Raw genomic sequence first — 72,089 nt, 5'->3', positions numbered from 1 at the left:
TCGCAGCAGCAAGGATGCTGCTGGATGTGATTATCCTAAATGAATTAACACAGAAACAGAAAACCAAATACCACATGTTCTCACTTGTAAGTAAGAGTTAAACAATGAGTATGTGCAGACACAAATATAGGAACAATAGACACTAAGGACTCCATGGCAGGGAAGGAGAAGAACAAGAAAAATTTTCTATTGGGGAGCAAGTTCACTATTTGGGGGATGAGATCAATAGAAGGAAAAACCTCAGCATCATGCAATATACCCTGTAAGAAACCTGTACATGTATTCCCTGAACCTAAAATTTAAATAAATAACATTTTATTCAAAGAAGAAACCATAATAAAAATATAAACATATTTATAACTGAACACTAATAAAATCTTTGATATTTAAGATTTTGTTATGCAATTAAATTGGTTTTATTAATTACAGTTCTCCAGGGAAACAGAACCAACAGCATATTTTACTGGTTTAAGGCCTGTTGGCCTACTAGTGTAATTCCTGGAGTCTGAAGCACTGAGAACCAGGAGTCGCAATTTCCGAGAGCAGGAGATAATGGACGTCATGTCTGAGCTCAAAAATAAAGAGGAAGGGAGAATTCACTCTTCTTCTGTCTTCTTTGTTATATTTAGGCCCTCACTGGATTGAACGATACCTCGCTACATTGGTGAGGGCAGATTTTTGCTCAGTCTGTTAATTCAAATTCTAATCTCTTCCAGAAACACCCTCACAGGCACATCCAGAAATAGTGCTTTACCAGCTATCTGAGCATCTATCAGCCTAATCAAATTGACACATAAAATTAATCATCACATTGGCAATTAGAAGAAAATGGAAGCTCCAAAAGCCATATATATAATATATATATGCATTTATCAAACTCAACTAATATGCAATTAATATTTGTACACTTCATTGTATTCAATTTTACACAAAAAGGCAACATTTCTTTAATCCTGGTTAATAAATGCACTCTATAATACCTAGGATGAGTGTACCAATATCTGTAATTTACTTTGAGATTCTTCAAAGAATAAGATGAATAAACAGATGTGTTAAACAAGAGTGGTAATGTTAATGTTTGAGTATGTAGGGACTCAGGGTAAAATTATTTCATCTTTGTACTATGTTAGACATTTTTAAATAAAATATTTTTAAAGATATATAAAGTTTAATAAACTTAATCAAGAGTTAAGTACTGCATTACAACAATGCAGTAGTAAAGATTAGTAGTGTTGCACATAGGGCTATTGATTTTGGAGTAAAACAGTGGTCACTCTCCTTCTATGGACATGGAGATGACACTTTGTATCTTATAGTTATTACTTAGAAGGGACCAAACATCACTGCCTTATTGTCATGCTATCTCTTAATATTGCGCTTAGCAAACATTTAATTATCTACCATTGTCATAGACAATGTACGAGATTGGGAATATACATATCTGAATTTTAGTCTTCAGCTTGGGCACATCTTGTTACGCTATATGTTTATTTTCAGGCCATATATTAAATGCCTATTTTATTAAATACCTACCCTGTTTCAGGCCATATATTAAATGCCTAAATTATTAAATATCTATCCTGGCAAATTGCTGACCTAGTTCTCTAGGAACACAAATGTGAATAAATCTCTGTCTCACAAGGTAAGGAGAAAATGTTGGTAAGGTTAAGAGATGCAAAAAATAGTCAATATTTCTGAAGAGGTAATTTGTATTAGATGGTAGAAATGAAGATGGTCAGAAATATTTTGAAGGTAATGCCATCAGAATTTCCAAATGGAAAGGTTTATGGTGAGTGAAATAGAAAAAGACAGAGAGAGAGAAAGTTAATATATGCTATTCACAGGATATATTTTAGATTTGGGGGGAAATACAGCAATACTTAAGATTTGTTAGACATTTTGTGAACTACCAGATGAAAGAAGTTCACTGTTTTAAGATTAGATTGCACTATATTTCTCTCAGTGATATTATATTTTGTAGAAGCTTGTCTTTTTGAAGTTTTTGTGTAAATGGGAAGTATAGTACAAAAATCAATGTAAAAAAAAAGGAAAGTGGTGGTTGTCTAATCAGAACAATTTCTTAGCAACGTTCAAATAGACTTAGGCTTCCACACAATAATAGTGGGAGACTTTAACACCTCACTGACAATGTTAGACATACCATTGAGGCAGAAAATTAGTAAAGATATTCAGGACCTGAACTTAGCACTGGATTAAATGGGCCTGATAGAGATTTACAGAACTTGCCACCCAGGGCCTGATACAGATTTACAGAACTCATCACTCAAAAACAACAGAATATATATTGTTCTCATTGCCACATGGTACTTACTGTAAAATTAATCACATGATCAGAAGTCAAATACTTCTTAGTAAATGCAAAAGAGCTGATATAACAGTCTCTCAGACCACAGAGCAATCAAACTTGAAATCAAGATGACAAAATTCACTCAAAACCTTACAGTTACATGCAAATTGAATAACCTGCTCCTGAATGAGGAAAAAAATGAAATTGAGGCAAAAATTAAAAAGTTACTTGAAACTAATGAGAACAATGGTATAATATACCAGAATCTCTGGGACTCATATAAGGCAGTGTTAAGAGGGAAATTTATAGCACTAAATGGACATATCAAAAAGCTAGAAACATCTTAAGATAACAACTTAACATCAGAACAAAAAGAACTAGAGAACCAGGAGTAAACAAACCCTGCAATTAGCAGAAGACAAGAAATAACCAAGATTAAAGCTGAACTAACCAAGATTAGACATGAAAAACCCTTCAAAAAATCAATGAATCCAGGAGTTTTTTTTTTTTTAAAAGTAACAAAACACTTTGTCTCAGCCCAAAATCTCCTTAAGCTGATAAGCAACTTCAGCAAAGTCTCAGGATACAAAATCAATGTACAAAAATCACAAGCATTCTTATACACCAATAATAGACAAACAGAGAGCCAAATCATGAGTGAACTCCCATTCACAATTGCTTCAAAGAGAATAAAATACCTAGGAATCCAACTTAAAGGGACATGAAGGACCTCTTCAAGGAGAACTACAAACCACTGTTCAATGAAATAAAAGAGGATACAAACAAATGGAAGAACATTCCATGCTCATGGGTAGGAAGAATCAATATCGTGAAAATGGCCATACTGCCCAAGGTAATTTATAGATTCAATGCCATCCCCATCAAGCTACCAATGACTTTCTTCACAGAATTGGAAAAAACTACTTTAAAGTTCATATGAAACCAAAAAAGAGCCCGCATCACCAAGTCAGTCCTAAGCCAAAAGAACAAAGCTGGAGGCATCACTCTACCTGGCTTCAAACTATACTACAAGGCTACAGTAACCAAAACAGCATGGTACTGGTACCAAAACAGAGATATAGATCAATGGAACAGAACAGAGCCCTCAGAAATAACGCTGCATATCTACAACTATCTGATCTTTGACAAACCTGAGAAAAACAAGCAATGGGGAAAGGATTCCCTATTTAATAAATGGTGCTGGGAAAACTGGCTAGCCATATGGAGAAAGCTGAAACTGGATCCCTTCCTTACACCTTATACAAAAATTAATTCAAGATGTATTAAAGACTTAAACGTTAGACCTAAAACCATAAAAACCCTAGAAGAAAACCTAGGCATTACCATTCAGGACATAGGCATGGTCAAGGACTTCATGTCTGAAACACCAAAAGCAATGACAACAAAAGCCAAAATTGACAAATGGGATCTAATTAAACTAAAGAGCTTCTGCACAGCAAAAGAAACTACCATCAGAGTGAACAGGCAACCTATAAAATGGGAGAAAATTTTCACAACCTACTCATCTAATAAAGGGCTAATATCCAGAATCTACAATGAACTCAAACAAATTTACAAGAAAAAAACAAACAACCCCATCAAAAAGTGGGTGAAGGACATGAACAGACACTTCTCAAAAGAAGACATTTATGCAGCCAAAAAACACATGAAAAAATGCTCACCATCACTGGCCATCAGAGAAATGCAAATCAAAACCACAGTGAGATACCATCTCACACCAGTTAGCATGGCAATCATTAAAAAGTCAGGAAACAACAGGTGCTGGAGAGGATGTGGAGAAATAGGAACACTTTTACACTGTTGGTGGGACTGTAAACTAGTTCAACCATTGTGGAAGTGAGTGTGGTGATTCCTCAGGGATCTAGAACTAGAAATACCAGTTGACCCAGCCATCCCATTACTGGGTATATACCCAAAGGACTATAAATCATGCTGCTATAAAGACACATGCACACGTATGTTTATTGCAGCACTATTCACAATAGCGAAGACTTGGAAGCAACCCAAATGTCCAACAATGTTAGACTGGATTAAGAAAATGTGGCACATATACACCATGGAATACTATGCAGCCATAAAAAATGATGAGTTCATGTCCTTTATAGGGACATGGATGAAATTGGAAATCATCATTCTCAGTAAACTATCGCAAGAACAAAAAACCAAACACCGCATATTCTCACTCATAGGTGGGAAGTGAACAATGAGAACACGTGGACACAGGAAGGGGAACATCACACTCTGGGGACTGTTGTGGGGTGGGGGAGGGGGGAGGGATAGCTTTAGGAGATATACCTAATGCTAATTGACGAGTTACTGGGTGCAGCACACCAGCATGGCACATGTATACATATGTAACTAACCTGCACATTGTGCACATGTCCCCTAAAACTTAAAATATAATAATAATAAAATAAATAAATAAAAAAAAATAAAAAAGTAACAAAATACATACACTGCTATCTAGGCTAATAAAGAAGAAAAGAGAGAAGTATGAAATGAACACAATCAGAAATGAAAATGAGGATATCACCACTGATGCCACAGAAACACAAACCACCATCAGAGAATACTATAAACACCTCTATGCAAATAAACTAGAAAATCTAGAAGAAATGGATTATTAAATGCCTATCTGACAAATCACTGACTCAATTCTCTAAGAATACAAATGTGAACAAGTCTCTGTCTCACAAGGTAAGGAGAAAATCTTGGTAAGGTAAAGAGGTGTATAATAGTCAATATTTCTGAACAGGTCATCTGTATTAGATGGTAGAAACGAAGATGTTCAGAAATATTTTGAAGGTAAATTAAAAATATTTAAATTCCTGGACACATACATCCTCCTAAGACTGAACCAGGAAGAAACTGAATCCCTGAATAGACCGATAACAAGTTCTGAAATTGAGACAGTATTAAATAGCCTACCAACCAAAAAAAGCCCAGGACCAGTTGGATTCACACCTGGATTCTACCAGAGGTACAAAGAAGAGCTTGCACCATTTCTACTGAAACTATTTCAAAAAATTGAAAAGGAGGGACTGTACCCGATGAGGCCAGCATCATACTGATACCAATATCTGTAAGAGATACAACAAAACGATACCAACATTTTTGATGAACATCGATGCGAATATCAGGTCAATAGCCTTGATCAATATTGATGCAACAATCCTCAATAAAAATACTGGCAACTCGACTCCAGCACAAAAAAAGCTCGTCCACCACAGTCATGTTGGCTTTATCCCCAGGATGCAAGGTTGGTTCAACATATGCAAATCAATAAATGTGATTCATCACATAAACAGAACCAAAGACAAAAACCACATTATTATTTCAATAAATGCAGAAAAGGCCTCCAATAAAATTCAACATCCCTTCATGTTAGAAACTCTCAATAAAGTAGATATTGAAGAAACATACAGCAAAATAATAAGAGCCATATGTGACAAATCCACAGCCCACATAATATTGAATGGGCAAAAGCTGAAAACATCCTCCTTCAAAAATGGTACAAAACAATGGCCCTCTCTCACCACTTCTGTTCAAACTAGACAATACTATTCAGGACATAGGCATGGACAAAGTTTTCATGATGAAGACACCAGAAGCAATTGCAACAAAAGCAAAAATTGACACATGAGATTAATTAAACTAAAAAGCTTCTGCGCAGCTAAATAAACTATCAACAGTTAAGTAAACAAGCTACAAAATGGGAGAAAATATTTGCAAACTATAGATCTGATAAAGGTCTAATATCCAGCAAATCTGAGAAACTTATATAAACTTATAAGAAAAAAACAAACAACCCCATAAAAAGGTGCAAAGGACATGAACAGATACTTTTCAAAATAAGACATTCATGCAGCCAATAATCATATAAAAAAAGTTCAACATCACTGGTCATTAGAGAAAAGCAAATAAAAACCACGAGGAGACACCATCTAATACCAGTCAGAATGGCTACTGTTAAAAAGTCAAAAAATTACAGATGCTGTCAAGGTTGTGGAGAAAAAGGAACGCTTATACACTGTTGGTGGGAGTGTCAGTTAGCTCAGCCATTGTGCAAAACAGTGTGGAAATTCCTCAGAGACCTAAGAGAGAAATACGATTTGACCCCGCAATCCCATTACGGGTATATACCCAAAGGAATATAAATTGTTCTATTATAAAGACACATGCATGCATTTGTTCATTGCAGCACTATTTACAATAGCAAAGACGTGGAATCAACCTAAATGCCCATCAATGATAGACTGGATAAAGAAAATGTGGTACATATACACCATGGAATATCATGCAACCATAAAAAAATAATGAGATCATGTCCTTTGCAAGGACGTGGATGGAGCTGGAGGCTATTTATACTCAGCAGACTAACACAGGAACAGAAAACCGAATACCACATATTGTCACGTGTAAGTGAGAGCTAAATGATGAGAGCTTATGGACACATAGAGGGAACAACACACACTGGGGCTTTTCAGATGGTGGAGGTTGGAAGGAGGGAGAGGATCAGAAAAAACTTGCTAATGGGTACTAGGCTTGATACCTGAGTGATGAAATAATTTGTGCAACAAATCTGCATGACACAAATTTATCTATGTAACAAACCTGCACAGGTTCTCCTGAACTTAAAAATAAAAGTTAAAAAAAAAAAGAAAATGAAAAGTCAAGCCATTGACTGGTAGAAAATATTTCTAAAGCACATATCTGATAAAGGATGTGTATCTTGAATATATTTTAAAAATTTCAATACTCAACAATGAAAAAAACCCCAATAACAATTTGACGCAATGTATGAACTGACACCCCTAAAGAAGATCTATGGATTGCAGAAAGGCAGAGAAAATGATAGTCAACATCAACAGTAAATTGATGGCATCAATGGATACCATCTTTGGATATTTATATGGATTGATAGTAAATTGATGTTGACTATCATCTTCTATGCCTTTCTGCAGTGACACCACATTGTAGTTTTAATTATAACTCACTTAATTGTAATTAAAACAATGTAAGAATGGCTAAAGTCAAAAAATGAAAATATCAAATACTGGTGAGAATGTGAAATAATTAGTACTCTGACATATTCCTGATGAGAACCTGAAATGTTATGCCTGCTCTGAAAAATTGTTTGTCAGTTTCTTATAAATTAAACATGTGTTTGTCTTACTACGTTTGACCCTACTCCTAGTTGTTACCCAAAAGACATGAAAATATATACCAACAGAAAACCCTGTATCTGAGTCTATAGTAGCTTTTTCCACAATAACCATAAACTGGAAAAACTCAAATGTCCTTCAACTAACAAATATAGAAATAAATTTTGATACATCTATCTATGTAATGGAATATTACATAGCAGTCAAAGATACCAAATTACTAATAATATGCAAATACATACACCAATCTCAGAATCAGTGAAAAAAACCTGGCAGAAGAAGCTACTACTTGATGATTCCATTCATATGACATTCTGGAAAAGGCAAAGCGACAAGAAAAAAAAGTAAGACCGGGCACAGTGGCTCACGCCCGTAATCCTAGCACTTTGGAAGGCCAAGATGGGTGGATTACCTGAGGTCAGGAGTTAGAGACCAGCCTGGCCAAATGGTGAAATCTCATCTCTACTAGAAATACAAAAAATGAGCTGAGTGTGGTGGCACACACCTGTAGTCCCAGCTACTCTGGATAGTTGACAAAGTTTGGTTTGGAAGGAGAGGATTAACTAAAAAAAGGTCACAAGGCAACTTTTTGTGATAATATGGTGATTATATAACTACACATTTGTCAAAATTATTGACCTTCACATTTTTAGAAGTTAAATTTTACTAAATGTAAAATATATTTCAATAATCCTACTTTTATACACTTCAATTTTCTTTTAAAAGACATATCTGACAGACACATATGTAGTCATTTCTTCACAACTTTCCAAATAATGCCTCCAATATACTCAATTATAATTTATATTTAATAATCTCTCATATCCTCTTCCAACTAGTATAAGAAATTTAAGAGACAGATTGGATGTCTTGGTTTCTCAGTTATACTACAAATATGAATATACAACTAAAATATATTCATATTTATGCTACACAAAATGCAATGAAAAGCCAATTTAATTTTAATCTAATAATTTATAAATAATCTGCACATCGTGTCCTGCCAAGCACAGAGGGATACAGTAATAACTAGTAAAATGTTTTCCCCTCCCTCTGTTCTCTTCTGGAGCAACACATAGTTGCATAGATGAAAATTGTCGCCAGCCTCCCAGCTGCTAAGTTTTAATTATGTTATCAGCTTAATACAGTTAATCAGCTGTCAAATTTAAAATATCACTTTCTCTGCTTTTATTATTTCCTAATCGTCCCCACCTTCTTCTTGCAATTAGTGTTTAGCTGCACATAATTTTTTGTTTAATTTTCAACATGCTTCTAGAGCACAGCTGGCACATAATATAACCTCGAAATTTAAAGCTATAATAATAATTATTTTTATTATTACTTTATCTTCACAAAATATATTTTTATTTTATGTGATTAAGAGGACATTTACTTTTCCTTTGTAGAAATTTATGTTGCAATCTGTTAAGTTTCATTTGCAACATAATAGTCATAGAATATTTCTAGTCATAGTTTAAAATGTGTGCCAATATTTTACGTTTTGAGGAGATTTTAGATATGAGCTACACAATATCAACATTCAAAAATAAATATATTTAAGGCCCATACTATGCCAGGCATTATGTTAGATAACTGGGATTTAATAATGTATAAAAACAGATATGTTCCTTGAATATAGAAATACTCTTTGTATACCAAATAATTTAAAATTACTGATTTTTCTTTAAAAATATATGTAATATTTTTAGTCATACAAAATGAATAACAGAAGCACACTTCAATAGGGACAAATTAGACCTCTCTGGTAAAAGATCAAGGGCTTAAGTGAAAGTAATATTGATAAAACATACATTTAGATTTGACACCCAACTGTTAACATCTGAAATTTTATTAAATTAACATATAAAACAAACGAATGATTAGTCCAAATGTAAAAGTTACCAAAATTGTTTCTCCAAAAACTCTTTTAATTTGAAGATATTTACCTGAAAGAAGAGATTCACGTATTTTCAGAGAGCATATTTGACTTTTAAAGAACAGGTAATTCTAATGTGATTTTTAAAAGTCTTATCCGTGAAATAATAATAAAACAACAATACCATCAATATAATTGAAAATGTCTTAGTATATTTATAAAGTCAACATTATCATAAAAACATGCAATTTGCAAAAGAATAGGCACACATTTCCATGAAATAAAATAGAGGGTCCAGAAATTTATCATGCTACATATAGGATTTCAGTAGATGAATACATTATTTCACAAGCCAAATAAATACCCACATGAAAATAAAACTAGACAATTATCTCCTATGACAATTCATTAAAAAATACATTTTCAGTGAATTAAAAGTTTTTTATTATCATTCCTCTGTTTGTTCATACTTGGTGAGATACTTTTAACTAGGCAGGCAGCAGAAGCTATAAAGGAAGAAAAATGAGCTATTCATAAAAATTAAAACTTAACACATTTTAAAAGCACAGGTAGTGGAAAACAAGACATTAGAAAAAATATTTGCAGTCCAGATTAAATACAAACTCTTATAGTTTATCCGTAAAAACCCTCTGTATAGGCCGGGCTTGGTGGCTCACACCTGTAATCCCAGAACTTTGGGAGGCCGAGGAGGGCGGATCATGAGGTTAGGAGATCGGGACCATCCTGGCTAACACGGTGAAACCCGTCTCTACTAAAAACACAAAAAATTAGCTGGGCGTGGTGGTGGGAACCTGTAGTCCCAGCTACTTGGGAAGCTGAGGTAGGAGAATGGCGTGAACCCAGGAGGAGGAGCTTGCAGTGAGAGCCGAGATAGCTGAGATCACACCACTGCACTCCAGCTTGAGCGACAGAACAAAACTCCATCTCAAAAAAAAAAAAAAAAGCCAACTGTGTATGTACATGTATATTTATATATACATATATACATAAAGTTGTATATATATATACATATTTAAAGTTGCATGTATGTGTATTTATGTATTTAAAACTATATTTACAGTTACTCCAATTAATAGTAGTCAATTAAACTTGTCCACTAATTACATGTCATCTATTTCAAGAGTTGGTAAATTTTTTTTAAAGGCAAAATAATAAATATTTCAGTCTTTGTAGGCCATATAATCTCTCATATATTCAACTCTGTTACAAAAGCAGCCACAGATAATAGTAAACAGATGGATTTGGCCATATTCCAATAAGACTTTGTTGACAGAAATATACGGTGAGCTAGATTTGGCCATTTGCCAATCCCTGTATTATTAGAGTTATGATTTTTTTTTTTTTTTTGAGACAGAGTCTCGCTCTGTCACCCAGGCTAGAGTGCAGTGGTGCAATCTTGGCTCACTGCAAACTCCGCCTCCCGGGTTCAAGTGATTCTCCTCTCTCAGCCTCCTGAGTAGCTGGGATTACAGGCCTGTGCCACTATGCCAGGCTAATTTTTGTATTTTTCCTAGAGACAGGGTTTCACCATATTGGCCAGGCTGTTCTCAAACTCCTGACCCCAGGTAATCTGCCCGCCTCAGCCTTCCAAAGTGTTGAGATTACATGTGTGAGCCTGGCCAGAATTATGATTTTAAAATAGACAACTTGGGAAGAGAAATAAAAAAGAAAAAACTGCATTCTCAAAGTGATGGCTTGCCGAAGCCTCATCAAAAATTTCTGCTCTTTCTTTTTTAATGTGCAAAGAATCAGAAGTTCTGTGAATTGGCTCTATTTGGGGCTGGGGTGGATGAGAGAAAAAAAGGAAGGTAATTTTGGGGGATTCATTACTCTACTTGGATTTGTTAGGGAGGAAGGAAGGTGGGATTTTTCTTCTCATTCTTATCTCTTTCCCTCTTCCCGTCCCAGAAAGAAACTAAGAATAATAACGAAATTATTAAAATGACTCACCGCCCTTCCAATAGATTCCCTTTCTCCCTAGAACCTTGCCCTCTTCCCATACTCACACTCCCAAACTCAGAGTTTTGCAAGCAAAGTTGAATTAAAGAATACAATTTGGGGACATAGGTCTGAATGAACACTTCAAATTTCTGGCTTCTGAATTTCTGATTCTTAGTTGCTCAAGCAGGGACCATACCTGACCTAAGTTACTCAGTTTCAGACACCAAAGAGCAGGTCAGCACTACATGTACATCTTCTGCAATTTTAATAATAGAGAAGCAGAAAGTATAAGAGAATAGTATTCATCAACTTAAGATATTTACTTCTCTTTACTCCTAATTAAGTGTTTTTGAAGAAGTTCTTGATGTATAAAGTTAATATTTATGTTAGTGATTTCAGTATCTTGTTTAATAACTCTACCCTATGCTCATGTCTTGAAAATATTTTACTATGTAGGCTTTTGTATGTGTATTTGTAATTCATAAGAATTTATTTCTATATACATTATGGGGCTGGAAAACTTTGAAACAAAATTCATCACAGACCCAAAAACGGAAATTTAAAAAATTCTCACTTCTCTAAGATACTCATGAGAATATTGTCAGCTGCATATCTATGTCCTCTGATAGGCTGCAACTTAAAGAGTTGTCAATGTTGGCACTTTTAATATCTTTTATATATGTATTTTATATATTATTATATTATATAAGAGATACATAACATACACATAGGTAAATAAAATGTATGTATGTATATTATGTATATATTGAGACATTTATATCTATTTAATAGATCTGTATAATATATACATGTATGTATATGTGTATTTCATACATTTCCAATTATAAATTGAAATAAATAGGCAGGGCACAGTGGCTCATGCCTGTAATCCCAGCACTTTGGGAGGCCAAGGCGGGCAGATCACCTGAGGTCAAGAGTTCGAAACCAGCCTGGACAACATGGTGAAACCCCATCTCTACTAAAAATACAAAAATTAGCCAGGTATGCTGGTGGTGGGTGCCTGTAATCCCAGCTACTCAGGAGGCTGAAGCAGGAGAATCAATTTAATCCAGGAAATGGAGGTAGGTTACAGTGAGCTGAGACAGCATCACTGCACTCCAGCCTGAGTGACAGAGCAAGATTCTGTCTCAAAACAAACAAAAAAAGTAATAAATAAAATGAATATTTTAAAAAATATCTGATGAAGTTATTTGTCTTAATGACTACAGAAACATCATGGATAGCATGCATATGTTTTCAAGCATGCTGAAGTAAATCAACACATATGGAAGAGATAACTTATCTCTGTGCTCATGTGAACAGCATCATGAATATCAGTGTGACTTGACTATAGCAACAACATGGGAAAACTACCAAAATAAATTATACTAAACATGGAAGTGATATTCACAGAAGCAAGATATTTCAGAATGCATCTCCTGCTGTCCAGCTCAGAAAAATGCTTAGTCTAGAAACACTAAAGAATTTTATTTTCTTTCCCATATCCTGACTTTATGCTCACCGAGTATAATACTATGTACTATATACTATAATATGTAGTGATTTTAGTTTTTTTTCTTTTTTTTTTTTTTATACAGAGTCTCGCTCTGTCGCCCAGGCTGGAGTGCAGTGGTGGATCTCGGCTCACTGCAACCTCTGCCTCCCCAGTTCAAGCGATTCCCCTGCCTCAGCCTCCCAAGTAGCTGGGACTACAGCCGCCCGCCACCACGCCCGGCTAATTTTTTGTATTTTTAGTAGAGATGGGATTTCAGCATGTTAGTCAGGATGGTCTCGATCTCCTGACCTCGTGATCCACTGGCCTCGGCCTCCCAAAGTGCTGGGATTACAAGCGCGAGCCACTGCGCCAGGCCGATTTTAGGTATTTTAAGCCAAAAACATAACACTACACAATAAAATTACTTCATTGATATTTGGCTCATAAAATTAATGGGGGTTTGATGGAAGAGAGTTAGAGAACTGGTAGAATTCCATGCAGTTCTGCATTCTAAGTGGCAGGAAGCAGACACTGGGCACTTGGTAGGAACAGTAAGCTTTTTGTGCCAATACTGCTGGTCCCATGTGTTTGATGCTTCACCCTTTTCACTTACAGCTTGGACATCAGGGCTTGAGAGGCTATTTAGTCCATCTTAGGTTTAGTGTCTGCCATAAAATGTAGCAGAGGAAAAATATGGCCTCTTATTTCCTTTCATGGAAGATGGCTGTGAGATTGTCAGGCATCAGAGATTGTCACACTGCTAAGTACAAAAATAGGCCTTTTCTTGAAAGGAATATCTAGATAATTATTTTTAAAAATAGAGGAAGAATATAGGCAACAATTGTGAATGTTGGATAACAAATTAAAAGTAAAAATTATGCTACCCAAGGAAATGCTTAATAAGTAACCTGACTTCTCAAATATTCTGTTCCATGAGAAACAGCAGATAGGTTCTTAATAAAGTCATTTCTATCCCAGAAACTGTAAATATAAATCTACATTTTTCATGAATAAGCAGGCATATAGTTTATTCAACATTTATGTCTGAAATTGGTCAGTATAGCCTAATAGTTAACATATCTGTGGATTATTAGACTACCTAGTTTCTCTAAACAGAAGTCTGACTAGTCAATAGTTTTCAAATAATTTGTTGTTCTAGTTTGTTTAGACTGTTATAACAAAATTCCAAAGACTGAGTAGCTTCTACGCAATTATTTAATGGGTACAATGTACATTATTCAGGTGATGATTACACTGAAATCCCAGACTTCACAGCCACACAATATATCCTTGTAACAAAGCTGTACTTATACCCCTTAAATTTATACAATTGTTTTTAAAAGAGAGAAATAAAGATATAAATTAAAGAAACAAACAAAAAGGCGGTAGTGGAGCCAAGATGAAGATGCTGGCCAAATCTGTGTCTGGTGAAGGCCCACTCTCTGGTTCATAGATGGCACCTTCTCTCTGAACTGTCACATGGTGGAAATGGGAACAAGTTCCCTCAGGCCTCTTTTATCAGGACACTAATCCCATTCATGAATGCACTAACCTTATGATCTAATCACATCCCAAAGGCCCCACCTCCTAAGGTGATGGTGATAAACATGGGGGTTAAGTTTCGACATATGAATTTTGAGGAACCGTAATACTTCTTCAAACATGAAATCCTGGGACCCATGCTATAGAAAGGTCTGATAATGCATATTTAGCTATAGGTCTTTTTACACTTAGTACTGCACAATAAATTTGTCTGATAAGTGAACTTTCATTGAATTGATTATTTTTCTTTGTGTTTTCTGTCTGGGATGCATTCTTTTAGAAAAATTTCTCTGCAACCCTTGATGTATCAAACCAGAAACAAAAAATTAATGTAAACTGACACACTTAAAAGAAAAAATAAAAACACGAAAGAAGTAGCTAAACCTAAATTGATTGAAGTAGTAATTTTTCCTCAGCTAATAGTTTTATCTAAGCATTAAACTTCTTGTTATATAAGAAATCTGTTTGCAGGATTCTTTGCAAATATATCACCCTTGGGAACAGCCAGCTCACCTTCCTGACCCAATCCTGATGGGCTGTACTTTCCAAGTTTCTCCTGACTAATGTGGACTTTCTGGACGTGTATTGCTGTGTGCTGGCCCTGTCCACATCGAGGTTAGTTTTCAGGCCACTGGCATTTTACCTTTCAAATTTATTGCATACAGACAGAACATATCTCTTTCCTCTCCTGGGATATTTAACTCAAGCAGTCTTGAACTTGTAGCCTGACCCTAGTAGTCACATTATCAAAGCAGATGGTACAATGCTTTGTCTATTCTGAGAGAGTATTCACCACAGAAATTAGAGTACCCTTATGAATGCCATCTATAATGGCAGAGTATAAGTTTTCAGAAGTCTTATTTTGTTTTTACATAGCAGAAAAACTACATTCTCATGGAAATATCCAGTGTAAAGGATTCCATATTCGTTATATGCCTGTTATGCTTTTTTTGTTACTAGTTAAGAATATAAATCCTCTTCCTTTCACTCATGTTTATTTCTCTCTCTGTTAAATCTATCTCACCCTAAACCCTAGTCCTCTGGACCTATTCAAATTCAATGAACTTTATTACCCCTTGAGCAACCACTCACTCCCATAACCATTTCTTAGAATTTGTTTTTTCCTGAACTATTTTGTTCCTGAAGTCACAAACTCATAAAATACTCCCCAACCACAGCCATTTACAAATCCTGTGCTCAGTTGTTCTCATGACACTTGCTATATTATTCTCTTCAGGCTGCCATAACAAAATGTCACAGACTATATGGCCGAAATGACAGAAATCTATTCCCTTGCCATTTTGGAGGCTAGAAGTTCCTGATCGATGTCCAATAGCGTTGGTTTCTGAGGAGGGCTTTCTGCTTTCTTCCTGGTCTGCAAATGGCTGCCATCTCTCTGTGTGTTCACTTGATCTCTTCTTTGTGTTTCTTCAGAGAGAGAGAGAGGAGAGCTTTCCAGTGTTTCCCTCTATAAGAATACTAATCCTATTGAATCAGGCCCCACCCTTATGACCACACTGAACTTCATTCACCTTCTTAAAGTTTCTAGTCATCTCCACTTATCCCCGCAGAGGATACCTTCCAAGACTCGCAGTGAATGTCTGAAACCACAGATAGTATCGAATTTGATTGCTGTCAATCAGAACATGTTTTTCATGTCCTCCACCCACAAACATAACGCTTTTTCCGTGTTAACTAAGCATTATTCCTGCACCGTGGCTGTAGCTTTTGCACAAATTCCTTTCTCCTTTTTCACAATTTCACAGGTAGAAGATTCATTTTTACCATAGCAATTTCAGCATAGGATTTTTTTTTTCTTGTTAAGTGAAGAACTTTCACTTAAAGGAAGCACTTTATGGCTGCTCTTTGGCATATCCCAATTGCCTGCATCACTACTCTTGAGCTTTGGGACTGAATAACATACTGAGTAGTGTCAGGGTGACTTGAACACAGGCACTGCAATACTGTCCCAGGTAGTTAGGAGGCATGAGCCGGGCAGGAGAGGGCTCTTCCCCCACCTACCAGGAATATCAGGTGATGGTTCAACAGTTATCACATGGCCTCTCTATAAATGATAATTTGACAGCAGGTCCCAGGGGTAAGCAAAAAGAGCTTCCAGTAAAATCTCAGATATTGGGAAAGTGAGGCCGGGCATGTGCACTAAGAGACAAAATGGTGAAATATTATTTTCCCAGGGCACTTCACCAGAAAAGGGAAAGAAGCTTCAGATGGGCATGAATACAACTTCCTAAACACACCACATGTACGCACTTCCCAAGGGTAAGGAGGACACTGCACTGCACATGCAGGCAGCCCACCCTAAGGAAAGAATCTTGGGAAAGGGGCCAGCTTATAGAGTCCTAGGATCAAGGTTAAACACTGCACTTGACCTTCAGGTGCCCGCTTGGGTCTCTTCCAAGTGAACTTTCCTTTCTTTCGTTCTCTAAAGTGTTTTTATTTTTTTTTATTTTTTTATTTTTTGAGACGGAGTTTCACTCTCCTTGCCCAGGCTGGAGTGCAATGGCGCAATCTCGGCTCACCGCAACCTCCGCCTGCCGGGTTCAAGCGATTCTCCTGCCTCAGCCTCCTGAGTAGCTGGGATTACAGGCATGTGCCACCACGCCTGGCTAATTTTGTATTTTGAGTAGAGACGGGGTTTCTCCATGTTGGTCAGTCTGGTCTCGAACTCCCAACCTCAGGTGATCAGCCCGCCTCGGCCTCCCAAAGTGCTGGGATTACAGGCGTGAGCCACTGTGCCCGACCTCTAAAGTTTTTAAAAAACTTCCACTCCTGCTCTGAAACTTGTCTCTGTCTCTTTTTGGGGCTTATGCACTTCAGTCAAATTCTTTCTTCTAAGGAGGCAAGAATTGAGGTTGCAGCAGACCCGTACAGATTCACCACCAGTAAATTGAGTCCCTTCCACCAGTAACAATACCACAGCAGTTGATCTGGGAATCCAGAGGGATTCTAAGTGTGTCATGGGCGGATAGTGTAGACAGAGTGGACCTGCTAGACAAAGGAAGGATTCACATACTAGGCAAGAAGGAGTGGGATGGCTTGAGATTTCATCACACTCCTTAGAATGAGACACAATTTAAAACTTATGAATTGTTTATTTCTGAAATTTTCCATTTAATATTTTTAGACCATTCTTGACCATGGATAATTAAAACCGTGAAATGCAAAACCATGAATAAGTCAGTGGGGGGAGTTACTGTATTTCCAAATACATTCACACTGAGGGTTAAGGCTTCTACATAAGAATTTGGGGGAAGAGCAAAAACAGTCAGTTCATAAAACTGTTCTGTGCAATAATATCCCATTAAATGTCTATATTTTTTCTCCTTCTACTGCTTTGTCTACCCTCCCTTTCTGATTCTGCTTAGTATGTATATTATAAATATGATCAAGCCATTTGATAATATCAAAAGGGCGGATGAAATTTTGTACCATAGAATGTAAGCTGGATAAGGAAACGAAGGCAAGAGAGAGAAAGGAAAGGCATTAAAGAACTACAGGTGACTGTGGAGCACAATAATAATTATCATTATAGAAATGGGCTAGAGAATCAATAGGTGTTTGTAGACAACAATTTTTGATTGTTCAAGTTAAGAATACACAAGTAGAGTAGCTTTGATTCACAATCAACAGAACGTTTGCGTACAGTATAGTGAACATGAAGGGTTATCTCAGGGCTCTGAAAACAATAAAAGGCATGTTTTGTTTTGTTATTTGTTTCCCTGTGGTTTTTTTTTTAATAAAACTTTAAAATTATCCAAGACAGTAAGATTTATGTTTGGGAAAAATTATTGAGAACTATGCGTAAAAGTTTCATTGGTTAGAAGAATTTTGAGGGTTAACTAGTGTCTTAAGTATTCTGAAATATTAGAAGTATAGGGAATGCAAATTTTCATATGTAGTCTGATTTTAGACTATAATTGATTTAGGTCTATGTATTTTGAAATGACTGAAGTAATATTTTAAATTCCTATATATTATTTAAGTCTTAGGTTAAACTTTGCCACTTTCTCTTATTACTCCTCTGTACTGCTGTTCATGTTTGGTGGGCCAGTCCTTTCTAGCTTCTTCAAATGTCTCTAACATTGAATATTTTCTACTCCTCTACTTATTTTTGTGTTGGTATGTCTTTCTTATCCACCAGGCTCTTAAGGTACTAATCATAAAGTAGGTAGAGCTTGGCAAAGCTCTTAAGGTAGTAAATATAGTAGGTTTCTTGAATGAATGGATGAATGAATGATGATCTCCTGTTTTAACGTTTTATATTTGGTGTTTGTTTGCTTGTTCGCTTTATTTATGACAAACTCATGTTCTCAATACTGGGAGAGAAAAAAATTATTTTAAAAATTAGCACCAAACTTACTTATTTTGAGTTTTAACAACAACAACAAAAAAAGATTTTGGCATTATTATGAGAGTTCATGTTACCAAAAGTTAATCATTGTCATTGACACTCCAAATGGATAGTGATGTAACTGATGAGTAGTATATTTCTAGTATTGCACAGTAAGAAAGAAATTAATTAAAATAGAAGTAAGTAATTCTTGTTCAGAAAATGTTCATTGAATATTATGGATATGTAAATTACCGTTAATAGGCACTATGTTTACAGCAGTGAATGAAAGAGAAAAAAATAAAATCTCTGTTCTCATGAAGTTCAGACCCTAGTAAATATATTCATCATTAATCAGTGGCTCTTCTACTCATGTTAAGTTTTTGCGTGTACCTATGAATTGATATAAATACAATTATATTGCACATATTTTTCAATAGCCTATATTGTGCTTTGCAAAGTAATATTTACTTTTACCTATTGTGTTTCTGTTTTTTTTTTGTAATTGTAGTAATGATTTACAAGTTCAAGGCTCTTAGATCCGTGTTCTTATGAAAATGATAATTTAATATTTGTTTTCCCCCGTATATTTAAACCAACACTTCCCACTTCTCAACAACTACCCATACTCTAAAGACACAACCTATTATATCAAAACAGAATTTTTTAGCATATGCCTGAACCGAAGTCATTGTCCAAAAAATAATTTTCAACAAAAATAAAACTGTTTATACTTTAAGTATATAGCACAAGTTGTTGGAAGGCAGTTGAATATGCTCTATTTTCCTGTGTTCTAAAACTAATTTTCAGAAGGTAAAGACAACTTTGTATACAAAAAAAGTATGTGGCTTATGAAAACACATTATTTAGTTCCTTGCCCTAAAATCTACTTAGAAATTAAATGATATAGATTTGTTTTAAATTTAATATCTAACTTAGCTGGTTATTTTAAAAACTAATCTATAACGGAAGCTTATGTATTTTAAGCATCGGTTTCAAAGAATCAGCCAGCTTCACAGTCATAGGATGCCCCAGGTACTCTCACATTGTGGCCTTTCATTTTCATGTAATGTGTTCTAGAAAAACAAATTTTGATGTAGTCCCTGCCTTACTCTTAGCCCTCTGTGACTTATAAAATCAAGTAATTAACATAGTTTGAAATAAAATCATTTTACTCCAGATTGTCATAGCACGTTTCTCCTACATCTTTGTGCCTGATTTGACCCATGGTGCCTGACCCTGTAAATGATTGCTTTACATAATACGTGGAGTGCATCACACCACATGACGGTAGCGTAAATCTCCCTTTTAACAAGCCATGTCACAGTGGGAAGACCTCATTTCACACATTAGAGGAAAAGAGACAGTTGGAATCATTAATCAGTGATGAGGGAAAGCACATGTGAAATGAGTTTGGGGTGGCTGAACATTTTTCCAATTACCAGACTATATTCTACTGGGAAAAGATGATAATAAACAGGAGACTGAATATCCTTTGCTTCACTCTTCTAGGAAAGAAAGACAATAATTATTAAAATGAAATGTTCACTGATTTGACACATACAGCAGAAAATGATCTAATGTTCACAGAGTTTGGTAAGTTATTTCTGAAACAGAAAAATATACAGATCTTAAAAGAGCAAAAATATGATAGTGGCACATGTAAATTTCATGATGCAATCCTCTCCTTGTATTTTAATTTCTTCAGAGAAATTAGTTAAGTGCTATCTACCACAATTAGAGAAAAATGTACATTAAATGATTAAGTTGTTATAAAATTAGGAAATGAGAACATGAAGAAGATATTTCTAAGAAAAGAAACAGCCGAGGCTTATTTTATAAAAAAAGTAGTGGTGCCATTTTGAAAACAAGGATCAGGCGGCTTCCTTTTCCAAATGCTAATGACTGTGTGCACGCTCATGAGCATATGCACATGCACGCACCAATAGACCTCCTAAGGATCAGCCATCTACAGTATATGTTTGTACTCTAGTTGCATTTCCCTGCTTTCTCCACATTCACACGGATACATATAGTTAATGGTTGCTGCCCATAATCAGTATTATCCCCTTAGGATAAAATTGTTTCATTTACAAAGAAGCAGACAAAGGGATAATTGTGGTCTAATCTGTAAAGCTTTGTCTATTTTCTGTAATATTTACAATAAGGAAATGTATATGTGTGTGTATATATATGTGCGTGTGTGTATATATGTGTGCATATGTATATGTGTTAATTTTTCTGAAGGCAGTGGTGTAAGAAAGAGAAAATACACAAAGAACAATATTAAAATATTTAAATTAAATGTTAAATAGTTTTGTTTTTATTTTTTAATATCTCAAAGTAAAACAACACAAAATCTTAAAACCCTTACAAAGGCTTTCCACATTAATGTTTCCATTTCTTAACATTTTCCCACAAGTTTGAATTCTGATCCTTTGCAATAAAGTCATTTCTTCTAACTCCCTATTATCATGTGACTTTCCACCAACATTTAATGTAACCCTAGCCCTATTAATATAATTTGGTTTAATTCCATGATTATTCCTTCTTGATGCCATATTTTAAAACAATTCTATCTTCTCTCGGGTAAAATGTCCTAAGAGGAGAAAAAGCCATTAGGCTTCGCCTTTGAGGCTCCAAGTCCTTTCAAATTATCTAAGGGTCAGGTCTCACTTCCTCCATTAAGCAAAAATCCAGTAAGTGTGGCTTTGAGCATTTCATGTATGGTTTATTTTGACACCTCCATACCAATATATCCTTCTCTTTCTCTGTCTCCTTTTTGTCTCTTTCCTGTCTTTTCTTTCTCTCTCCTTCTTTCTCTCGGCCTTGAGTAACAATGAGAAGCCTCTTAAGTCGGTAGCTGTTGATATGGGAACTGAATGCTACCACATAAGACCATATTCCATGCCTATAAAGACCCTCCCACAAAAAAATGCAAAACCCGCCAAGAGGGTAAATTAAAAAAAAAAAAAAAGACCCTCACACACACATACACACCAACATGCACACACAGGTATATTTACAGAAGACTAAAGAGCATACAGGCTATTGGTGTTTATAAGAGATTTTAACAATTACATAATATTTTTATGATACCTTAATCATAAGCAAAAATATCAATAAAAATGTGGAAAATGGGCCAGGCGCAGTGGCTCATGCCTGTAATCCCAGCAATTTGGGAGGCCAAGACAGGTGGATCACATGAGGTCAGGAGTTCAAGATCAGTCTGGCCAACATGGTGAAACCCCGACTCTACTAAAAATACAAAAAAAGTAGCCAGGCGTGGTGACGGGCACCTGTAATCCCAGCTACTTGGGAGGCTGAAGCAGGAGAATTGCTTGAACCCAGGAGGTGGAGGTTGCAGTGAGATCATGCCATTCTAGTGAGATCACTGCATTCTAGCCTGGGCGACAGAGCAAGACTCCATCTCAAAATAAACAAACAACAAACAAACAAAACAAACAAACACACAAAAAACATGGTAAATGCAGCTTATGGGGCACAGAAATCAGGTAAGAGATAAGGTAGAGCAGGGGAATGCTTTTTTTAATTCTAATCATTAAATATGTGTTTAAGGACTTAATTTTTACATTACATTGATTTAAATATGAAAGTTAAAAAACCATGTTAGGAGGTTATAGCTCTTGATCAGATGACATAAGCACACACCATTCTGTCTCTCCCACTACATGTAGTTATTAAACCTAGACCGAATGCTAGGAACAACTATCTTAAAATTGAATAGTAGGAGGCAGATTGGGGAAGAAGGCCAGGGTTTGAATTTCCATTGAACTAGCTGTGCTTACCTTTTTCTCTCTCCTGCATCCCCATAGCCTGAACTGAATCCCACAGCCTGTACAAAAAAGTGAGCACAGGCCTGCTGATAACAAGAGTTCCAGCAGAAGCTGTGGAAGACTGAAAAATGGCCCCAAAGATACACAGGTCGTATTCTCTGAAACCTGTGAATGTTTTTTTTTATATATGGACAAAGGAAATTTGCAGATGTTATTAAATTAAGGATCTTGAGATGGAGGGATTAACCTGAATTAACTGGATGGGCCCTAAATGTAATCCCAAGTGTCTTTAGAAGAGGGAAATAGAGAAAGATTCGACTGTAGAAGAAAATAAGGCAATGTGATTTGTGAAGCAGAGATTGGATTGATAAAGCCATAGGCCAAGGAATGCTAGTGCTATCAGAAGGTGGAAGAGGCAATGAATAAATTTTGCCCTGCACTCTCCAGGAGGACCAACACTGCCCACACCTCAATTTTAGCACGTAAAACTCCTCTCAAACTCTGGGACTACAGAACTGTGAGAGAACACATTTCTGTTGTTTTAAACCACTAAGCTTAGGTAATTTTTTTATAGCATGCTTTAAACTAATAAAGAAGCCATCTGGCCACATGGTTAAGTAATGGAACTCCAGATGCTGAGAGAAAGTGGAGGATCCCTCCAACTTTTTTGGTTAATATTTTCTTTGTTGTTTCTTGTACTATGCCTAAAGAAATTCTTTGGCAGTGACATCGGGGACACCAACAACATTCCGTCTCCCCGAGAGAAATCAAACTCTAAGGAAAGAAAATATTTTTATTTCAGAGTTGAGGAGCTGTGGCCCAAAGGCTGTGGGGTGAATATTCATTTTTATTTTTCTTTATCTTTCCATGTGCTGCTTTATCCCAGATATGGGCACATTTGCAGAAAGTGCAACAGAATGAGCTAAGTAATGCCCAAGCTTTCTGGCCAGAAGATAGAAGAGAGAAGCTTCAGAGAACAGAAATTAGTTGAGAGATTTTCCAGAGGGAGGGGCTTTAGAAAGTGAACTCTTATTTATGATGAAAAACTAAATGTAATAAAGTGTAGTAGAGGAAGTAGTAATGATTTCTTGTATGTTTTAGATATTTTTTGAATGAGTTGTGACTGATGTGATTCTGGTAATTTTCAACAACATGTCATATTTTATTTAAAAGAAAAAGCATGTATTTATATTTATATTCTAATACATGCAATCTTATAATAAGGTTTTGGTCATTAATTGGCCCTGAACACTTTATATGATCATTATGATCTGACTTGTCTAGATTATTAAGCAATTCACCATATCTAAATCACTACTATTCATTTAATTTCACTTCATCAAACTATAGTTAATAAACTAAGACACCAGATAAAAAACTTGAACCATATTGACATTGAATAAAGAAATATACAATACTCTGGCATATAGTTAGCCTTTAATTTTAAAGAAATAAGAAAAGGAAAAAAGGTGAGATATTAAAACAGAAATGAAAATCTTTACCTATAGTAACAAAGCCTTACCTATTTCTTCGACCATACCCAGAAGTAAGTTATATGAATAAGATAATAAAACTTTCAGGTTCACAGATTAAAGAAGAAGTGAAGGACTGAGAAATATCTGAGCACATTTATATTTCAGAAACAAGTGGGTTGTGTGTCAGAATTGTGTTCCTGAGTCAGTTGTTTTGGACTTAAACACACATCTCTTTTACAAACATTGTTGTCCATGGGATTAGCTCCCCAAGCTACTCTACAAAATTCTCTTTTCTATAAATTACCTGAAGAAAAATATGAATCACACATCTCTATGTATACTGTGATTTCAGATTTTCCAGTCACTGTGCTTCATTACCCAGAGTTGACATCTCAAAATCTGTTTCCCCTCCACACGTACCATAGTCATACTAAGTAATTAACCTAGGTTCACACTTTTCTACGTCATCAACTTACCTTCAGCCATTAAAAGTATAAAAAAATCTAAAAGCACCTAAATAAAATCAAATAAGCCTAAATGCTTCACTCACACTTATTTGGTTATTTGTACAACACTTGTACTTCTCCCCTAAAGCAGCCTACTTTGGCTATCAGAATCATTTGGACTAAAATCCTGAACTTCTTTGGTTTGTTGGTCTGCTTAATGCTTCCTTTTCCTTAATCTACTTTTGAAATTTCAGGGACATTAATTGCTACTTTTTGTTGTTGTTGTTGTTGTTGTTTGGTTTTGTTTTTGTTTTTGTTTTTTGTTTTTTTTGGATGGATTTTCGCTTTTGTTGCCCAGGCTGGAGTGCAATGGCTCAGTCTTGGCTCACTGCAACCTCTGCCTCCGGGGTGCAAGCAATTCTCCTGTCTCAGCCTCCTGAGTAGCTGGGATTACAGGTACCTGCCACCACACCCGGTTAATGTTTTTTTTTTTTTTTTGTATTTTTTTAGTAGAGATGGGGTTTTGCCATGTTGGCCAGGCTGGTCTTGAACTCCTGACCTCAGGTGATCTGCCCACCTCAGCTTCCCAAAGTGCTGGGATAGGAAAAAAAAAAAAAAACAGTTTTGGTACTCTATCTTCATTATCAAATTTACCTAGTTTATATGGCTGCCAAGCTATACCATATTTGCCAAGTTAATTCTTTCTCTTATTCTCTGCAGAGAAATATTGTTTCTTTAAAATAGCCAACCCCTCCTTTTCATGACTAAATTTGCTTCCTACATTTCAGATTGAAACTGCTTCAAACTTCAGCCATTATAACTGTAAATATATTTGAAACCACATTCCTTCATCAGTCAAGTTTGAGTCAAGAAAGTACAAAGTGCTCTAAATATTTCAAACTGGAAGGGATAATATTTAAGTTAGGTATTAGCAAGCCTATAGAAGAGCTGGTAGAATGAAAGACAGAGAATAATGCCACTGTTTTTCAGAAAGTGAAGAAGCTGCCACCAATAGCCTCGGCCACTAACAGCACTAAAGTACATTTGTTAAATAAAATTTCCAGAATTAGGGAGAAATTTGTGTCTACTTTCTGCTCTTGGGACTCCTATCCTTCTGGAAGACAATTATAGCTTCCAGTCTGTGTATGTTATGCACGTACCTCTTGATGGTGGAATCTAACCTGGCATTATGTTAGTTAGAAATCTGAGAAAAACCATTCTCAGGTTTCCAGTCCGTATGATATCAGGGAGAGTGTAGAAGTTGAAATTGCTGAAGCTTAATTGACTACCAGAAATCTGGCTCACCACTCTTTACTTTTGCCAACAATTGCAGTGGAAGATATAGCTTTCTCAGGGTGAGAAATAAGACTTCATATATTCTTTGTATTGCATCCATTTCTGTGCTCTCTAGAGACATTTTTCTATCAATTTTCCCTTCTGTTACCAACGTCTTCAAAATATTTCTGTTTGCTGGATCCCATCAGCATTTAAACAAAATCAGTTTTTCTCTCACCTTAGAGAAAAAATCATTAATAAAATTTTATGCATCCCATGTACTCAGTCTAATTAACATATAGGTTTTCAGTTTTGTGAAGTCAACCAAAATGTTTAATATTTCTTATGTAATTTCTCTAAAAGTAAGTAATATCTACACTTATATTACAAATAGTTTTTACCATTTCAATATACTGAATGCTTCTAATAGTGAAAAATAGTTTGGAAGTTTTAAGCATATATGCTAATAATTATATTATAGTTTTCAATAATGTCCTATAAGTTGCTACAATGAAAAGTCCTTCAAAAATTAAATCAGGGCTAATCAAGTAAGTTTTATTTGTCCTGTGGGATATTTAAGAAAATTATCACAGTTAAAGTGTAGATAAAGCAGCTCCATGTTTTGTTACAGAGAAAAGTTTAAGTTACAGCCTCCTAAATCCAAATAGTTGGAATGATTATGTCTGAGGAAGTGTCATGTCAGATCTTCTAGAAGCACAGCATCTGTCCTAAGTCCTCGCTATACTGCAGACACTGATTATACATTAGAGATCCCTTATTCTTGTCAGTGTATCTCCTTAGTGTCAACATTTTTCAGTGAACAAACAATCTGGTACTTATGATTAAGTATGCACCACATTTGTGAATTAAAAATATCCGGCCGGGTGCGATGGCTCACGCCTGTAACCCCAGCACTTTGGGAGGCCAAGGCGGGGGGATCACAAGGTCCAGACAGAGATTGAGACCATCCTGGCTAACAGGGTGAAACCCCGTCTCTACTAAAAATACAAAAATTAGCTGGGCGTGGTGGTTCCTGTAGTCCCAGCTACTCAGGAGGCTGAGGTAGGAGAATCACTTAAACCCAGAAAGTGGAAATTACAGTAAGCCAAGATCGTGCCACTGCACGACACAGCGAGATTCTGTCTCTAAAAAAAAAAAAAAAAAAATTCCACCCATTGCACTAAGGCTACCTAGGCTAAGAGCTGAATTTAAGTCTATTTTCAAACTTAAGACTGTGAAAATAGAATAGGAGTCAGTTTCTTGGAAGTCTCCATGAATTACGCTGATAAGACCTTAGACCAGCTATGAGATTTATTCTGTACTTTTGAAATAGCTAAGAATACAAAATACTATGTAGTTTTATAGAAAAAAAGTTATTTTGGAATTTACTTTTAACTTACATAATTATAATGTTAATGTCTTACTGTAATGAGAAAAATGAAATCTAAAATTAGAATCAAAACAAAAGATGAGTTACTGCCACTGGCTGTCAATAATCAGTTAAGTGAAAATATGTTGTACCAATAGAGTTCCATTGGTATATGTTATACCAAAACTCTTAATCTGAGAATTTCTCATTCAACAATTATTCATTTACTAGGCAATGAATGAGGACCTAGAAAAATAAAAAAATATTAAGAGCAGTTATCATCTTTTGTAAGAGTGACATTTACAGTGTATTAGTCAGGGTTCTCCAGAGAAACAGAACCAATGGAGTGTGCGTGTGTATGTGTGTGTGTGTGTGTGTGTGTGAGAGAGAGAGAGACAGAGAGAGAGAGACAGAGAGACAGAGACAGAGGGAAAGAACGAGAAGAAGGAAGGAAGGAAGGAAAGAGACAGAGTGAAAGAAAGAAAGAAAGAAAGAAAAGAGAAAAGGAAGACTTATTATAAGAAAAGATCTCCTGTGATTATGAAGGCTGACAATCTGAGTATTTCTGGGGTGAGTTGAAATGTTGGAGGCACACACAGAAGAACCAATAGTGTAGTTCCTGTTTGAGTCCAAAAACTTGAGAACCAGGAGAGCTGATGGTGCAATTCCAGTTTAACAACTAGCAGGATGAAGACCGAGGAGGAGCTGATATGTCAGTCTCAGTATGAAGGTAGGAAAAATTCTCCCTTACTTGGAGGAGGTTCGGCCTTTTTGTTCTATTTAGCTCCTCAGCTGATTGGATGAAGCCCACTCACATTAGGGATAGCTAGCTGCTTCATGGTCATCCTCCCTTATCTGCAGTTCTGCAGTTCCATTAACCCATGGTCAAGCATGATTCGAATATGTCAAACAGGAAATTTCAGAAATAATTCATAAGTTTTAAATTACATGCCATTTGGAGCAGCATGATGCAATCTCACAGCATCCCACACCTTCCCTGGTAGGACGCTAATCACCCCTTTGCCAACAGATCCATGCTGTATACACCGCCTACCCCATTAGTCACTTAGTAGCTGCTTGGTTCTCAGCTTGACTTTTGCAGTATAGCAATGCAGCAGCAGTGCTGGTGTTCGAGGACCTCTTATTGTACTTCACAATGGCCCCAAAGTATAATAGTGGTGATGCTGATAATTCAAATATGCCAAAAATAAATTTTAAAGTGCTTCCTTTAAGGGAAAAAGTGAAAGTCCTCAACTTAACAAGGAAAAATATTGTACGTTGAGGTTGCTAAAATTTTCAGTAAAAGTAAATTTTCTATCCACGAAATTGTGAAGAACAAAAGAAATTCAGGATAGTTTTGCTGTCCCACCTCAAACTGCAAAAATTACAGCCACAGTGTGTGATAAGTGCTTGGTTAAGATGGGAAAGGCTTTACACTTGTGGGTGGAAGAAATGAACAGAAATATGTCCCGATTGACAGCCATGAGATTCAGAACTATTTGTGGTTTCAGGCATACACTGAAGATTTTGGAAGCTATCTCCCTTCCAAGGATAAGATGAAACTACTGTACTCAGTGTACCAATGCACAAGTTTATCTCATCCAAAACACCCTCACAGAGAGACCCAGAATAATACTAAATAGCTAAGTACCCAGAGGACCAGTTACACACAAAATTTATAATTACCTGTAGTTAAAGTCCAGTATAGTAAAAATTATTGATATCTGCATATAATGCTGTCAAATATATAGAAACTGCAGTTTTAATGTATACAGTGACTTAAAATTTAGAGTAGATTTTCATATTTTTTATACCATTGAATCTTAACAATTTTTTATGGTATATACTCTTACCTTTATTTTTTGAAGTGACTATATATATAATTAAATTCTACTTTGATTGTTACAGAGGATGACATTTTTCTGTTATGTTAATTTTATTTAAATTATATTTATGAATTTATTTTCCATATATTCCATACTGAAAACTAGTTTATAGTAGTTTTTGATATATGCTAATAATGTTTATAACTAGAATATAGTGTTTTCTTCTGCAGCATTTACTGATTGAATAAATGCATATTACTATTGGTTATATGCTGGTCTACAATGCTCTAGTTTGATACTATATCCAGATGAATACAGGTACAAAATGATAAGTGAGTAATTAATGAATAGATGCCGTTTAATTATACACAAGTGCAGGGTATAGAGCTTCTGTTTGATATCACAGTTGATTTAAGTAGAGCTAATCACCTATATTATAAAATTAACCTTTCTAAATATTTTAACAATTTCTGAATTTATCATTTAAAATGGTACATGATTAATAAAAGGGCAAATTATTCTGTGATCATCAGAAGCTCATATGTATATTATCCTTAAGACATAGATTTTCAAGTTAAATATTTTAGTATCCACATAAAGAAATTATCTAAACATCAGTGGTATTCCTCTTTGACAAATAAAACCATAGTACTTGAAAATTTCTTTATTATTTTGATAAATGTTAAGACATACCATAGCCACTTGGATTGGAAGTGTTTATCATGGAAGAAAAGGGCATGGGCTTTCTAATCAAATAGTCTAGAATATTCTTTTAAGCTTTAGCACTTACGAGTGACATAATCTCAAGCAATTTACCTCCTAATGTTCAGATAGGTGGATGATAGACAGGTACACATCTAGTACAGAGTTTGACACAGAATAATTGCTAAATTAATACAAGTTTATTCTTTCTCATAAATTTTGCATCTTGTTGAATTCTGTGTATTATCCATGGGTTGGAAAACACAGAGTGAAAGCCAGAGAGAGAGAGAGAATGCGAGGGAGCACAAAAGAGTATCTCTGGGGAAAACCTAACTATCTGCATACAAATGCTGCTTCCACTTTCGTTATGATTAAGTTAAAAATAAATTATTATTGTTGATTAATATATTCAGAAATAAACTTTTAAGTTAAACCATTGCTATTTTATAATTCAAATAACAATAGTTTACTTTCCATTTTCTTCAAACTTATATATTAATAATTATATGCCTTTAAAAGTAAACTCTCTATATATGGAAATGGAAATACAATATATTGTTTAAGATTGAACAGTGGTAACATAAACACTAGGGATTAATGAAGTATCTCTTCCTTTCCTTTATGCCTTCTCTACTAATTTATACCTTTTTCTAGTAAGGCACAGGTAACATTTTATATTCATACTTTGACAATAAACTTTATATTAAAAAGTTGCCTTATCAAACCTAACAGTGAAAGATCTGCCACAACATAACAGCACAATACTTGCTTATTCAATTCAATCATTCCTATATTCAAATTAAAATTATATTTCATCTTAAGTTCTCAATTTGCTACTTGAGTACCATAAAACAAGCTGGATTATGATCATCATCATATCCAACATATTCTGAAGACATGGGAGATGACTGCTAATCAACTATGAAAAAATTCTGACTATAATACTAGCAGTAGGAACAGGTGAGGGGCAATTACAATTCTGCAGAGGGAAAGAAACACAATGTAACACACATGATTGATGTTTCTCCACTTGGCTTATTTTTAATAGTACAAACATGGCCAATTTTTATTTATTTCGACAGGCTTTAACACATGCACATTTGAAAAATTTTAATAGTCTTGATATTTTGTTTTTCAGAAGCAAATATAAAAACATTCATATTAATGTTACCCTTTTAAATGCCTTTCCTGACTTTTTAAAAGAGAGACTCAAAATGCATTCTGATCCATATTAAAATGTTTGTTTTGTAACAACAAGCCCTATGACATTATGGCTTACAATATTATGTGTGCTAATCTCCCGAGACCTCTTGCTTTAATAAATTGTCAACCAACTGGGAGGTGATTTTCATTCTTGACATTCAAAAATCCCACTTCAAAGTAAAGTGCTGTCATAATGGGAAGCTTAATTCAAATTAACTAAAATCAAAGAGTCAGAGTTTTCTGAAAGCAAAACAGAATCCAAGAAACTTTTGTCATGTAAGCACTCTGTTGTGGTGAATTCCCATAGGTTTATGTTGCCTTGGCATCCATTTTGAATACAAGTTTAATTTCTTCATACCAGAAGCAGAGTTCAATTACCCTTAACACAGTTTCTAGATCTACATCCCACTGACACGGGTCAAACATGGGCCAGAGATAAGAACTTAGAAGCATCTTTTCTGACTAGTATATTTGATTCCCTGCTTTCTTGCCACTTTTTTAAAATGGAAAATTTAGGCATTTGTCCTTGAACTTGAAGTCACCCACACTCTATTCCCTTTTATATACCACTAGTTACCACTCACTCAATCTCTCTCTGTCTTTTTGCTTGACTCTTCATTCCCATCTTGGATGACCCAGGGACAGAGGACCGCCCTCATTATTCTTTCCCTGCCCAGGTTCAAGTAGAAATCTTTGAACTAGTTTCCTGTCATGGTGGTATATGGAATATGCGCCTTCCACTTGGAAAACTAGGGGCTTCTCCAGCCCAGGATTTCCCTGGAACACCAGGGGAAACACAAGGTCAGGCTCTCAGCACCACAGTGATGGTCAGACAGGCATAAAACTGGACATGCTCACACAAGAACCACACACAAGGGCCTCTGACAGTATAAACAAGTTTCTTGTGCAAGGACCTGTACCCCGTTTCCCAGGTATCAGATTGGACCACTAAGCATAAGGCCATGTGCCAGGTAAAAAAAGTATCTCATGGCAGACACTTGTAAACACTCACATCCTGTTCCTCTTCATTTCATGTTAAGACAGGGTTGCTAGGTTTGCTAGCCACTCTGGTACTGGAATCCCAATTTAGCTAGGCACTCTCAAAGCATCTATAAAGTCTAATTCTTTTTACTTTTATTAATGTTTGTACAATATCAAGTTAACATAAATGTTCTCTTACATGTGTGCCTTTCATAATACTAATTCTTGTAGAAATGAAAGCCTCTCTAAAGCCATTTTAAGAATTTAAAAAACATATACAAGCACAATTACCTTGAAGATCTGAGAATGGTATCTCCAGCTAATGCTGTTATTCCTTAGTGGTATTTGCCTAAGTGAAGTGAAAAATAGTCAAGACGGGATGTAGAGTTGTTTGCAGGATGCTTTTATGAACTTAACCTATCAATTGAATCAAGTCACAAGGTAGACGCCTGTGTCCAAAAAGCCCTTTTGAATGTCTGACAACTAAATGGCCAAGTAAATATAAATATTTTTGTCTTGAATGCTTTCTTGAGAAAATGTTTGTTAGTTTTCATATGGATGATGGTTAAGCTATTGCATATATTTATTTTAAATCGTAAACACTACTGCTATATTTACTTTTCATTTATTTAGAAGCAAATATATTGCAGGATAATATGTTAACTTTGAACTATAAGTATGAAATTTGAAGTATTGTCCACTAAGATTAACTTTTATATACTTAATAGTATTGCCATTTTTTTCTGATAGAAAAATTAAAAGTGATAGTCACCTAATTATCACTAAATAATTATAGAAAGGTTTATACATTTATAGTTTTAAGTAGGAAAGGAAGCAAACAGTTATTCAGCTACTACATTCAAATACTTTATAATTTATCATCCCTTTCTAGGTAATATTGCAGTTTATATTTACTAACAAAGAGTTATTTATTTGAGAATATGTAATAACATAAATTGAATTTATAAATAGTGAATTCAAATTATTGCATATACATTTTAGTGTCAGAAGGAAATTCAGATGGTAGTACCATTTAGTAAATAATTGTTTTGGGGCTGATCTTTTTAGAAAAAATAAAAGTAGTCTCTTCAGTTAATCAAATAACTAGTACTAGATACAAGTATTGAACACTTGAAGAAACACAGGTGTTTCCACAAAATTTAAAGAATAATTACTTCGTTCCCCAATATGTATGGGTGTCAGTGTTTTATCCAGAAGGAATAATATCACATTTAAGAATTAATTCAAAGAATAATAAATAAAATATAGTATCATAATAAAAAACATCATCAATAGGGAAAACAAAAGCCTTGATAAGACCATAAAACTAATGATCTATTATAGATTTGTGTAGTTAATTTTAAAATATTAATAAAGGCAAAATAAACAAATATGGATTTTTATATGAAATATTATAGTGATTTCTTTTTCCAAAATCCTAGGTAATATAAAATAGAATGGGATATTTTGAGAATTGTTAATAATGTCTTGAAACTAAGCATACTTTATGGAAGAAAGCAATGTGGGGTTTTAAAATTTGTTTTATTGGCCGGGCACAGTGGCTCACGCCTATAATCCCAGGACTTTGGGAGGCCGAGGTGGGCGGATCTCCTGAGGTTGGGAGTTTGAGACCAGCCTGGCCAGCATGGTGAAACCCTGTCTCTACTAAAAATACAAAAATTAGCCAGGCATGGTGGCAGGTGCTGTAATCACAGCTACTCGGGAAGCTGAGGCAGGAGAGTCACTTGAACCCGGGAGGCGGAGGTTGCAGTGAGCCGAGATAGCACCACTGCACACCAGCCTGGGGGACAGAGTGAGGCTCCATCTCAAAAAAAAAAAATTGTTGTATTAAAATTTATATAGATCAGCGGCTCTCAAATGTGACCCTTGTTAGAAATGCATATTTTCAAGTCTACACCAAATTATGAATCAAAATTCTTCAGTGGGGACTTGCAATCTTGTAATCTGTCTTAACAAAAAGTGATACATTTTAAAGAAATAAATGGACTAAGTTTGTAAAATGCCCAGCGTGACATCTTGAATATATAAAAGCTCAAATGTATTGAAATTGCTTACAATTGCTACTCTTACAATTTTTTATAATTGCTATATTAATATTGTATTAATTGAATTTAAAAATATTTTTAGACTCATTTTGACTGAAGTCTTTTTTTATTGATCAGCATTATTTGTCTAATATTTATGTAGTATTGGTCTATGTCTTGAATTTCTACATGGAGGTATTGATTGGTCTATGCACATACATCATCATTAGACTGATTTTAATTTTAATCCTTTGTATTACATATTACATTGTACTACCTTAGTGAGTACATCTTCTTGTTATCTTTCAATACATTCTTGTATCATTCATTTGTGGTTCTGTGGGGTTTTTTTGTTTGTTTCGTTTTTAACTCTTGTATATACATGACATGGTATTATATTCTGAGAAAACTGCAGTTGATAGTACAGAGTCCCTGTCTCACACCGTGTAGTTTTCAGTGAGAGAGACAGATCATGTGGTTTCACAAACCACTTTAGTAATTATCTCTTGCTCTCTAAGTAGGATGTATGATCTCTGTCCCTTTGACTTCTTAAGTAGCTTTCTAAGAATTTCTCAAAATTTGCTACTTTAGACCATGAACTATCTTGCAGATAATTAGGAGAAGAAAAGGTGTTATTCTTTCCAATCTTAAAAAAATAATAATTAGAAAAAGCTCTCTCCAGCCTTGTTTTCCTCTGTGTATTCTAGTATTCTGCCAGCTGACTATGATTTTGTGATTGTGCTTGTGATGGTTAATTTTTATATGCCAACTTGGCTCAGCCAGTGTCTTAGTCCATTTATGTTGCTATAAAAGAATTCCACAGACTAGGTAATTTTTAAAAAAAAAAATTATTTCTCACACTTTTGGAGGCTGGGAAGTCACATATCAAGGTACCAGCATCTGGCAAGAGCCTTCTTTCTGCATCTTCCCACAGCAGTAAACAGAATGGGAAGAGTGCATGAAAGAGGGCGTGGAATAAGCCCCTATTTATTCTTTCAGCAGGAACCAACTGTTGCAATAACTAACCCACTCCTGGGATAGTGACAATCTATTCATGACCTAATCACCTCTTAAAGGTCCCACTTTTCAACACTGTATAATTGAGGATTACGTTTTCAACACCTGAACTTTGGGGGACACATTCAGACCATAGCAGCCAGGTTGACATGTTTGCTCAAGCATTATTCTGAATGTTTCTGTGATAATATTTTTTGATGAGATTAACATTTAAGTCGGTGGACTTTAAATAAAGCAGATTTTTCTCCAGGATATGAGTCAAGCTTATTCAATTTGTTGAAGGCCTGAAGGGAACAAAAGTCTGACCTCCCTCTAGCAAGAGAGAATTATCCAGATGTCTGCAACGTTGGCTCTTCTTGAATTCTCCAGAAGATGGCTTTTGTACTTAAGCCACAACTCTTTCCTGCGTCTCCAGGTTGCCAGCCCTCCCAGCCTCCACAAATAGATGTTGGACTCACCAAACCTCCACAATTACGCGGCCAATTTTTCAAAATAACTTATACACACACAAACACACACACACGTATTTGTGTTTGTATAATTTATTTTGAAAAATTTACTTTGAAATATATATATAAATAAAATACACATTATGTATTACATTTAGATAAAGTAATACATACATACACACCCTTTTTGGTTCTGTGGAGAATCCTAATACAGTGATTGTGAGGGTGTGTGTGTGTGTGTGTGTGTGTATTTAATTGTGTGTCTTGAGGGCCTATGCAATTCCTCTGATAGCATATGAAATATATGGCAGGGGCTGCTTCATGAATAAGGTTAGCTCCCTAAATGATTGTGAGTCCGACTGTAACTGCTTGTATGGCTGTGCTTGTGTTTTTCTATGGATGTTTGTGTTTTGGGGGTTAGTGTTAGGATAATAAGTGTATTTACATGGTATGAGGCAGAGAATAGTTTATTTGTGAGAGATTCACTCTCACCTTCTGCTGCTAAAAAAATTAATGTAATTGTGTTATGTATAGAATAATAATAATGATAGGTAAAATTATAAACTTAGATATATTTATTCAACCATTATTTTTGTATCAGATATTTATGCGTTACATAGTATTGTTAATGTTAGAGTGAAAATGGTGAACACAAATATTTCATATTTTTATGAGATGAAGAGTCAGGTGGGGCCCCAAGAGATGACAAAAAACAGGCTCAGGAAAACAAAATTTATTATACTAATAGGTCTTAGAGACTGGAGGCATGGCATGACACTCAGGGCCACAAGAAAAAGACACCACGGTGGGCAGGAGAAAAAATGGTGGCAAGGAGGAGGCTTGGATTAGAGCCTTTATTGGGATTTCTATGAAAAAGAAAAAGCAGAGTTCACTGGGGCGGGGGACTCACCTTGCAGACCCAATGGGATAGGGGAAGTCTGGCCTTTTGGAACCACTGGGGTGGGAGTACCATCATCCAGAACTGTGGGTGGAGGTCCCGCCTCCACAGCTCTACCCGGCAGAGGTCATACCTTCAGGACTCTGCCAGGTGGCCCTGTCTTACAGCTCTAGGTGGCTGTGACCCCACAGCTTTGGGCAGTAGCCAACTGGCCTTTGAAAATAAGGCATTGTACCCTCTCTTGAAACCAAAAATGCAGCCCTAATAATCTCTGAGTCACCTTTGCTGTCATTTTTTCCTCTGCTTGAATAATAGTATATGTTCTCAGTCTAATAGCTCTGTGGTCCCATTCAGAAAAATCTCAGAAGTCCAACAGTCTATTTTTATTCCTTACCATCTTCTTCCCCTTCAGTTCCAGCTGATAGTTTTCCTCCTGGCATGGCTGATTTAATTCACAGTTTACACTCATACTAATCTTTTTGTCAGACAAATATTTGGCCACACTCTTAGTTCTCCCCTAAATATACTTCTTTAGATTTTACAATATGGATAGGATGAGAAATTTTCAAATCTTTTAAGTTCTCTTTTTGCTCTGCTTACCAATTTTATCTATAAGTCATTTATCTCTTCTTGAATTTTATTACAAGTAGTCAAGCCGAACCAGACCACTCCTTCAAACAGTTGACTTAAAAATTGCTTCAGCTAAATATCCAGTTACATTGCTCAGAAATTCTCCCTTTCACAAAATACTAGAATATGAACACAATTCAGTCACGTTCTTTACCACTTTATAATAAGGATTGCCTTTTCTCCATTGTCCAATAGCTTGTTGCTTGTTTCCATCTGAGATCTCATGAGAAGAGCCTTTCTTATCTACAGTTCTGCAAACATTCTGTTCAAAATTACTTAGATATTCTAAAAGAAGACTGAGGCTTTTTATAGAGCTCCTCCTTTTTTTTTTCTGGTCCCTCATCAGAACCACTCTTCATGGTTCAATTATGGCAATGCAGGCTTCTAGCATTCACCTCAAAACTCCTCCAGTCTCTGCACATCACCCAGTTCTAAAATTGCTTCCACATTTCTAGGTATTTGTTACAACAGCACCCCCATTTGTCAGTACCAATTTCTATCTTAGTCAGTTCAGGCTGCTATAACAAAAATAGCATACGCTGGGTAGCTCATACATGTAAAGAAGTATTTCCCAGTGTTCTGTAGGCTGAAAAGTCCAAGGTCAATGCACAAGCAAACTCAGCATCTACTGAGGGCCTTGTTCCTATGGCTTATAGATGCTCATTTTCCAACTGTGTCCTCACATGGCAGAAGAGATGAGGAAGTTTTCCAGAGTCTTTTCTATAAGGTCACTCATCCCGTTCTTGAGGGCTCTGCCCTCGGGACCTAATCACCTATCATAGGATGCATCTCGTATTACCATCATTTTAGGAGTTAGAATTTTAACACACAGATTTTGGGGAGACACCCACATTCATTCCATAGCAGTAAGAGAGGCTGTATTTTTCTCATAAGAAAATGTTTTATTGTTTGTTTGTTTTCTGTTTTTATTTAAAATGTCATAACCTGATGGCATGCCAAAACTATACATATACACACACATATACACAAAACAATAAACAATATAGTCTTACTGACATTATTATAGTTTGTTAAAAGGTACAGCAAAGAACAAGTAAGTAGAAAAACAATTACTAATTTCGCTTGGTGCTGTAAAGTAGAACAAGTGAGATTGTACTCAAGTGTAAGAGAGGAAGGCGATCAATACATGACTCTCTGGGAAGGTAATATTTAAGGTGAACATTGAAAAATGAAAAGGAATTAATTGTGCAAAGAACTGGGGTGAGACTGACACTAGTGGAGAAAATAGTGGTCATAGCCAGGGCAGGAGAGAGCTCAGCTGATTACAAATAGAAAGATCATCATTGTGAACTACAGTATTTGGTTATTCCTTGAGTCATCTTTAATGTGCCAACAAAAAACACACTTGCCAAAGTTGTCAGCTATCCAGACCTATGCATTTATTTTTAACAACTGAACAACCAAAAAAAAATTTAGAATTAAAAATGGCTTTTTAGACCTCAGAATTCATAAATGTTAAGTGATGAATTTCAACTTAGCACTTAACGAATCCAAACACTTCCTACATCAAGATCTACCTAAACTCTCTTCTCTAACATTTATATTCACATCTTCCCATTTTGGGAGGCTGAGGAGGGAGGAAAGCTTGAACTCAGGAGTTCAAGACCAGCCTGGGAAACAAAGTGAGGCCTCATCTCTATAAACAATAAAAAAATTAGCCAGGCATGGTGGCACGTGTCTGTGTTGCAACTACATGGAAGGCTGAGGTTGAAAGGTTGCTTAAGCTCAGGAGATTGAGACTGTGGTGATCCATGTTTGTGCCACTGTACTCCAGCCTGGGCTAGAGAGTAAGACTCTCTCTCAAAATAATTAATTAATTAATTAATTTAAAAGTTCACTTTTTCCTAGGCCTACCTTTCCAGTCACTTCTCAGTTTACCTTATTTATATGGAAATCTGTTTTTGAGAAATTACCTGATTATTTTCTGAGCTCAAGTTTTTTTCTCATATCTAATATTTACCTTACTTATTGTTTTTGCTTTTATTTAGCTCTCTAAAATGTATCCCCGATTTGATTTCCAGCTTAAATCCTACCAGAATAACTATTCAGCCTACCCAGAATAAATTATGCTTTCATTTTAACTCTTATATTGAATATCTGTAACATTTAATTAGCTATTAACCAAGCACTGCCTTCTATTAAGTCCTTGAGTTGTTCTTGCTCTTGTTATTTCTATACTTACGTATTTAAGCTTAATCTCACTGTTAAATCAAGTTTAGCCTAAAGCTGCCTCCTTACATATTTTAAATTTGGCCCAAAGTTTTCTCTGTACATAATGAACTATAACCTAAATGGAGTCATAAACAGACTTCAGACTACTGTCGTGCCAGTCACTGAGTTGTGGCCAAAGGTGGCTAGCTGTTCAAGTTGTGTTCAAATAAGGCAAACACCGAGCTGTAAGCAATCTGGCTGTTTCTGTACCTCACTTCCTTTATCTGTATCGTCACTTTCCTTTTTCTGTCCATAACTCTTCTTCCACCACATGGTTGAGCTGGAGTCTCTGTGCCTACTCTGGCTTTGGAGACGGCCTGACTTGCGAAGACTTCTTTGCTCAATTAAATTCTTTTAAATTTAATTTGGCTAAAATTTTTCTTTTAACACCACTGAATACAACGTAAATTTAGGTTACAGAAAATGTCTTATCATATTTGTAAGCCCCACAGTATTTAGTTGGACATTTTAAAATGTATTTTCACCTGTGGGAAAAGCATCACTGGAAAAAAAAATTAGGCCTATTTTCCAAATTACTGTTTTTTAGCACTGCAAGAAGGACATTTCCCAGGCTCCCAAAACACAGAGTTGAGGCAATCGAAGTCAATTAATGGCAAAGATTGTTGTTATGGGTTGAATTTCTTTTTTCCCTCAGATATATTTGAAAGTTCTAACCTTCAATATCCGTGAATGGGATCTAATTCGGAAGTAGTCTGTAGATGTTCAAGTTAAGATGAAGTTTTAGAGTCAAACCCAATCCAATATTACTGCTGTCCTTATAAAAAGAAAAAAAAATGGACATAGAGACAAACGTGTAGAACGGTAAGATGGTGTGAAGACATAGGGAGAATGTCATGTACAAATCAAAGAACACCTGAGGCCACCTGAAGCAAGGAGAGGTGCATAGAAAAAAAACTTTCCCTCGCAGCTCTCAGAAATAACTGACACTGCCATCACATACACTTTAGACTTCCAGCCTCTAGAGCTGTCAGAAATAAGTTTCTGTTGCTTAAACCACTCATTTTGTTGTTCTTTTTTATGGCAGACCTAGCGAATGAATACATGTATTTAATACAATATTTTAAAATGAATTTAAATTCAATTTAAATCTGTAAGTTTGCAAAAATATTACTTTGTAAAAACAAAGTAAACAATTTGTGTGTGTTTGTACTTCAGCTTATATAGAGGGGAATCAAACTAAAATGGTTCTAAGTGTATATATTATATATACATATATATACTTACTATATATTCTATATATATACTATATATAGTATACTATATATACTATATATAGTATACTGTATACTATATATACTATATATAGTATACTGTATACTATATATAGTATATGTAGTATACTGTATACTACATATAGTATATATAGTATACAGTATACTACATATACTATATATAGTATACTGTATACTATATATAGTATATATAATATACTGTATACTATATATAGTATATATACTATATATGTATATATAGTATATATACTATATATGTATATATAGTATGTATACATATTATATATATGTGTATGTATATGGTATATGTATATATGTATACAGTATACTATATATAGTATACAGTATATATACTATATATAGTATACATGTATATATGTATATATGTATATGTATATGTATATATGTATATGTATATATGTATATATGTATATGTATATATGTATATATAGTATATATGTATATACTATACACATATAGTATATATACTGTATATACTATACACATATAGTATATATACTGTATATACTATACACATATAGTATATATACTGTATATACTATACACATATAGTATATATACTGTATATACTATACACATATAGTATATATACTGTATATACTATACACATATAGTATATATACTGTATATACTATACACATATAGTATATATACTGTATATACTATACACATATAGTATATATACTGTATATACTATACACATATAGTATATATACTGTATATACTATACACATATAGTATATATACTGTATATACTATACACATATAGTATATATACTGTATATACTATACACATATAGTATATATACTGTATATACTATACACATATAGTATATATACTGTATATACTATACACATATAGTATATATACTGTATATACTATACACATATAGTATATATACTGTATATACTATACACATATAGTATATATACTGTATATACTATACACATATAGTATATATACTGTATATACTATACACATATAGTATATATACTGTATATACTATACACATATAGTATATATACTGTATATACTATACACATATAGTATATATACTGTATATACTATACACATATAGTATATATACTGTATATACTATACACATATAGTATATATACTGTATATACTATACACATATAGTATATATACTGTATATACTATACACATATAGTATATATACTGTATATACTATACAGTATACTATATAGTATATATAGTATACTATACACATATAGTATAAATATACTATATATACTATTATATATACTACATATAGTGCATATATATACTATATATTATATATTCTATATATATATTCTGTATATATACTAAGTATATAATAATAAATATATTTAAATAATATAAATTTATTAAATGTACTTTTAAATAATATAAACATTTTAATAATACAAATGTTTTCATTAAGTATATATAATGTATATATTAATTTATATATCACATATAATATATAATATATTAATTTATATGTCATATATAGTATACAGACTTATATAATATAATTTATATATTTATATAATATAATTTATATTAATTTATATTATATATAAATACATATATACTATATATACTTACATAGTATACATTACTTAGGTATACTTATATAATGTAATTTATATTAATTTATATGTCACATATAGTATATATTATATATTAATACACCATATATTAATGAGAACATTTATATTATTTAAGTGTTTATATTATTTAAATGTACATTAATACATTTATATTATTTAAATATATTTAATACATTTATATTATTTATCTATATACATATAGATACATGAGAGAGACAGAAGAAGGAGGAGGAAGAAAAAGAGAAGGAAGAGGAGGAGGAAGAGGAGCAGTGAGGAGGTAGAAGAACATAATCAAAATCACTCTCTCCTATTGGCTTATTGTTCACTATCTTCAATTTTTTTCTTCTGTTATTGGTGCTTTCGACAATTCAAATGTGACTAAAATGCAACAACATAATACCTTTGATACTACTTATTTATCTTCTATTTGCATGCTATAGTGAGCTATGAGATGGTTTAGAAAATTGAAGTTCTACTCTCTCCATCCTTTAGTTTTTGAAAAACACAGAAACAGAGGTTAACTTAAATTTTAAGTAAATTATATTAAACAAACAGCAGTCAATGATCTAAATAACTAATTGTCTGTATTACATGTGTTTGGCCCCTGAAAACAGAAAGCAGACGGATCATTAAGGCAAAGGACATAATACAATAACGTATTTGTTGTCTTAATCCCGTCTTATCATACTGATTAACTCATTTTTGCCCTGATGTTCTTCCAGAAATAAGATAAATATTACTCTCTAAATGCCCTCACAGTGCTGAGCTGCATGCATTTCCCTGCTTTTCCTCTATGCCAGCTTTTCTTTGATGCTGAAGTTTCAGAACATTTTGTGCATCTAGGCATATTAGGTATAAAAGCTTTTAATCATACTAATTCCTCTAACTGTTCCTAATCTATATCTAAGTCTCTCATCTGTTTCTATTCTGACACAGCTGCTGCTGGACCTAAAAAAAAATGTTTCTTACATACTGCTTTAACTGAGCTGAACTCAGAATTTAACTAACATAGATCATTGTTTCTTCCTTCCTATGATATTTCCCCCTTGACCATAGTGACTACTCACTTATCTATGATGAAGGTTGATTTTTAGATTCTCTCCCCACAATAGACTTCATTAGGCTACTTTAAGTTTCAGTTGGCAAACATTTGGGAAAAAACGGACATATGCTTACTGCCTTCTGATAGATATTTGTTCTTTTTTTTTTTTTTGTCTGTTTAAAATTTCTCTCTCCATTGTGGAGATTTAAAATAATTTTTGGGACTCGAGGAATCTTCTTAAACTCTATTTTTTTGTTTGTCTTTGTGTCATGTCATTACTCAAAATACTTCCCTCAGATTCTATTTCTGTCTATTCTGAATGACTTCCCTTCTTTTCTTCATAAGGGTGGTACTCATTCTTCCTTCTATCTTTTACTATCAAGACATTTAAAAAATATCTTGCTATTTACCCATTGTAAGGGCCCACAGTAAGAAATCATTTATTATTATTTAATAAATGTAGTTTAATTGTGTGCTGTGAAAATGTGAATTCCAGAGATTACATTAACAGCAAACAAAATACATATTTGCATAGCTCAAGTGTCCCAAAAGGAAAGGTAATTGGTAGTGAAGAGTAAAATGGTGATGTATGGGAATATAATAAATGTAGGGGGCAAATTAAAATTTTAAATAAAATTATTTATTAAAGGATAATGGTTTTCTGGAAGAATAAGGAGGACATTACTTTTTTTTTTTTTTTTTTTTTTTTTTAGACGGAGTCTCGCTCTGTTGCCAGGCTGGAGAGGAGGACATTACTTTCTCTGAGACAAAAAAGAACATACTTGACACACCTGATAAATGATACAGAATAACAATTTTTTTAAAAAGTTTCTTCAATGATTTAAAACACATTTACACTCAATTGATTCAGCGTATAAACATTATTGTGTGACTGTGGTGGATCAGTCACTATAATAAATAACTGTTATACTAGACAAAAAATTTTATCTTTAAGAATTATCAAAGTACATAAAAAGTCTAGAATATTTTAATAAAGAGATTATACACATTGATAATCTAATTCTCAATTTGAAGACTGTGGTAATCTTTAAGTAATGTAATGGATGCTGATAATCTAGTGGTTAAATTGTATAGTATATTTATTTGTTTGAAATGTATTTCTCTCTTCACAGATTATTTTAAATGTAAACCTTCATATTAACAACACCCTGTAAAATTATATGGACCCATTTCAGATAATAAAAAAGTGTAATTGTGCTCTCAAAATAGACACTTTTAATGATGATGACAACATTGAGAATTTTAATATAAGGTATTATTTATTGACTGTTTAATTAGAACTGTGCTATATTTTATATATGGCTTATTTTATTTAATCTGCATTACGGCCCTATAAAAATGACGTTAATTTAATTAGAAAAAAGAAAAGGAGTTAAGGAGATCAAATAACTTGCGGAGAATAGCCAGGAAATTGTAAGTAGTGAAGTCTTTATGTTTTGTAGTCTAGCACTGACTGACTTTAAACCCTAGCTTTTATTCTTTTTTGCAAATGCCTTCCTTTTATTTTTATTTTATTATTTTACTTGATAACTATTTTTGACATTAGTATTGGCTATTTTGGCTCAAGCCCATACTAGTATTTTTTTTTGGAATTGAGATTGTTTAAAATGAGAGAGCAGAAAATGTTCGTTCAGAGTAATCTGTGGAATCAGACTTACCTCACTTCATCCCCAATAGTTTAATTCTTACAACAACCCAGAGGAGTCATAAGAAAGCCTTATTAAAACCAAGTAAGTAGATTTAAATCATAATTAACTTGCCTAAGATTACATTACTTGTAAACGGCAGACTAGAAATTTAAATAAATGGAACACTCACTCCAAAGACTGTGTTGTAAAACTCTATGATATGCCCTCTTTTAAAAGAATCCCTATTTTAGAGAAAAACTTGGTTAATCAGAATAGAAGTACCTTAAATTACATTAAACTGTATTTGCTTTAAGAATGCAACAGGCAAGAAGGAAGTGACTATAAAATGATTGATTTGGATATAAATACAATAAATATGCTCTATGTCTTTGAAGTATTACGTTTTTATGCATCATACACCTTTAGATTTCTGAACTAGAGATATTGCACCATGAATTTAATGTAGCACTTTTGAATTACTAAAATACATTGATATATTTATTTAATTACTCCTGGAAAATAGCAGACTTTACAGTTATTAAAAAATAGACCTAGAAACCACAAGATAATTAATGATAAGATAGATCAATAAATTATGTTTAGAAATATAGAGACTTTATAATTACATGTTAGGGGCATTATCAGATTAAATTTAACTGTTGCATTTCTGGATCTTGAATAAAGTGTAAAAATTAAAGGGGATTTAGAAGGGAAGTATATTTATTTAGGAAAAAAGAAAGACAAAAACTAGGTTATCAAAAATAAGTTAGCCAGATTTTCATGAGAGTAAGAGAAACACTGAGAGAAAGGAGATGTGAGAGAAAATGAAAGAGACTATAGAAATTGAGACAAATTTAGGTGAACTCTGATGGCAATGTGCAATGTTTTATATTCTTATAAATGGCACAACGATGGTACCACAAGTACCAATACAAAGTTTTGGTGAGTACTTTTGGTGAGATTGCATCTACCTCACTCAAAATTGGAACAAAACTCAAACTGAAGCAATTATCTTGTAATGAAGAAAAATATAAATATGGAAGAACTTGATAAGAAGTTTGGACCACAAAGAGTAAGGTCAAAAAGTAGAATATTTTAATTATCATTTTTTAAAGTTTGTCTTGAATCATTGACCTTGAGAATTCTGGTAACCAATTACCCACCACTTCTTCCACTAACTCTGATCATGTCAGTGTGGGTGATATAGCTTGTCATTGCATTTTTGAATTGTCTCACTTAATCTGGTCACCGACATAGTAGCAGAAAAGTCCAAGGTCTTCTGGGGAAAGTCCGGAGCCTTTTCTTCTACTTCCAATTGCAAGTTGTTCTGATATTAATACGGTCAGGTTTTCTGTTGCCTAAAGTTCTCGCTATCGTTAGCATTAATAAGATTGTTTAAATGAGTACAAATGTGTGGGTCTCAAGTAATGTGTTCTCACCACTACAAAAAATAAATAAATACATAAAAATAAAGACTCAACATAAATTTAATTCAATGAAACAGAAAGTTAGATTAATCAGGGGTTCTCATTTTGCTACATTTAAGTTAACTTTTTCCACTGACCTTTTCCATCCTTCTTTTCTTCTTTTTAAAATTGTTTTACTAAATTTTGAATTTTTATGATAAAATACTTTAAGATAATAAAATCTGTTTTATGCTATTTAATACTTAGTAAGCAAACAGTATCCCTACTAAATAACTATTTATATAGAATCTTTATAGAAGTTTATCATTTAGAAAAACAGCAACATATTATCTTAACTGACTTTAATGCTCATGTTTTCCCACATGGAACGTCAGTGTTACATTTTTTGAAAGCCCTGTGCAGACATATGTTTCGATTTAATGATGCATCACATTAAATAACCTTTTTTGGGGGGAGGAACATAATAGTTATCATTAAGTTTTTATAAAATTTTACTGTAAAAAAGCCATAAATATTCTTTGAATAACATGAGAACAAACAAGATCTATCAAAAAAATTTAAAAATATACTATAAGGGGAGTGACATAATTAAGATGGTGAAATAGAAGACAGCCTGCTCATTTTCCCCCAAAACAGCAAAAATTCTGCACTCATCAATAGTTAAAAATCTTTCTTCAGGAGCTTCAGGATTCAGGTAGGAGTTTGTGAACTCCAGTAGAACACAAGACCTTGGAGGGTTGTTTTGAGGGCAAACTGACACCCAGGTGGCTGATCCACCAAGGTCGCTCCTGGATTCAAGCATGGAAATGGCCTAGCCTTTCAAGGGGCTTGGGTACAGTCCCATTTGGCTTTCAGCCTGCAAGCAAAACCATTTGCCAAGCAGTCTAGAAGGAATCATGCACACTAGTACCTTGACGGAAAGGGTCATCTGTCCAATGACACCAGTAGCACCTGAAAGTGGCCCTGTGGCCCTGCTTCAGCCTTCTTGAGCTGAGATCCCAGCTAAGAGTGGCTTATACAAGGATACAGAGAGAGAATCAGCCATATGTTGCAGTCTGGGCCTCCCTGATGGGCTCACCAAGCTCTGTCACAGAGCATATCCCATGAGGACACAATCTCAACTGTAGCCTTTCTCACTGCAGTGAGGAAACTATACCATCTGCGCAGGCACTTGCTGGGAGGTGTGCACCCCTGTGAGCCAAAAAGACTGGGCTCTACAGCCTCTGCCCCACATTGGACTCCAAAAAGCCCCATCTCAGCTCCAGCCACTGCCTCGCACCCCTACGTGGCAACAGGAGAACTATGTCAATTTTGCAGAGACTTGTTGAGGGATACATGGCTCTCTAATTTAATAAGACCAGGCTCTCCAGCCTCAGCCCCATAGAAGATCCCAAGAGAGCTCAGTATTGGCTCCAGCTCCTCCAGCTGCAGTTGGGAAATTATCCCATGTGTACAGAGTTCTCTTGGGAGCTGCATAGCTTCTGAGACAATGGAACTGTACTCTCCAGTCTCTGTTCTACAGATTTCGAGGGGGCTCAGTCTCAGCTTCAGCACCTCCTGCTGCAGTCCATCTATGCAAGGACTTTCTGGGAGATGTGTGCCTGTCTGAGTGAATGTGACAGGCAACTTCCATCCCACAACAAATCTGAAGGAGGCCTCACCTCATTTCTGGCAATTTCTGTTCTAGTCAAGGACCCATTCTACTCATGCAGAGACCTACTGAGAGGCATGCTTACCTGGGCTACCAGGACAGTCTTCTGAACTCAGGGCCCTGGCCAGCATACACACACAGCCCCAGTACCCTGCTTGGGTTTTCCCCTCATACATTTGGGCCACAAAGCCACATAAACCACAGAGTACTTGCAAGACTTGTGACAGGCCTTGGCTTAGAATATCGCAAAGTTCTGAGATGGCTGAAGTGATCACAGGTTCAGGAAACACAACAGTCAGTCTGCTTAGAAGCCCTGGAGATCCCTCTGAAGAAAAACAGGCACAAACAAAGCCAAATTGCATAGACCAAGATGAACACCAAATCTCTCAATGCACATTGATATTGTCACACTTCCACAGACATCAAGGACATTCAGGGTAGCATGACATCACTAAAATGGACAAAAAAAAAGGTGCCAGAGACTGGCGCTAAAGTGATGGGGATGTGTGATCTTTCAGACAAAGAATTAAAACTGCCTGTTTTAAGGAAGCTCAGTGAACTTTAAGAAAACACAATGAATCAATTCAGAATTTTCTCAGATAAATTTAACAGATTGAAGTAATTTTAAAAATCAAAAAGATACTCTAGAGCTAAACATTATAATGAATGAAATATAAAATACAAACAAATTGATCACATGGAAGAAAGAATCAGTGAGCTTGAAGGCAGACTATTTAAAAATGCATAGTCAAGGGAGAAAAAAAGAAAAAAAATCAAAAGGACTGAAAAAAGCTTATAGAATTTGTCGAACAACATCAAAAGAGCGAAAATGTGCTGTTAAAGAGGGATCTGAAAAACAAAGCATTAAAAAGCTTTTTTAAAAAAAAGAAAAAAAAAACATTAAAAGAAAACTTTCCAAACCTGGAGAAAGATACAACTATCTATGTACAGGAAGGTCAAAGGTCACCAATCAGATGCAACTAAATATGAATACCTCAGTACATATAATCAGAATCTCAAAGGTCAAAGACAATGAGAGGATTCTGAAAGAAGCAAAGGAAAATAAGCAAGTAAAGTATAAGAAATACCCAGTACACCTGGCAACAGACTTCTCAGCAGAAACCTTGCAGACTAGGAAGGAGCGGGACATTATATATAGAATGCTTAAGGAAAATTTTTGCCAACTAAGAATATTATAACTGGAAAAGATTTCTTTCAGAATTGAGAGATAAAGACTTTCTCAAAGCTGAGAGAAAGTTTCACTACCAGATATGTTCTACAAGTATTGCTAAAGGGAATTCTTAAACCAAAAAAAAAGAGAAAAAAAGAAGATGCTAGTGTGATTGTTGCACTAATATTGTAAATATGATGTAAAATCACCTATATCTTTACTAGGAAGACTAAAAGATAAAAATAATTAAAAATAATAATACTTAACAACAATTTGTCAAGGTAGGCAATATAAAATGCAAATTGTGACATCAAAAATTTTAAATGTTGGGAAAGAAGGAAAGTAATGTGTATGGGTTTTGTTGTTAATATGTTTCATTTTTTCATATTGTGACTAATATTAAGTTGCTTTAAGTTTTAAATAACTTGTTATAACAGTCGGATATTTTTGTAAATCCTTTGCTAATCACAAAGCAAACTTATAATACACTATTTTTTTTTAAAAAATGAAATATACCACCAGAGATAAAGGAAGACAACAATAAATACAGCAAGAAAGCAAGAAAGAATGAAAACAGAAAAGGAAGGAAGGAATGAGGGAAGGAGCGGAGGAAGTAAGGGAAGAAGGAAAGAAGGAAGGGGAGGAAGGGGAGGAAAGAAAGACAGAAAGAGAAAGAAAGGAAGGAAGGCAGGCAGGCAGGAAGGAAGGAAGGAAGGAGAGAGAGAAAGAAAAAGAAAGAAAGAGAGAGGGAGGGAGGGAGAGAAAGATGTTATAAAACAACTATAAAACAAGTAGTAAAATGGCAATAACTTATAAATATATAAATATATAAATTATATAAGTATATATAAGTATATAATATATAACTATAAATTATATTTATAGCAAATACATTGTATAATATGTGTATTGTAATATAGTATTTGCTTTAATTATATATTATATATATAATCTTTGCTTTACATATTTATAATCTTTGCTTTAATTATATGTCATATATAAATATAATTATATACGTATGTAAGTGAGAAAATATAGACTTTAGAAATTTCAATAAAATAAGGTTTTAATTATATGTTGTTACCTTATACCCTTTAGATATATTTGTTTGTTATTTTAAATTTTTTGAGCAAATATAGATAGCACTGAAGATCAATATTAATAGGGGGCTTACAAGTTTAAATGAACTTAAAATCTAAAACAAATTAGTATTCAACCAGCTAAAATTCATAACAACATAATTAACAAGTAATTAATTTGATGAGTAATTGGCTTTCATAAATACATAAATTAATTTTAGCATGGAAGCATATTGACAATGACAAACGTAATTCTTCTTGGAGCCTTGTGTATGACTATGGAGTGTCTATGACCATGCCACATAATAATAAATTATTTGCAGTAGATTGAATTTTTTTGCATTTACACTTTTTAAGTTATTAAATAAAATCCTTTCCTTTGTAAGAGAAACCTGAACTCCCACAACAGATACTTGAAAATCATAGTTTCACAGATTGCTGCACAAAGTAAACAAAAAAAGTTTGTTTTAGGCATAGAGATATATTTCAAACTTCATGATGAATGATACCACTGTTATAGTTTAAACGACCCCAAAGGTATTCCCAAAATTCATGTGTTGAAAACTGTCCCCAGTGCAACAGTGTTGAGACGTGGAAACTTTAGAGGTAATTAGGTTATCAGAGCTCTGCCCTCTTGTCATTATTGTGGGAATGTATTAGTTATTTTGCAAATCTATTCATGACAAAATGATCAGATCAGCCCCTTTCCCCACCTTCTCCCAGGCATGCGCATGTGTACACATTCTCTTGCACTTCTGCCTCCTGCCATTACATGATGTAGCAGGAATGTCCTTCCAAATGCTGGCCCCTCAACCCCAGCTTCCAGAAATAAATCTCTGTTCTTTGTAATCCAGTCTCAGGTATTCTGTTACAGCAGCCTAAACTGGACTAAGATGGCAGCCATTACTGGAATCATTTTGTCTAAAACTTGATAATTAATTCTTTGCTTGTTATGCTTGAAATTTATTTATCTTATAGCATTTTACTTGAGTGATTGTTATTTTAAGTCCTGCTGAAAGGTAAATTGAATGTGGTACAAGTTATGCATACATGTATAACCGGAATTCAGCTTATGAATCGTGGACAATAAAAGCATCCTATAAGAATATAACATGGATTAGTTTTAGAGAGTCTAGAAAAATCAAATATAACATAGCCTCAAAAGTCCATGTGACCTTTTCCAATTGATGCTTGAGAAATGATTTATTTATGAAAGAAATTGCTTACTCTTCAGATAATTGGCCAAACCAGCGAGGTAGCTTCTATTTGGCCAGTACGTTTCTTTCTCAAAGGTAACCTTATATGGGTTAGTTCTGTTTCCTAAGTTGATCCATCTTGCATATAAATGTGTACTTTGGAAGTTATGCTATAGACCAAAGAGTGAGAGTAAAATGTGCCATTTAAGTGTATATATATTTATTTTGGAATTTAGAGAGAAAAAAACAAAACAAAAGAAAGAATAGGTGGAATTCAACCCAGCAATCTCATTACTGGGTATATATGCAAAAGAATATAAATCATTCTATTATAAAGATTCATGCATGCAAATGTTCTTTGCAGCACTATTCACAATAGCAAAGTCATAGAATCAACCTAATGGCCATGAGTGATAGACTGGATAAAGAAAACGTGGTATCTATGCATTAGGGAATATTATGCAGCCATAAAAAAGAATGAGATTATGTCCTTTGAAGGGACATGGATGGAAGTGAAGGCCATTATCCTTAGCAAACTAATGCAGAAACAGAAAACCAAATACTGCATGTTCTCATGTATAACTGGGAACTAAGTGATGAGAACACATGGACACACAGAGAGTAACAACACACACTGGGGCATATAGGAGGGTGAAGGATGGGAGGAATAAGAGGATCAGGAAAAATAACTAATGAGTACTAGGCTTATTCTCTGGGTGACAGAATAATCTCCACAACAAACCTCCATGACACAATTTTACCTAGATAACAAGCATGCACACGTACCCTTGAACTTAAAAGTTAAAAAAAGTGAGTGGAAAGGAAAGGCCTTAGCATTTTTTTTTATATATATGGTTCCTGGCTGGGAAGTATAAGGGGAAAATTTCAACTGCCTTTTAGCTTAATAGATTTCTGTTGTTTTCTATAGGTATGATTGCTACAGTTACCTAAAACTTGATCTTATTTATAAGTGTTATCTTATTGTTTATTACTTTTTTGAATGTAGAAAAAATCAATAAATGATGAATCCTGGCAAGTGTTTAATGCCAAGAAAAAAAGTATATAATTTTTATTTCTGTTTTTCATACAAATTAAAAAATCAAACTGTAAAGTAAATATAGAAATTACTATTTAACTGTTTCATTTCCTCTGATATTTTTCTGCTTACTTTGTAAATTTGTATGTATTATTCCTAGTTTCATGAGTTTTAATGATATGTTTATTTTACTTAAATTTTAATTTCATGCATTTTCTTTTTCATCTCAACAAAACTTTCGATTTTACATAATCAGAATGAAGGGAATTACCAGCTAAAACAGAATCTTTCGGAGGATTAATTTAGCTTTGTAAAGTCAACTCCTTTGAAATGACTTTTTTGTTGAATTGGGAGAATTAGTAACTTTTTCCAATGAGTTATACAAATAGCAAAAATAAACAAACCAAAAAAAACTTTCTAAATAAGAATGCTTGCTAATCTAAACAGGATGAAATTGGAGATGAAGGGTAAATTTGAGCATAGGATAAATTTATCTTATACAATGACATTTATAGAAGTTATTTAGTACAAAGTCAATCATCACTTCAATAGGGATGTTCAGGAAGTTTATGATTGATGGATTCAGATTTATGTGAACCTGAGCATCGCTATTCAATGCCAATTGAATACTTATTCATTCAGTTTAGTTATCATTAATTGAAGAATATAATTGGCAGATGTTTAGAATAACTTATAACATTATTTTATGATAATTCATGTACATATTTATCCAAAATCATCTCAGATACTGCCATCCTTTTCTGGGTCCTTTTCTGGGAACTTTAATGATAGGTGTTCATTAAAAGTTTGAAAATCAACACTATTTCCTCAAGGCAGTAATAGAGCAGAGGGCATTTGCAATGCAGGCTTTTAATTATTATAATTTCGTTGCTGCCCTTATTTGAGGTAAGTGGAAAGCCACCAATTCACCTTCACCTCCACTATTCACAGTTTTCTCACCCCATGACTTCACTGAGACGTAACCCGCAGTTGCCAGGATGGCCCTAATGCCACAAAGTATTGTCAAATTTAGCTCACTGACCTCATTGTCAGAAAATGGCTAGACAGGTGCCACCATATTATACAATATTGAAGATAAAAAACTTCTCACCCACACTTTTCTCACTTACAATAATCTTTTGAAAACACCTCTTATTGAAGTGTGTAGATTTCTGTTATGACTTGAAGTTAACTGACACCTCCCCTGACATGAAGTAATCTTTTAAAAGTCCCTCAAGGTTTGGTTCTAAGACCTATTGACAATCTACATTTTTTCCCTGGGTAACATCGTTACTATACCATCTACATTATAGGTTCTATATTCTTTAAACCATCATATTTACATATTCAAGCCCAATTGTTTTTCATAAGTTCATGCTTGTATGTCACACTGCCTATTTATCATTATTTGATAGTTCACAGTCAGAGAAACATTACAACATGTTTGAAGCTTGCTCACCTATACCTCCTCTACCTGTTCACTCTCCCAGCATTGTGAATAATTACATCCCTGTCTGCATACTTACCAAAGCCAGAAACTAGGAGCATTCCATTTGAAATTTTTTTTAAAACCAATATATTTACTGGCTCAAAATGTTCTGTTGATCCTTTTTTCAAACACATGTTTATATACTTCTCTCTCTCTTCAACCTTTGACCATTCTCAAATGCTTTGCAATGTTATACAAGCCTATGACACATTTACCTCTGGGGCAGCATCTGGTGAGGCGCCCCTTCTTATGAAGATCATTTTAGATACAGTGACCTTCTAAATGGCCCTAGAAAATTTTATGCTGTTTTATACTAGGCATGTCTGCCCCTTTGGACTTGAAAAAAAATTATGTAGTTCTTTTATTCTGGCTCCTTCCCATCTTTGATGTCTTTGATGCTGTCATTTAGAAGGTCTTTCCTGAACCCCTTGCCCCATTAATCTTTACCCATTACTAGTTATTTCCTTCTTAGCTCTTATCACATGTATTATTATTTTTTCTTTTCTACTTTCTTTATTATCAATCATGTATAATTTAAATTTGGTAATAAAATACACTTGCCTGTTTTACACTCGAATCCAAAACATAGGGCTGAAACATAAGAGATTCTTAATAAATACCACGTAAATAAAACCATAAAGTGTATCACATTATTTTAAAAAATGTTTTTATAAAATTACATAGTAAAAAATGGTAGATTGTAGAAAACTAAGTTAATTGTCTAACACCTCCTACTCCTCATTCCTTTCCCCAGAAATCAGAACTCTTAGTACTCTTAGTTCTTCCAATTTTTGGTTCCAGGTCTCTAAATTCTATGTATGCTGTAGCTATTATTTCATGCGTCAACGTTAGATATTGACCACTTTCTGCTGGAGTGAATGAGGATTTTCTCATGAACTCATATCCCTTCAATCTTCATTCCCTAATTGCTTTCATTGCTAGTTCATCACCACTTTCATTTTCTTTAGTGGACATACAAATTTAATCTTCAAAACAACTTCCTTTAAGAATAGGCTGACTCTTCTGACCATTCAGTTTTTAATATTTATTTTCAACATTTATGTTTTCATTATTTTGTTCATTTCAACTCTCCTCTTTTTACCTCCAAACTCTGTTCACTATACTTTTAAATTCAAAAAGAAAAATAATGTTTAATTTTTAGTTTATAATCATATATGACAATAAAAGTTTAATACTAAATGATAATGGCTACATGAATATTAGAATTAAATATTGTATGTGCTGATGATATGGTAGAATACAATTCCTTCTCTGAGATCCCAATTTCATAACCCAGAAGCCAGTAAAAAATATATAATCATGATAAAAAGTCCTATGTTTTTCTGTTATTCTCTCTCTCTTTCTCTGCCTCTCTTTTTTTTCCCTCTCTTTCACACACATGCGTGCACACACACACACACACACTTACCTTCTTATCCACTCACCTCTTCTTCCAAATTAGACCATGGTTTGGTTGACTTCCTATTTTTAACATTACTTTCGTGTATAATTTTTGTTGTCTTTTTTGCTAGAGTAATGATTGCTGCCATGGTATTGATTGATTACATGCTCTCTCTTTCTTATATCATTAATTTCACCTAAAGTGTGGATTCTACCAAGAAAGTCTATAATCTGCCTTTTTTTGCCTTTTCTTTTCTTTTTACCTCTTTCAAAGACCCTCGACTGCCTCTTCTTTATTTATTGTGGTTGTTTTCCATTTCGTCTCCTCTTCCGTCTACCTGAAACTCATGTCTCTTCTCTTGTGGATCAGTCACTGTATTCTATATTCTGTGTCTTCTTTTTTAAAATTTTTGTACTTTAATATTTGCTGGATTACATACATTATCAAGTGAGTTCTAAAAAGTGAATATGTTGGGCATAGCCATACAGACAGAGAGACAGAGACAGAGAGATGTATGTGTGTGTTGTGTGTGTGTGTGTGTGTGTGTAATGTCTGTCAGTGGGTGTATATGTATAAATATATTGAGAGAGATGGGGAGGAGAGAGGGGGAGATCTATTAGTCACTAGCAGAGAGCAGAGTACAAGTTGAAAAACACAAAAATATTCCAATAAGTGATTGACGATGAAGAAAGATTTATAGAGAGAAAAATGATTATAAGGAATGTGGTGTTCATAAACTAGAGAAGCAGAAATAGAGAACATTGAGCCATACTAATGCCAATAGACTGTGGTTAGTCAATTCAACTTAGTTCACAGAAAGGGGTGAGCTGTGATGGAAATTGTGGATGTGGCACTGGTAAGAGTTATTAGTAGATCTCTGTTGTATCCTGCAAGTAATCATATTTTACCTGAGATACTGTCAAGCCTAGTTGATCCTTTTCTTTCAATTATTTCTGGCTTTCATCTGAGTTCTTGCTTTCCTTATTGCTAATGACCTAGAATGATACCTTCATTATCTGAGTTAAACTTAATGGATATTGCTCTTCAGAATCAAAAGAAATTTCACTCATCTACGTGGAGAGCGTGAGAAAGTAAAAGACAAATATTTAAGTTTCTATCATGTTTCCAATTTGACTTGTAAAGAGCTTGGAATTTGCCACTTCTATCCTCACAAGAAAAAATCACAAACAAACTAAAAATCAACTTCTTTTCTTACATCCATCAGATAATTGAAGTCACAGGGCAAACTGCTTATCCTAAAATTGAAGAAACAGACAGGCAGATAAGAAGAATAGTACTTTACCTCAGTAGAAGCCTAGGAACAGAAGCCCACAGATAGATAATAACTTAGGGAGACTTAAGCTGTACTTGACAAATTGATGGAGGCTCAATGTAGAATAGTTTGAGAGTAAAATACTCCAAGGGGGCCCAGACTCAGGGGAACTTCTACACTTTCCAGAGTTTTGCCACTAAGGAGCCCTACTGCTTCTCACCATAAAGATGGAAGATAAACACCATCCTGATTTCAGTGCAGAGAGGGGAAATATATTTTTAGATATGCTCAGAGCTCTCTGTTATCCTTCACAGGGCCTGCCCTCAAGTGAAACTATTTCACTGGAGCCTAGCACTACCGGGCTTTACCAAAGCCTCACCAATGTGGAGAAAAAGAAATATTCATCTCTAGTTCCCTCTGTCCTTCCACATGGGGCAAGAGAAATAGCCAACTCAGCCTCACTAAAAGACTAAGACCCAATCATAGAATTATAGAAGGCTCTCTGCCAACACCTTCCCATCACATCCATAGTGTTCCTTATAATTACGAGCTATTACGGTTAAAACATCTACAAGCCTCAGAATCTATTTAACGAGTCTCTAGGAAAACCCAAAAACAACAGGGGAGACAACAACAAGCATACTAGAGGAAATTTTAACCTCAACGCTAAAGCTACAGCAGAATGCAAACAAAGCTGAACTCTTAGCCACATAAATATAAAATTAAAGGCCAACATAACTCACTGCCTTTCACCCAATACATCATATTCAACCTTCATCAGAAGACTGTAAGGCATTTTCTTTTGTGTAGTTAAAATAAGAAGGTGATCAAAGTATGATTTCACCAATCAAATGTTTTATTTCCATACAAAGATATTTCTAGAATTATTTTTCACAATACTTAAAGACAAGGAGAAAATGAGAAAACGATAACAAATCTCAGGGAATATACTTCACAGACAGGGTACATAAAACACATAGTGAATGAGTTCCAATTTTGCTTAGAGTCCAGTATTAAAGACTAGTTGCTAAATTACAAATGGAAGCAGACCTCTGTGCATGTATAGTGTAATAGAAGTTTGAGGCATACCAGGGTTTCGTTCTGTTGCTCAGGCTGGAGTGCAGTGGTGCAATCACAGCTCGCTGCAGCCTCGACCTCCTGTGCTCAAGTGATCTTCCCATCTCAGCTTACTTAGTAGCTGGGACCACAGGCACGTGCCACCACACTCAGCTATTTCTTTGTATGTTTTGTAGAGACAGGGTTTCACCATATTTCCCAGGCTGGTCTCAAACTCCTGGGCTCAAGTGATTCTCCCACCTCGGTCTTTCAAAGTGCTGGACTTACAGGTGTGAGTCACCACACCCAGCCAAGGCACACCTTTCTGTGTGATGGGTTAACCATCACAGTGGAGATTCACAACAAAGCCCAAGGTCCCTAATGCTGGGGAGCAGTTCCATGGGACATGGGCAAGGCTCTGGAGAAAACCTTACAGGCAGGCAGAGAGTAGTCCTTGCCACAGTCTACATTGTCAAATTGTATGTCAAAATATTGGTTTTACATGTGTTTGAAAGTTCAGTAGTTGAAGCCAATGGCTCACACACATGCTCTGATAAGGTGTGGTGTAACATTTTCATGGGGAGAGAGATTACAACTATGCTTTTTTATCACACCAAGTCATGTGGTCTCTCATTTAGCAAACACCGTAACTGTTTGGAATCACTTCAGTGTTACACGACACATGCTAAAAGGCATGTAACCTAAATTTGGTAATGAAATACATTATTAAATAATGAAATGTTATTAGCAAATTCCAAGAAGATCTAAAAATCTGAAATCACTAGTCTAAGACATACTGAGACGAATGGCTGAAGTTGAAACCAAAGATAGAGGATTAATCTAGGTTGTCAAAGAATCTACCCTGTTGAGTATGAATTTTATTCTATAGTTAAGGGTATGTGTTTTTTTAAAAAAAATATTTTTAAATATGCATTTTACATGCTAACATTGTAGTGTCAGAAAGAGCAATTATGACTCTCAGTTGGCACATATCTATTATATATTTCTTTTAACATGCTGAATTTATATTTTTCTATAGATATAAAATCTCCCAATTTTTTTTCTCTGTCATCTATGGGATGTGAGAATAAAAGGAACTAGCATTGGTAAGCTCACAAATAAGCTTCTACGGATTTTTGCAATATGCTTTGCATATTTTTCACTTTAAAGCAACATTCTAGTTAAGAATTAAGAGGAATATGATTTATTCCTTGCAAAATAACCTACATATTCTTTAATATAAAACATAAATATAAATGTGCTTCTTTTACCTAAAGTTTTTGTAAATACGACATTGATAAAGAATAGTAAACTGTAAAGTGCTAATATAAATTCAAACACATGCACACACATTACCACTTCCTACATACCTTGGTGATCTGAGATATGTGGTCTTCAAATTTTAACTTTATTATTGTTATTTTTATTTTGTTAACAATGAAATTATATTAATAGCAGCCTTACTAATCATAACATTAGAAATCATATGGTTTGAACATAAACAACATAATTTCAATAATTTCATGGATTTTTACAAATAGATCAATGAGATGCAGACATCACTGACGAAGAAGGATTAGTACATTATTTTACTGGCAGTCAGACAAGCACCAACTAACTTTCCTTTTTCATCTGCAAATGTAAGGCTACTAGAAGTTTGTGGCAGAAAGAATAATTATACAGTTTCCTGTATGGAAGTGGCAGACAGAAAGAGAATGAAAGGTCTCTTTTCCGTTGGTTCACTTATTGGAAACAACCAGTATAATAAAAAACTAGAGTGGGTCTTTTTTTTTTTCCTTTTTTAAAGAATTACATATGTACACATGAGTCCTACAAGCAAGAGCTTGCATTGTACAAGAACAGTGACCATTAGAATTTTTTTTTTTAGGTTTTAATTTATATTTTACTGACAGGAGAGAGAAGAGCTCCAAATGCTTTATATAACTCTTTTGTGTATTGATAGAATTTTCTATTCTATTTTCAACGATGATAGAAAAATAAGTTTTCTTTCAAATATTTCTCATTTATTTTGTTCTTACTAAAAATGCTCAGTCTATTTAGCAGTATGTCTATTTTGTTTATGAGAATGAGCTGTGACTTGTTCAAAGTTATCATTATAGTCAAGGTTGGAATAAGATTTTGTAATGCCAAAGTTTGCAACATATAATGCCTTCACGTTAACATCTTATTTCATACCGTTGTCAATGTAAATAATACTTTATCCATTTAGAATTAATTCTGCTTTTCATAGTCTTTCAATGCTGAAAAAGAAAAACAACTCATTATTTTTACTACATTAAAATTTGACTCTGGAAACATTTATGTTCCCAAAAAATATTTTCTTTAAATATATTTCTTTTTTGTTTCATAATGTAAGGATATAGTTCATGATGATAAAGAAAATGAAGACAATTTAAAACATAACTGTAGAATCCAAATGAATAGTAACCTCTGTGGGTCAAGTTTTCAATAGAATAGATGGATGAATAAGTAGATATAGATAGAATTTGATTAAGTAGGGATTTGGTGTTTTTTGTTTGTATGAGTGAATGTTGGAAAACATGGGAGATTGGTAGAAATGAAAGTACAAGAACCTGTCCAAGAATTTTATGGAATTCCATGTAAGATATTACAGTGGCTTGCCTAGAAAAGTGGTTCTGGAGGTAAAAATAATTATAGAGGTCTTTAATTTGTATATAAAGAGTGAAATGACAGGACTTACTGATTGATTAGGTGTGCTTCACAGAGTGAGAGAAAGAGGAGATATCAAAGAGTATTCAAAAAATTTAACATAAGCCACACAATAAATGAGTGGGGGGTAAGTGACATGGAGGGCATAAGTAGATTAGTATGTTTGTTGAGAGATGTATTTATTTTTGAGCATTTTGTGCCTTCATGACAAAAGTTGGAATGTCTTGTGTGTAAATATATATACCTATATGTTTGATTGTTTTATAGATAATTCTAGAGTAGGAAGAAAGGACAGAGTTAGAAATTTAACTTGAAACCATTAGAGTGCATGAGTTTACTGAGGGAAAGTGTGTGGAATAAGAATTTGGGAAAAACAGACAAACAACAACTATGAAAACTTAGGGATAAGGTATAGCAAGAAGAATCTGCACAGTTAATTGAGAGACGGAGTTTTAAAATAAGTAGAGCATGGTAACATAAAACCTAAATAAAGTGTGTGCTCTAAAATAAACGAGAAGTTAACAGTGTTAAATGATTCTTAAAATATATGCAAGGTAAGGATTAAAAATGCTATATTTTATTTAGGGACTTTTGAGACCTTGCCATGGAAAGATTTATTGGAGTGCTGGGTTAAATTTCAGTTCTTAATGTGCAAAGAAATGAATGGGAAATGATGTAATGTGAGTGAATAAAGATACTTATTTTTAAATGAGACATAAAAGCAGCTGGAGTGTGATATTTCATTAACTCACGCATGCGCTTGTGTTTGTGTGTGTGTGTGTGTGTGTGTGTGTATGTTTCATGCTTGTTTGCTTTACAATATGGGGCATATTAACAGTGATAAGAACTAAGAAACAAAAGACGAGAAAGCACAAATAATCAATGAAATAAGATTCCCGAGAAAGTCAGATGAAATACAAATCAGCTCCATGTCAGCCAAGATATTTTCTTCCCCAGATTTCCACGCTGCAGAAATTTTTAGTCTTTAATATTTTAATGTGCATTTGGAAGCACCAAGAGGAGAAAGCACTGAGGTCATATCTGAGTCAGAACTTCCTTTCCAAAAGCTGTTTCCCTCTTACGCAACAGTATTATTAAACCAACATAGAATAAGAAATGGAAGGCTATTTATTTTGCCAAATAGCAAAAGTACATTGGCTGTGTTTTACTAAGAAAAACTGCAGTATGTTATCATTTCCAGGTTTATACTTAGCTTGGAAATACGCGTCTTCTATAAAGGAAATTGATAATTGAATAAAAAGTCTACATTAACATTCCCATCTCATAACCATACAATGTGCTCATTGAGTCAAATGGCAGCATGACCTGCTTAATTTACATGGGTTTCTCCCTTTTTCTCATAGTAAATATAATAAGAAAAATTTGAATAAGAATAATACCATATGATTCTACTGTACTCTAGTATAATATGCAACATTCTCCAAATTACTTATTTATTATGTAACACATTTTACGTATTCCAGAACTGCATTTTACCTAAGGCAGGGCATACACATTCTCATTCAAAATGGAACAAAGTATACAATATATTCTCTTGAACACTGTACAGAAAGTGAAGGACATTCCAGAATTAGGGCTACCTTAGTCACTGCAGAAACTATTAGAAACAAGTAAGTGATTTGTTTTTCTCACTCTTGCAGACAGTAAAAGTAAATAGAGCCAGGCACAGTGGCTCATGCCTGTAATCCCATCACTTTGGGAGGACGAGGTGGGCTGATCACCTTAGGTCAGGAGTTCAAGGCCAGCCTGGCTAAGATGGCGAAATCTTGTCTCTACTAAAAATACAAAAATTAGCCAAGCATGTGGCATGCACCTGTAATCCCAGTTATTCAGGAGGCTGAGATAGGAGAATCACTTGAACCATGAGGCAGATGTGGCAGTGAGCCTAGATCGTGCCACTGCACTCCAGCATGAGTGACAAAGTGAGAATCCATCTCAATAAATAAATAAATAAATAAATAAATAAAGTAGCAATGCCATTTTCAACACAGGTACTGAAAAACTGTTAGAAAGCATTGGACATACAAAATGTAGGTATCTAAAAACATAATTTTCGTATTGAGTGCTCTGATTTTGCTTCTGTTAATCTCTGCCAGTGATGATTGGAAATGATTCGCCAGGGTGAATCTTTTTTCCCACTAATGCACATAAATCTAGTATGATACTATCAGCATGGATAACAAGCCTATGTACAATGGATGTGTCTGTGAGAGCTGATTCCCATTGAGATAAGCACTTTGAAGTTAGCTCAATATGAGTTTTCTTTGTTCTCTTTGATAGAATTATAAACTAAAGGATCACATAAGATTATCATTCCTAACAATCTATATTCTAAGACGCAAATTGAATAGTGTATTCAAGAATTCTAACCATACACACAAAATGCCAAAAAAAGGAGATACTAGAATAAATGTGAAACCATTATTTTAGGAGAATAAACTATTCATCACTATTCTTTATAATAAGCTCACTGATTTTTGTGCCTTTGAAATAGCTATAGTAAATTTTTTTGTGAGCATATGTATTTTTTTAATAAGAAAAACATACCCTGTAGCAATAATAGCCAAAAAGGACAGCATAGATTAGAAAACAGACATCACTCTTACTCCTGTAGAGCAATTCTACAAAATTACACACTATGCAAGTTGGTAAACTGCATAAGGAAACTCAAGACAAATCTAGTAATAATTTAACTTGTGTTATGGATCTCTGGATGCAGATTTCCCATGAATGCATTGGTTACAGCTAGAATTTTAAAAAATATAAGGGCTTCCATAATGCTTCCCTTAGTTTGGCATAGCATGTAGGCTTTGTGTGGCATGAAAAGTTTCTGATACGGAGTGCCTGTGTGCCATGTAAGACAAATCACGTTTAGAACAGAGATAATGCTTTTCTTTTTTGTAAAGGTACATATCCATCCACTGGTTCAAAGGTAAGTACTAAAATAATGTCTAAAATAGGAAATGGTAATAGGAAATGTGGATAAAGAACAAAACAGATACTTAACAACAATTCACATGGTAAATAAGGTTAATGTCTTCAGCATCTTCAAGGAGTAGACTTCTTAGAAATCAACTTGATGAAGAAAAAAGTTATTTATCTCAGAATAGAACTTTATACAACCAAAAAGGTCACATAGTGAGTAGGCATAAGCTACTTCTGATTGTCAAAGTAACTATAGTTTTTGTTTCTCTACTAAGCAAGCTTTCTCCATTATCTTTAGTTTTACCATGGGTGTAATCCAGAGTGCCTTGTTCTACTGCAAAGAGTTTCAGGATACTTTTCCCATGAGGGCTTAATCAATATAAAAAATTCCCCATGAAGATAAACCAGACAAAAACAACGTGAACTAATTTTCCCTTCATCTATCCAGTAAATCTACTGTGATAATAAGAACTGACCCATGTGTTTGTGGGTTATAAGTAATTACAACTGACCTAATCAAGATTAAGAATATCTAATGAAGAATATATGCCAAGTCAGGAAGAAATTAATAATTTATTATGGAGCCTTAGCTGAATTTTTATTTGTTATAGGTGAATAAGGATTTTGAGGGTGAGGGGGACTCTTGATATATACTACTTCTTTGCAGAGCTCTGGCACAAGTTAGACTTGTATTAGAACACCAAGGCAATGGTAATATAAATTTAGCAGGCTCTATCAATATTTACAAGTCTAATAATTTATCTAACATCTTTAATTATGCTATGTCAATGTCTTATACTCTTTCTCTTTTGATATCCTTAAATCATAATCCAAATTATTTTGAGATTCTACTATATTCTAGGCACTTCACTATGTGAATAAATCTCAATACTTCTTTAGTAGTCAGAGAAGTATAAAGTTAAAAGATTATTATCACATACAAACACTTACAAATAACAAAAGTGCATGGAATGAAGCATGAACACTAGAGTATTTGGTATTTGAAATTTATCTTCAAAGGGGATTTCTAATTTAACCCATATTACAGAGTGAACATATGAATGAATAAGATAGTTAAAACAGCACAGCATTTATATAGAGTAAATAACATTTTTTCTTGATATTTTTCCTGTTTATATTTTAGTGATTCATGTAAAAGTAAGTTGAATGGAAGCTGGGTTCTTCCAGTATACTGTTTTTTAGGAAGTGACACTGGATCGAGACTTTTCAAAGGTTATAGACTGTGGATAACTTAGGCATCTGTTGAGCATGGTTATTAATGTGAGTGAAGATGGGAATAAGTATAATTTAATTAAGCAGAATGACAAAAAAAGCATAATGGACATTAAAGGAGAATGGATTAATTCATCAATGATTTTGTGGCATAATAAATAGACATAGGGAGATACAAAGGATCACATAGTGTTTTTCCAAATCAGATTTAAACTTCCAGTAAAAAATGAAGCGGCCTTTCTAGCTTGTAGTGATTTGTAGTTTCTACATGGAATTCAAATTATTTATTTTGAATTTATAAATTTGTGTCTCCATACAAAAGGTGCAATACAAAACCATTACCTAGAAGACAGTGTGGATAAATAAAGTTAAAACACTTTCATGAACATTTAAATAAGTAGATGACATTTTCTTCATCAAAGTTCACAAGGATGTGTAACATAATTCTATGTCAAGTCCTTAGATTATTTGAAGGAATTAGAAATAATGTAGGGGCTAAAATATAAAGTGTTATACAAGCCAATGATTTTGCAAAGGGGAAAGCAGGACTGCTGAGGCACAGTCACATGTGGGAAGATATCTTCCTAGAGGCAGGCTAAGGGCAGGAGAAAACATTGTCCCTATTAATAGAAATTCATAGTTGTCACTCAAGGAGCAATTATATGTACATGGAAATGTTCCTCTAGGTGAGAGAATGGTGCTGTCAGAAACAATTTTTCTATGATCATGCAGCATATTTGCATTATTGACTCATCCATGTGAAATTCAAATGAAAGATTGCATTAAAGGATGTGAATTCATAAATGTGCTTCTCATTTAAGTTTAAATATTTCAGAAAGTGTGTTTACTTGCATATTTGGGCATTGTATTTCTTGCAGATGACACGAAATAATTCGTCTAAAACAAGAAATTAGTAAAAATAAGGATTGGATATAAGAACATCCTTAGAATTGTTGGAGCTGGAAATATCACAGATATATATCTTAAGATTTGTATAACCTCCTCTTACTTAGAAATAATGTTTCAATTTAAAAGAATAACAAAGGTAATATAGGGTTTTCTTATATCCTTTACCTAGCTTTCATTACTGTCGAAATCTATGCTTTGGAATATATTTCTTTGGATTTGTTCTATTCGAGGTTTACTTAGCTTCTTAATTTTGTAGGTTTATATGTTTTGCCAGTTATCAAAACTTAGTAATTATGTTTTGTGCAATTACAAACTCTATTTAGATTTTCCCGATTTTCCCACTAATGTCCTTTCTTCTCTCCAGGGTACAATCCAGGATATTGCATTGCATTTAGATCACATGCTTCCTTAGCTTCCTTTACTCTATGACAGTTTGTTTATTGTTTTTTCTCCATGACCTTTTGAAGAGTACTGGATAGGTAATTTACAGAACATTCTTCTGCTTAAATATGTGTGAATACCACAAAGTGGAATGCCTTCTTATCCCATTATATCAGGAGGTACTAGATATCATGTGCAAATCACTAAGTTCAGCTACACTCCAGAGGGGAAAAAAATCATGCCTCATTTCTGAACATGTGTTAAAAACACCACAGCAATACAATATTTTTAGGTAAATACTTTAGAGCTCTGAAACTTCTGATATTCTTTAAAGTTTTTGAATAAGAATTTTAACAATGATCAGCCTGCAATACTGTAGTGCTCTCATGATGATTTTCTTTTTAACATTTTTTTATATTTATGAATCAGAATTCTCTTATAAGGAAGGTTTTTACCTTCTCTTCAATTTATTTATGAAATTCTTTATTATATTGGTTTGAATTCTTTGATGTTTATTTTTGTGTAACTCAGATGGCCACAAATTATCTTAGTTGACATTCTTTTGAGGTTGTCTTGAATTCTCCTTTATTCTTAAAGGTTTTTTTGTTTTGTTTTCTTTTTTCGTTTTTTTTTTTTTTTACCTGATGTAAAATTCTGAATTTTATTCCTCTAGGATTTGAATAGTACTGTGTCCTTTAATTCTTATCTCCCTGGTTTTTAATAATATATCTACGATCATTTCTATCGTTTCTCTCTTGTAGGTATTGTGCCTTGTCTCTCTGGTTTCGAGATTTTTTTCTATGTTTTTATTTTTCAGCAGTTTAGTTATGGGCGGATCTTTGTTCTTAGAGCTCCCAAGATGGTGGCAGGCCGCTCCCAAGATGTGGGCGGGTCACTCCTAAGGTGGTGGCGGGCCACTGCTAAGATGGCAGCAAGCCTTTTGTTCTATGACCTGGGGTTCTTGGCCTCAAAGATTCCGACGAATGGAACCTTGGGCCACGCGGTGAGTGTTATAGCTCTATTAGAAACGTGGGTCACGGAAGAGAATCTTGGAACCCAGCAACTAGTGTTCAGCTCGATTCAGATGAACTCGGGAACTCAGCTGCGCAGGAACAATGGGAAGCTTTTAGCCTGATTGGGAGTGGCAATGGGCGCCACCTCGCTGGATCAGAAATGCAGTGGACACCCTGCTGGATCCAGAGGGGTGGAAGTCTATGGCTGGTCTGGGATGGTGGCAAACAGCAGTGGTGGACAGCGAGTGAAAGCTCAGCTCGAGCCATAACAAACACGGACCAGAAGAGTGTGCAGTTGCAAGATTTAATAGAGTGAAACCAGAGCTCCCACATAAGGGTTTCCCCTCCCTGCTCAAATGCCTGGGTTTATCTCCCGATCATTTTCGGCACCCCCCCTTCCCCCGCTGAACCCCCATGCTCTCAGGTGATATATGATATGACTATTTCTTTACCTCCTGCTTTTAGCCTAATTTGTATTTTAGTGAGCCCTCTTTACTACCTGATTGGTCTGGTGTGAGCTGAGTTACCAGCCCTGTGTTTTAAGGTGGGTGTGTTCACCTTTCCCAAATAGGCTTAGATTTTCTTAGTAGGCCTAGGAAATCCCCCTAGTCCTGTCTGTCCGTTTGATTATAATGTCTCTTGTCCTATACTTCTTTGGACTTACCCAGTTTGAGGTTTACTCAACTTGATTTTTTTATTATGCAGGTTTGTGTATTTTTGTAAGTTTTTAGATATTTTCAGCCATTATTTATTTATATACTTTTTCAGCCTCATTCTCCTCCTTTTCTTCTAGGATTTCAGTGACACAAATGTTTTATTTTTTGCTATATTCCCACAGGCCCCTGAGGCTTTGTAGACTGTTTTTATTCTATTTTCTCTTTGTTGTTTAGATTGGTTGATTTCTAAAATTCTATCTCCATATTTACAGATTCATTCTTCTATCTTACCCATTTATCCCATACAGTGATTGTTTCTGCCACCTCTATATCTACCCTCAGGGTAGATTTTTTTCTTTTTTTTCTATTTCTTTCCACTTACTTTCTCTGCAGTGAGTTTCCACCAATGCCTGAAGAATACACTTGTTTTGTTGTTATTCCAGTATATTAAGACTTTCGTTCCATATGGGAAAGATGGGAGATAGATCTGGAAGGATTTCTGCAGTGCTGGTGCCTCCTACCTGAGTCTACACCACATGGGAATGGTTTCTAAGGATTCTCCCTGATCTTCCATGTGAGCACCTGGCGGGGTTCCAGGAGGAACAGCCTGAAAGTGCAAGACTAAGAAATTCCTTTTTGTCTCTGGTCAGCTGGAGCTTCACACTCTCATGCTAGCTCATACTTAGCATATTGCCACTCATTTATACTTTCCAGTTGAATCTACTAACTAGATGTTATGACATTGAAAGGTGTCTATCCAAGATAAGCAAAGGTCTAGATTCTATCTCCCTCCTCAAGGACATACATTTTCTCAGATTTTAGGTTAAGTTGCTTGACTTTCAGTTCTCTGATGGTTTCAAGAAAAGTCATTAATTTGTAGTTGTATAGCTTTTTTTATCTTGCTCTAAGGGTGGGAGCAACACTCCAGTTCTTTCCAAATCTGATTGGAAAGCTGAAAAGTGGTTCTGTTAGAGGCATTTAAACCAGAGCAACTCCATCTTAAACAGGAACTGGGTAAAATGAGGCTGAAACCTACTGGGCTGCATTCCCGGACGGTTAAGGCATTCTAAGTCACAGGATGAGATAGGAGGTCAGCACAAAATATAGGTCACAAAGACCTTGCTGATAAAACAGATTGCAGTAAAGGAGCCTGTCAAAACCCACCAAAACCAAAATGGCCATGAGAGTGACCTCTGGCCGTCCTTATTGCTACACTCCCACCAGCACCATGACAGTTTACAAATGCCATGGCAATGCCAGGAAGTTACTCTAGATGGTCTAAAAAGGGGAGGCATGAATAATCCAACCCTTGTTTAGCATATCATCAAAAAATAACCATAAACATGGGCAACCAGCGGCCCTCAGGGCTGCTCAGTCTACGGAGTAGCCATTCTTTTTTTCCTTTACTTTCTAAATAAGCTTGCTTTCACTTTGCACTGCAGACTTGCCCTGAATTCTTTCTTGGGAGAAATCCAAGAACCCTCTCTTGCGGTCTGGATAGGGACCCCTTTCTGGTAACAGTTCCACTTTCAGATCAGCATTTTAAAAGGCTATAATGAGGGATGTTCTTATCCTTAGAAAAAGATTTTTAAAAAGCTATAGGAACTATACAAAGGATTATAAAGCAAAAATATAAAAACATGTAATCTGTCTGCTATCTCTTCCCAAAGACATCTCCTTAATACTTTGCAAGTTAAATAAAATAATCAGAAGAGTTATTCTTTTTTGTTTTACATAAAATTCTAAAATTTAAATGACCAACTAGAAGAAAATTTTATGGAAAATTCTATTAAATTGGTTTAAGCAGAATAATAGCGCATTGGATTCATTTATTTTCCACCTAGAGCAAGCATTTTTTTGACAGATTGATCAAAACAGTAGGATAGAAATTGGTAGTACTTTTTTCATAAATTGAAAAAAGTAAAATGCACATTAAGGTAACTGGGTAATTTCTATATGAATAATAGTATTATTATATACATACAAAATTGAACAGGATCATTCAATTGGATGAATTAGAATTAATTATACCATGTCTTATTTAATTATAATTTAGCATTTCAGCATGCTTTATAACGTAATCTTCCTTAGATCTGATGAAACATAAACCAGTAGATGAAACATTGATTTAGTTAACTTAACCAATGTTATCTCCCTAAGCAACTGTAGAGTTGTTTTCACTCTTTATCAAACACATTTTTCCTCAAATACAATATTGCAATTACAGGCCATGCATGAAAATGTCTGTGCATTGTACTAGTGCCAGTGAGTAATCTCCTGTTTGGGGCTATAAACATTTCAGTTCAGCTGTTCAATGCATGTTTACATAAGCTCACATCTTCCCACTCAACAAAATTTCTAAAAGAGCACAGCTCAGTGAAAAATTGAAGAGAGAATGATGAGTGGAAAACAAGTCTATTCTTAACAAGCTATAATCAAATCATTACATGAAGTTCTATTCTTTATTCTGCATTTGGTATGATAGTCCTTCAAGTGAAAGAAAAAGAATAGGGAAAAAAGTTGAAATATAATGTTACAATTCAAATTTAAATTCTATGTATCTTAAAAAATAGATGCTGAGTCACAAAAAGGAAAGTTATTAACAACATTTTCAAATGGCTCTGTAAGATGTTTTGTTTCCAGATACGAGTTACATAGGGATTACTGCCAGCAAACATTTGTTAGGTGCCATACCTTGAAAATCACAATAATTTATTTAGTAGGTAACATGTTACATAGATTTCTAAACCCAATATTCAAGAACACAAATGTTAAGCTGGATATTAAAAACAAACACTGTCAAGAAAAGTATAGACAGCTTCCACCAAATCACTTATTTTGATGAATTAAATTTGAGCTCTTTTTGTCACCAAATTCTGTTTCTGTGTATTTATTAGAAACGAGTGGATGTTGAGAAGGATTATGGGGCAGAATGTGGGACAGGAAGGAAAGAGGCTTTTGATCAATGATTAGAAACTGCCCTACTAAAGGATAGGAGGTGACAGGAGTTGTGTTATATACTTAAAGGTGACCATCTATTCTGTTGGCAACAAACTTAGATTATACCTGTTGTCTTAAATTCCCATTCCGATTTTTTCAGGTTTTTTTTTTTAATAACGAGATACTCTTTCTTTTCTTCCTTAACCCTTTCCATATGCAAAATAATGTACACTTCCTTTCCATGAACAAATTGTGCATTTAATGAAAACTTAAGTATTATATTTAAATTTCTCAAGATATAAGATGAATAGATAACATGAATAAAATGTTTGTCTACATTCACAACCATGATGGAAACTGTAGGAATGGTCTTGACCACAGGAAAACCAAAAGACATAAATCTGTTGAGGAAATGGTAATAGTTATTTTAAGAAGATTATCTCCAAGGAAGAGAAATTATCACAGTGCTTGTCAAAGAATTCTTTGCATATCACTTTTTGAAGTCTGTCTTCCCTTTTAGATGAAATTACTACTATCTTAAAGTGATTTTACTCATATCTGAAGTTTTCTTTCGTACATACGCAGAGTGGAAAAATGGGTGTCAGCGTGTTATCTCCATAAGCTAAAATTTAGATTTGTTTTTAAATCTTGGTTTCAACTGTAATTGTTCTTTCTCCTTTTACTGCCAGTTATTGATCAGATTTAGAAGTGTTTGACTGCTGGATTTTGGTTGTATTTGGTTCAATGCCAATTGAAAATATTTAGTAAAATATTCTATGATTAAAACAGCAACAACAGCTTTTGAAGCTTTTTGTAAATTGCAGTTATTGAAAACAAATATTTCAAAAGGAAGCTACTTACAATTTTTCTTCCAGAAGCAAAAAAGAACCTGAAAACATTAAATAAAGCAAACTGAAATATTGCGCATGGTTTAATTTTGAAGTTTGAATATCTTTTTTTTAAATTATTTTATTTTATTTTATTTTATTTTTTTTGTCACCCAGGTTGCATGCAGTGGCATCGTCTCTGCTCAGTGCAACCTCTGCTGCACAGGTTCAAGCAATTCTCCTGCCTCAGCCTCCCGAGTAGCTGGGATTACAGGCACCTGCCACCATGCCTGGCTAATTTTTGTATATTTTAGTAGAGACAAGAGTTTCGCCATGTTGGCCAGGCTGGTCTTGAACTCCTGACCTCAGGTGATCCACTCACCTCGGCCTCTCAAAGTGTTGGGATTACAGGCATGAGCCACCGTGCCTGGGCTGAAGTTTGAATATCTTAACTTGTTGGAAGCATACTTTTATAGAACACACATTTTTAAATTGGGTCAATGAATATTCTTGAATCTAAATGGAGTAAATCTGAAAAGGGCTTTCACTTTTAAGTCTACAAACTCTGGAAAAAGTATTGTTAATAATCATAAGTAAAGGGAGCTTATAAAACAAGTTGCGTTTCATAAAATGTTTATCAAAAAAGATACTGTAAATGAAAGAAAAAATGCACCATCTGTGAAAATGCTAGAGCTTAAGTATTTACACATTAAAATGCAAAAAGAAAGCTTTAAGAAAATACTTCATTAGTAGAATTTGTTTTCAGTTCAACATTTTAAGATAAATTACTTTTTCAATAAAAAACATGGTTTAAATAAAAGACCATCTCAGTTTCAAATTTTGCAATAATAAAATACAATTTTGAAGAGGTTACTGGCACTTTTATAAAAAATAAACTAATATGAGCATACTGAAAATAAATGTATAAAAATGTAATTATTAGAAACAATTAGAAGTTAAGAAACTAATCCATGTACTAATATGTACAGTACTTTCTCTGTTCATTTTATTTGTAATTTGTTGCTCACAAAATAAAAATAAAAATTAAAAAAAATCTTGTTTTACTATACTGATAAGGTTATAT

At 34.3% G+C, this 72,089-nt stretch overlaps 1 long non-coding RNA gene across 1 annotated transcript; it reads left to right on the top strand.

Annotated features, from left to right (window-relative positions):
* The first annotated feature begins 14,836 nt into the window (after positions 1–14,836).
* On the top strand, positions 14,837–44,101 carry LOC107974699 (uncharacterized). Its single transcript, XR_001717632.3, has 5 exons — positions 14,837–14,984; positions 20,233–20,316; positions 22,557–22,665; positions 42,141–42,215; positions 43,694–44,101. It is a non-coding gene; the product is annotated as an uncharacterized LOC107974699 (long non-coding RNA).
* Positions 44,102–72,089: the final 27,988 nt, after the last annotated feature.

Source organism: Pan troglodytes, chromosome 4 (genome assembly GCF_028858775.2).
Source record: "Pan troglodytes isolate AG18354 chromosome 4, NHGRI_mPanTro3-v2.0_pri, whole genome shotgun sequence".
Lineage (NCBI taxonomy): Eukaryota > Metazoa > Chordata > Mammalia > Primates > Hominidae > Pan > Pan troglodytes.
Note: the sequence above shows the minus strand (reverse complement) of the source record. Positions and strands in the feature narration are given on the sequence as shown.